At 35.5% G+C, this 72,089-nt stretch overlaps 3 protein-coding genes, 3 long non-coding RNA genes and 1 other non-coding gene across 12 annotated transcripts in view; 3 read left to right on the top strand and 4 right to left on the bottom strand.

The window, feature by feature from the left end:
• The window catches only part of LOC149615917 (monocarboxylate transporter 12-like), a 13,014-nt gene extending 3,905 nt beyond the window's left edge, over nucleotides 1–9,109 (bottom strand). The window contains exons 1-3 of the mRNA XM_089857367.1: nucleotides 8,203–9,109; nucleotides 7,976–8,043; nucleotides 368–645 (exon numbers count right to left, since the gene is read on the bottom strand). Of these exons, the coding sequence (XP_089713493.1) occupies nucleotides 368–596 (229 nt within the window). The 5' untranslated portion in view covers nucleotides 597–645; nucleotides 7,976–8,043; nucleotides 8,203–9,109. The remainder of the gene's footprint in view (nucleotides 1–367; nucleotides 646–7,975; nucleotides 8,044–8,202) is intronic.
• A 1,840-nt stretch (nucleotides 9,110–10,949) lies between these two features.
• Nucleotides 10,950–11,068, top strand: LOC149615916 (U5 spliceosomal RNA). The gene has a single exon (XR_016376140.1). It is a non-coding gene; the product is annotated as a U5 spliceosomal RNA (small nuclear RNA).
• A 1,941-nt stretch (nucleotides 11,069–13,009) lies between these two features.
• Nucleotides 13,010–27,353, top strand: LOC149615915 (uncharacterized). The gene is made up of 12 exons (XM_089857371.1): nucleotides 13,010–14,014; nucleotides 14,273–14,493; nucleotides 17,885–18,022; nucleotides 18,446–18,589; nucleotides 18,655–18,752; nucleotides 18,826–18,967; nucleotides 19,031–19,095; nucleotides 19,173–19,207; nucleotides 19,276–19,320; nucleotides 19,831–19,941; nucleotides 21,508–21,640; nucleotides 26,370–27,353. Exons 2-12 carry the CDS (start codon nucleotides 14,387–14,389, stop codon nucleotides 26,528–26,530), a joined length of 1,179 nt encoding a protein of 392 aa, XP_089713497.1. The 5' UTR covers nucleotides 13,010–14,014; nucleotides 14,273–14,386; the 3' UTR covers nucleotides 26,531–27,353.
• Nucleotides 27,354–31,189: 3,836 nt separating this feature from the next.
• LOC149615914 (uncharacterized) lies at nucleotides 31,190–35,640 on the top strand. Of its 3 annotated transcripts, XR_016376071.1 has the most exons (4): nucleotides 31,190–31,624; nucleotides 31,708–31,894; nucleotides 34,599–35,334; nucleotides 35,399–35,640. It is a non-coding gene; the product is annotated as an uncharacterized LOC149615914 (long non-coding RNA). The 3 variants fall into 3 exon arrangements; XR_016376070.1 differs by having other exon boundaries at nucleotides 31,583–31,894; nucleotides 35,403–35,640; XR_016376069.1 differs by having other exon boundaries at nucleotides 31,583–31,894.
• A 2,339-nt stretch (nucleotides 35,641–37,979) lies between these two features.
• Nucleotides 37,980–39,169, bottom strand: LOC149615913 (uncharacterized). Its single transcript, XR_016376063.1, has 2 exons — nucleotides 38,949–39,169; nucleotides 37,980–38,757 (listed from the first exon to the last, which is right to left on the bottom strand). It is a non-coding gene; the product is annotated as an uncharacterized LOC149615913 (long non-coding RNA).
• A 4,240-nt stretch (nucleotides 39,170–43,409) lies between these two features.
• On the bottom strand, nucleotides 43,410–47,652 carry LOC149615912 (uncharacterized). 3 transcript variants are annotated; one of them, XR_016376067.1, is made up of 5 exons: nucleotides 47,134–47,652; nucleotides 46,863–47,050; nucleotides 44,310–44,529; nucleotides 43,794–44,220; nucleotides 43,411–43,729 (listed from the first exon to the last, which is right to left on the bottom strand). It is a non-coding gene; the product is annotated as an uncharacterized LOC149615912 (long non-coding RNA). The 3 variants fall into 3 exon arrangements; XR_016376065.1 differs by having other exon boundaries at nucleotides 43,410–43,729; nucleotides 43,794–44,529; XR_016376066.1 differs by having other exon boundaries at nucleotides 43,410–43,725; nucleotides 43,794–44,529.
• A 960-nt stretch (nucleotides 47,653–48,612) lies between these two features.
• LOC149615911 (uncharacterized) lies at nucleotides 48,613–67,214 on the bottom strand. 2 transcript variants are annotated; one of them, XR_016376062.1, is made up of 11 exons: nucleotides 67,091–67,214; nucleotides 55,352–55,475; nucleotides 54,935–54,998; nucleotides 54,167–54,414; nucleotides 53,760–53,867; nucleotides 52,936–53,043; nucleotides 52,755–52,862; nucleotides 51,860–51,981; nucleotides 51,645–51,785; nucleotides 50,519–50,713; nucleotides 48,613–49,077 (listed from the first exon to the last, which is right to left on the bottom strand). XR_016376062.1 is itself a non-coding variant. In XM_089857372.1 (10 exons), the coding sequence occupies exons 1-10, from the start codon at nucleotides 67,100–67,102 to the stop codon at nucleotides 48,982–48,984; spliced, it is 1,131 nt and encodes a 376-aa protein (XP_089713498.1). In that variant the 5' UTR covers nucleotides 67,103–67,214; the 3' UTR covers nucleotides 48,613–48,981. The 2 variants fall into 2 exon arrangements, 1 of the variants encoding a protein (XP_089713498.1); XM_089857372.1 differs by lacking the exon at nucleotides 50,519–50,713.
• Nucleotides 67,215–72,089: the final 4,875 nt, after the last annotated feature.

Raw genomic sequence — 72,089 nt, 5'->3', positions numbered from 1 at the left:
CGTCCCTTGGAAGGGGGTCCGAGACTTTGACGCGCGCCCAGATTACTCTGTTCTCCATTCTTACTTCTAAAATTAAATCTATCCCTGGTACCCCCTAAACAAGTTACAATCATTAGAGTATTTTACGGATTGACCCTTAAATTGAAGTAAGAAACTGAAAGACAATGATTGGGGCTAATTCTATAGGGCCGGTAGGCCCTTCTATATGAGAACCCACACCCTCCTGTAATGTCTAAAAAATAATAATCACTAAAGCACACTAATCATGACTCGTTTATGCATTACATTTTCGACACAAAATTGATTTTTGTAAAACTCTGTATATTTAATTTTAAATAAATTAATATAAAGATAAAATATAACTTGCCGACTATAATGACAGCTGCACCGGAGATATTGAAAGGCCATGACGCTATTTGCCTTGAACTTTCAGTTAGGGTCAAATACGCTACGTATAATATACCATTCGTCCTGTTGATACCAACGAGTATAAAGGTTATAAGTAGGCAAGCGCAGGCCATAACCCAGCTGATCGCCGAATCTTCAACATTGCCTGATCTCTTTTTAGGCTCTGATGTGAATTTGTAGGATCCCATAGTTAATTGAAATGACTTTATATTATAGTTCAGATCATTTCAAAATACGCTGCGAAATAAAGTTGAAAATTTAAGTTAATTAAGGTTAATTAATGAACGCTGTAGAACATTCCACTAATTAACTTGGAGAGAAACCAAGTAACCAACACACACATGAGGGGCTGCCATTTTGGGTTACTTCCCTGGCACCAACCAAGATGCAACGCCATCTAACGGAGAACCCGAGTTTATTATAACACGCGTATCGGTAGGCTAGCCAACTCGCGTTGCCCTCTAGCGGTGGGTACTTCAAGGCACCAGGTAAATAACCCAAGAAGGTGACCTCTCCACCCTTATGGTGTTTGCTTCTCTTAACTGGATTTAATGGAATGGTCTATTAAAAACGTATAGTTAAAATTTAATTACAGTTAACTTTAGTTAGGTTAAATAATTTTAGATTCGCAAAGTTAAATTAATTAAATGATAAATATTGCAATGCTAACTCGTACGAGGTGTTTTAACAAATGAAAATATTTTTAGTTGCTATCTACTTTTACAAGAAAACTTATTGCTTAATAAAGTTATCGTTATCAAACAGTTGAAATACGTAATCTCAACCGTAAATGGAACATACGACCTGAAATTTATGGAAGAAACTAAATTTTTTCTTCAGTTTAAATGGATTATTAATGATAAGGTAGCTATATACTGGATTAAATGGATTAAATAAAATCCCTTTTGATATTTATTTACACAATGATGAAGCCATTTTGAAATTAATAGTAGTTAAGTTGTGTTTATCATTCGATTTATTGTTATTATCTTAAGTGGTAGGTTGTAACTATATCATTTGCAGCAATAGCAATAGCAAATAGAAATAGTGGAGAGTAAGGTCAAGAAACGATATCTAGTTTATTAGGGCGAAGGTATAAGATGCCTAAGTATTCGCGCGCCATAGTCCCAGTCCCCCTTTCAAAATACAAGGGGGGACGTAAAAGGAGGCCGGGCTATTTCGCCTCTCCTCAAAAATATGACTGTAATTTTCGTCATTCGCGTCGCGCTGACGTGCACCAGTTTTCAAGAACCAATGAGATGCTGGTTATAATTTAGAGGCGGGGATTAACTCCGGACCTATATTTGGACTGGAGATAAAGCTGGAAATGTGGCGAATTTATACCTTCTCCCTAGCTTCTTGGTAAGGTGCATGCAGTTCAAAGTAGAGCACTGATTGGTCTCTCTCTAGCCAAATAAGCGAGACTTCGCTTGGTATACATCATACTGGGTACTAAGCAATTCTTTCATTCACTCCTGTACCTCACATTGTATTGATTCTATTTAACTTTGTTTGAGTAACCTTGTTGTTTTCAGACCACGATTAAAGGTAAAAATAACAATACATATTTTTATCGTAATTTTCCTTTTAAGTTGTATCATAAGTTCATAAGATATCTTCCTACCATAAGTTTGTTAATCTCTGGTTACGAACTGGAGCTTATAATTTTGAAGTGAGTGAGTGAGTGAGGTAGGTCATAAATTCGAGGAGGTAAAGCGAGGGAGGCCTGGTGAGTGAGTGAGGCGCTGCTGTCAAAGGGGGCTTAGTATTATGCAGACTAAATAGGACCTAGATGGAATTAGGTCCTAGCTGCAAAATTAATTAACCACCACCGAGTGTACTTAGAACTTCAATTGAATTCTCGCTTCCGTCGTTCTCCTTCTCGAACTAGTTATCTCGAGCTGCTGTAAGTCTCTCAGAAGCATTACAAATCGTATAGGTAGGTGTCATACTTATGGAAGGAACATATCGCTTATAAACGTATGGTTGTATTTATATATAACATATTTCGCAAGTAACCCATGCCACGTTGTTTTTTATCAGTATCAGATGTAGATTATATAAACAATTGTCTTAAATACAGTATCTTTAGAATCTAGCACAACCTAACTCTTTTCAGTTCATATGGGTAGTTACCTCTCAAATATATCTCAACTGTTATATAAATTTATTGGTTAAATCAAATTCTATGCAACGATTAATTTCATGTGACGTGTGTTTTTGAGTTTTTATTTTTATTTAAAAGATAAGATATTTTTTAAAACCATACCATTTTTATCTAACTTGCAAATCCTCTTAATTAACACCTCGTGATGTGTTACTGACAGATAATATTCATAAAATTGCTGCTGTCGTAATATGCTAAATTAATTGAATGATTATTTATTAGTACTGATGCTTGCAGAAGTCATTAACGTTAATTTCGACAATATCTTTGAACAAAACTTTAAATTATAAAATTTATTATAGAAACTTTCTATAAATGAATACTTGACATCTAATGTCATTAAAATTATCATTAAATCATTTAATTCCTTTGAAAATATTTTAATTTAAATTAATTTCAATGTTATAATTTATAATAAGAATCCAAATTCATTAAATCATTTAATTCATTTAAATAGTTTTTATTTTAAGTTGTTGTTTTAAATTATAAGGAAAATATGAAATACTGAGGTAAATAAAACTCTGTGAACAATTTAAATTTGTTTTCTCATTGAACATAGATGATAAATACCAGAAGTTTACAATTAGATAATTAAAGATAATTAATGAAAATAAAAATAAAGATAATTATAAATTAAAGATAATTATAAATTAAAGATATAATTATAAATTTCTGTAAATACTTATCATTTATGTTCAATTTATCACACCAAACGCGTGAACTATAAAAATTATAAATTTAAATTTAAATTTTTATCACATTAAGAAAATTAAATAATTCCTTATTTTATAACAAAAAAAGAACCCATTTAAAAACCTGAGAACATATACTGGAATAGCCATGTTAAGGTTCCATGATCTCATACGTATTACAAAGGCGTGTGATGTAAGTTTGAAGAAATAAGAAAGCCTTTAGATCACAGCGTGCACCATTCGAGTCAATAATCTTTAAACTGTGTCCTCAAATCTTAAATGAGTTCTTCGTCGTAACACTAATGTGGACTTTGAAGTCAATTTGAACATAATATAAAATTCTTAAAACTCACTTATAAAAATCCAAATACTAGCCAGGATTAAATCTGAACAATTTTCAGACTTAATTACGAAATCCATCACTAGGGGCCAATACGTATTTGTCCAACTTAAGTCAACCGGCGCCTACGAATCCTAAAACTTAAATGAAACTCAAATCTTGCTAACCAACAAAAAACATTCGAAAAGGGGGCCGAAATGAACTGACTGAGAGAGTTAGCCTATCTAAAATCCTCCGTAGGTCTGTTCTGTACTGTAGTGTTTAACATTTGTAATTCAAGCTATCCCCTCACCAACCTAACACAAACTGCACCACAAAAGAAATAACTTCGGGGTGAAAAAAACCGTCACCCTTAGTTCAGCCCCAAGACTTACGCAATAAAGGGCTATTATGGTATGAAATTCACGTGGGGCTAACCACTATGTCCGAGTTTTACTTAGAGATGAGGTTTTGGCTTGTTCACGTGCTGATTTCAGAGTGATATTACACTATTTTCATGGGCTGATTTCACAACGAATTTTTGGGGTTTTCACGTACTGATTTTCAGTGAATTTGCGCAATTTTCATGTGCTTTTTCAAAGTGAATTTTTGGATTTTTGATGTGCTGATTTCCGAGTGAATTTAAGTGATTTTCCCGTGCTAATATCTAAGTTAATTACTGCGATTTTCTTGTGCTGATTTCATAGTGAATTTACGCGGTTTTCACGTGCTGATTTCATAGTGAATTTACGCGGTTTTCACGTGCTGATTTCATAGTGAATTTACGCGGTTTTCACGTGCTGATTTCATAGTGAATTTACGCGGTTTTCACGTGCTGATTTCATAGTGAATATTCGCGGTTTTCACGTGCTGATTTCAAGGTAAATTTAGGCGATTTTCACGTGCTTATTTCTAACTAAATTTACGCGATTTTCACGGGCCGACTTCCAACTGAACTTACGCTATTTTCACGTGTTGATTTCCAAGTGAATTTAACTTGAAAAACCTAATTGACGAAATCTTTAGACGGTAGTGGTTATCCCCTCATTACATCGTTATCATATCAAGACATATGCGAAGCCTTACGTAAAATAGATCCCCGCCTATCTGACACTAAGCAATAAATTTGAAAGATTCCGTAGGAAATGCATTAGAGTATCATGATAAGTCGGTACTTAAGATTATTTTTGACGTTATCGCGAGTAACAGACGCGTGTTATAAGAATTAGTAACGCAGTTCGTCTGCTAATGGTCCGTTTCACGTTTAATGTTCCGTTAAACATTGATTAACATAATGCTTGTGTTTGGCTTTAGATAGTATTGAATTTTCCAATTGACATGGATCGCGGTTCCGACTGTTGATAATTATTTAATCATTTCTTACTTGCTACCATCTCAACATGACTTTAATGTTATTTATAAACATAAATACCAAGTTATCTTGGTACTGAGTACAAAGGCGATGTGGTTTTGTATCTACTGTAAAGATACATTGTCATTTTGGTTGTAATTTGGTACGTTATTACGCCATATCTTGACATTACGAAGTGATAGATGAGTAATTGTTGTAGGTGTTAAATGATACATAATTGATGTTTGAAATATGGGTTTCTTGCTATGGTAAGTAATTCAGAATGTTTGGTCCTTGTTTTAAAGTTTTCTACGCGATTTTATTTGTTACGATAAAGAGAAATTAAATTTAATTAGGATGTGTGTATATAATTAAATTAATTAATGCAGTTAAATTTTTGACTTATTATGATTGATGTACTTTTAATTTCTAAATTTTAAAAGCTGATATATAATTATGTATTTATTGCATCAGGAAATTATTTATTGTAAAGAAGCAAGAATGAATAACAAACGTATCTCATAGAACTCCCTCCTCGTGACCCATGGGGGCAGGAAATAATAGGAGGGGATTATTTTACAAGATCACAGAGGTAAGCAGAATATATACGTATTTTCATAAGTTTATAAGATATGTTCCTACCATAAGTTTGTTTAATTAATCTCTGGTCATGACAAACTGAAAGGCTTGTAATTTTGAAGTGAGTGAGTGAGTGAGGTCATAGATTCGAGGAGGTAAAGCGAGGGAAGCCTGGTGAGGCGCTGTCAAAGGCTTAGTACAGACTAAATAGGACCTAGATGGAAGTCCTAGCTGCAAAATTAACCACCAAGTGTAGGACTTCAATTCTAAGTTGTTTGTCGTTCTCCTTCTCGAACTAGCTCGAGCTGTAAGTCTCTCAGTAGCATTACGAATCGTATAGGCAGTGTCATATCTTATAAACTTATGCCATTAGTAAATTACAAATTAAATTAATTAAAAATTAGATGGCGGTACTTAAGGTTAAATTTTAAATGTTCAATTCTTAAATAAATATACAAAAATAAGGAATTTTAAGCGAATTTTTTATCCATCAACTAAGGTGGTCCTTAAAATAACGCAGATGCTTTTGAGAAGAAGAAGTTACTCACTTTAAAAGTGGCCTATACACGTAACTTCGCATTGAACATCTGCTTGCCTCTGATAACAGTACACCAACCACACCACACCACACCACGTCTTACGGACGGTAGGTTAAGAAAGTTCTAGGTTTAATGCCGTATAGAAAAGTGACTTATTTATTTTATAGGTTTACAAAGCCTTAAGCAATTAAGTCATTTCCGTTATTAAGAATCATTCAATAATTGCTTACGTTGCGCTTATCGGTAATTATCATATTGAAACGTAATGATCTACGGAAATAGAAATTACGAAAGATTTATTTGACAGGTTGTGGAAAGAGGTGAAATAATTGATTTTCGTGCTTGTAATATGCCGTGAATGACTGTTTTACAACTGAATTTAGCAATGAGTCAAAACAAATGCAAGAAGTGATATCTAGTTTATTAGGGAGAAGGTATAAATTCGGCACATTTCTAGCTTTATCTCCAGTCCAAACGTAGGTCCGGAGTTAATCCCAGCCGCCTCTAAATTACAACCAGCATCTCATTGGTCCTTGAAAACTCACGTCAGCGCGACGCGAATGACGAAAATTACAGTCATATTTTCCGACTGAGGAGAGGCGAAATAGCCCAACGGCCTCCTTTTACGTCCCCCCTTGTATTTTGAAAGGGGGACTGCAGGACTATGGCCCGCGCGAGTACTTAGGCATCTTATACCTTTCTTCCTCCCTAATAAACTAGATATCGCTTCTTGATATTTATAAATCTAACCATAGCCTAAGAAGATTCAAGATAGTAATAGTATCACTTCCTCTTACTTCTATTTGCATTTAGTTTCAACTGTACCCAAAATCTTTCGAAACACTTAAAACAAACCCACATCTGTCCAACTTCATTCGCTGTCTCTAAACAATTATCACCTAAATACAATATGAAAGAGGGTTTAATTTTTTTTAGTATTACCAATTAGTCTTAGCTTGTTCTTCCCAATTATTTAATTTGACAATGGAATCGTAGGAAGAGTGTTCTAGAGAATGCTAAGTCTTTCATTGGTTACTAAATCCACCCCCACTCGACGCGCTTCGGGTCACCCGTCCTTTAATGTGTTGCGCTACCAAATTAGCTCCAATTTAGAAGTCCCCCACCGACACTGTCTTAGGGTGTGAATCAAGAAGTGATATCTAGTTTATTAGGGAGAAGGTAATAGATTCCTAAATATTCGCGCGCCATAGTCCCAGTCCCCCTTTCAAAATACAAGGGGGGACGTAAAAGGAGGTGCCGGGCTATTTCGCTACACTCTCCTCAGTCTGAAAATATGACTGTAATTTTCTCTTCATCCGAGTCGCGCTGACGTGCAAGAGTTTTCAAGAACCATTGAGATGCTGGTTGTAAATTAGAGGCGGCGGGTATTAACTCCGGACCTACTACGTTTGGACTGGAGATAAAGGAGCTGGAAATGTGGCGCTAATTTATACTTTCTCCCTAGTAAACTAGATATCGCTTCTTGGTGTAGAATTAAAGAACAGTGTGCTTGGTGCTTGGGGCTTGCTTGTAAAGGGCCCTCCCAAATCCGGGGTGTAAACTGAGTAATTCAGGGTTAAGAGTTTCGACAGACAAAACACAGGCGGCTCTAATTAGTGGACCCTACATCTCTAGAGAAAAGCCGACAATAATTAATGAGGATTTTCGCCGATTGTAAATAATTCTATTAAAATATGTTTTCTAGCTTTTTCTAGACCCGGGGACAAAATGTCAATCATTGAAATTAATGGTTATTTAAAAGTTCTACTGTTGTTTTTTGGTGGTTTGTTTTTCATGCAGTTTCTGAGGCTATGAAAATGGGCATAAATACGTTTGAAAACTTGTATTTGAATTATACATGGCTATGAAAACTTGTATTTGAAACATGCTTGGCTATGAAAACTTGTATTTGAAACATACTTGCATGGCTATGGATACTTGTATTTGAAACATATACTTGGCTTTGGAAACTTGTATTTTAAACATACCTGGTTATGTAAATTTGTTTTTTAAAACATATCTGGCTATGAAAACTCTCATTTAAAACATAACCTAGCTTTAAAAACTCTCATTTAAAACATAACCTAGCTTTAAAAACTCTCATTTAAAACATAACCTAGCTATGAAAACTCGCATTTGAAACGTACCTGGCTATGAAATGCCGCTTTTAAAAATACCTGGGTATAATATCTCTACCTAGTATCACAACTATAATATTAAAGCCGAAAACGTTTCGACCACAAAGGCGAATCATGGCTATTCTTCCTGTCAGGGGCGGTAACTTTATCTATTCATATTAGGACACCTGAACTCTCACAGGTAAAAGCCTAGACGCAGAGCGAGAATGAAAATAACCCGAGATCACAAACCCTCTAAACGAATTGAATTCAAGAAAATAAAGTTGAAAACGAACTATATCCCCAATAGATATTTTACAGGTAAGTGTTGCCGGTCATTTGTGAATGTAATTCAACCTCTATCTACAATTTCTCTGGCCCCTTTATGTGCACATTACTTAGAATATACACTACTGACCATATTTATAAAGAAACGCCTTTAAATACTGACCAGGAAAGTACAAAAACACCTGAACTTACCAAAAGTTTTACCTTCATAGCTAAATGGAACCACTGGCATAACCAAAACAACTTGAAAAAAACAGAACGAAAAGCGCGATGCATCTACTGAAACCGTACCAACAACCGTACCGTCTTGAAGCTCAAGTCACATTTTAAATGCTTCTATGAAGTTTGGCGTTGAACGTATGATGAAAAAAAGAAAGAAATATTTTGGGTAAACTCATTGAAAACGCATTCGCAGTGTGTATATGATGGCTTGTGCATCGCATCAAGCCTCAAAAGAGGCGGTACGCGCACTTGAAGTTAAAACGTTTCCCCTTCAAACATACTGAACAGCTTAACCTCGTCTAAAAATAACGGTATTCCCCCAAGATCATAAGTGACTTAACAGCAATAAGTAAATCACTAAATGAAATGTGACGTACTTCCAGAAGTATATAATACTTCTTCTTTTCGAGAGAAGTGTACCATCACAAAGCGGGGTTGGTAATTCGTAATTGTAACATGATTCTTCCCCCACAACATCCCTTAACATTTATTATAGCAATTGGGGTTACTAAACCGAATCATGCATGCATATACGCCATTTTAAATAGTTCCCTCATCATTACTATATCTATTAGCGCTGCTTAACTATTTGCCAAGGCCCATGTATATGCATGCATGGGTTTGTTCGTTTTTGTCCCGCCACGTCCAGACAATCAAGGTTTGTGCCTACTTGATTGCTGAATGGGGATTTAGTAAATACCAAACAGTTATAGAATTCACCCTAACACGGTGCGATGTTATACCCATCTTAATTAAGTTTGATGAGCGGGAGAGCAAATTAACCAAAAAACGGTAATTCCCTCGACTGGGGGAAGAATCATGTTACTTAACTAAAGCATATTAAGAAAATACAGAGTGTCACACTTCTTCTGTTATCCCCTTCTGGTACTTCCCAATCTGCTGCTACTAGGAACTTTCTCATGACGTCACACCCTCCTATCTCTTACCAGGGTTTTGGCCTCCATATTGGAAGTCGTCAGCTCTCACGCCATAAAATTTAGACTACCAATATTGACATCACATCCCCGTTGCTCCTCCCTTCTCAATACCACTCTATAGAGTGCTGTCAGAAGCGCCGGTGTAACGTCACCCATGCTGTTTTCCCATAAAGAAAAAACGGTAACTGTCATGGCCGCCCATTGCTAAAGGCAAACTCGTGACGTTTAACCTTGGATCTGACGTCACAACTGACAGCACTCTATTATAGACCTTTAGCTTAATTACATGCAGAAATAACCTAAGATTCTGCCTCTAGCGATGGAAATAAACGCTGTGGTGTTTTCTTCTCTTCAGAAATTAATTTAATGGTCTATAGAGGCGGGTTTCGGGGTAAAAGGTGACTTAACCTTCCTAGGTAAAGCGGAGGACTTAGGATGGGCGTTTATTATCAGTCAGTCATAATATACATGTATAGATTTATTGACGCTGGAAATCTCTTACTGTAGGCTGTAGGAAAGCTGCTAAAAATAATAAAAATATTTAACGCCCAAACCAAAGATTTGCTCAAGCGTAACTAAGAATGGACAACTCTTGATAGTATATAAGATTGATCGATGGTTTTTCTGTCAACTTCAAGTTGAAGTTTTGAAGGGTTTTTAAAGAGACTCGGAGTGAAGCCGAAGATAATTTTAATCTTGTATAAGCATTCTTGGCAAAATCCATTTGGATCTTTAAATCATAGACAAATAATATACAACACCATGCGCTGAAGTTAAATCTGAGAAATTAAACGCTCGTGTCGGCACTACCCCTGCTTGTTAATTCTAAAAGGACTCGCTTGCGCCATCTATGTAATGAATATTCCATTCATCCCTGCTTGTTAATTCGAAAAGGACTCGCTTGCGCCATCTATGTGATGAAGCTATAATCTGTAAGTACTATTTTTAATTAAAACCAAACTTTTATTAAACTGTTTTAATATCTAAACTAATTTTAATAGTGTTAGTTGTAATTTGTTTAATGGTTTAAACAAATTTTAAATAAAGCTTGTAATTTTTAACATAGATGGCGGTAGCCGTTTTAAGTGAGGCTGCGTCTCTGAGATTTGGAATTTCGAACCTTTTGTAACCGTTTTTCAACATTAATATTTAATTAAGTTTTATTATAAATTGGCAATATTAAACATTATTATTAGTCAAGCAAAATAATTTAAAATACATTGTTATATTTAAAATTTAAGGCTATGGGTGTTGAATATGGTTTGGTCTGTGGCTAAGTTTTGCTGGGTAAAAGTAGTTTATAACGCGAGATCGACACGCGTTGAAATTATGCTCTGGCTTTTCCTCAAGCGCCTTAATCTTTCGCCTTTTACTAAAGATTACCGTGGGGAAGAGCAACATAATGAGCCTATAGGCAATTTTTGAAAACTTCACTCTCGAGTGAAGTTATTAATTAAACCAAAATTAATTACGCACATATAAACATTAATCAATCAATATGGAATCACCTGATCACGTTCATTATATGAATGATTGATTTTGAGAATGACTATTCTAGAATACTGCTGTATCATTTAAGATGATTTGTGTGATAATTTAATATTGGAAATTAATTAACTTTAATTGTCCTTCGGTGTCAATAATTAATGTGAGCATCTCAGCTGTGTAACTAATTGATCTGTTGTAGATAGCGGTTCATTTTCACTCACAAATTATCTGCACACTAATTATGGTCGTGTGAAAGGAAAATGTGATTGAAAATTGCTATACAATATGTTGTGTTACTGAAATTGTTTCTTATGTCGAGCAAAGATACCAAACCACACAAATACCACCCTAATTCTTAAATGTAACTCAAGGTTAATCTCATTCCATAATTCTTTTAAATCTTTTTCCCCCTGAATAAGAGAGGCAAGAACCTTGACCTCTAAGAGGTTTAAAGTTGGAAAAACTCTTTATTGCAATTTACCACGCTTGATTTCATGCCTAACCCTTTACTCCAGTACTTTTTATTAAAATAGGTCAGGCCCAGGACAGGAATAGGTTGTAATCAATTTTGCGGGATTTCATGAAACCCCAGTTATCGCATGCTTAACCCATTTAGCCCCAGAAATGCGGTCACAGCGATTTCTCAGGTAGACAGTTAATATCGGAGCTGACTGTGAGCTCCCTGCTCTGAAACATTTTGAACGCTACATCAGGCAGGTGTGCGCAAAAGGGTTCATAAGTTATGTGTAGTTTTTAACAGACGTCCATGATTAGAAGTAAGTCTATTAGTGGTTTGTAGGCAGACTTCCAGTGAAAAGGATTCAAACGAACTGAAAACCGAGCAGCATCGAGACTAACAATGGAGAGACCGTGCCGATTTTCGAATCCCCGCTGGGACCAAAGTTGGGAAGGGGTTCTAGCGAAGGGAAGATGAACAATGAATGCTTTATGTTGTGTATCTTCAACTTCTGCCCCAGCGGGGATTCGAAAATCGGCACGGTTGCTCTATTGTTAATCTCCATGCTCGGTTTTCAGTTCAACAGACTACTTATGTCGCTTTGATGGACTAGTAAATCACCTGAGTGACACAATGCCTGTCCCAGGTTAACAACCCATTTAAAATGACCTTGAACCATGGTCAAAGTTCTTTATTATTAAATTGAACTATTATTATGTTATGAAAGAGCTATGAACGCCAGACAGGGTGGGGACATGTGTTGATGTTATTTTAAATTATGGATATCTAACCTAGTTTAAACGTTGTTTTTTCTGGGTCAACTCTCATCTGCCTGGTAGACTGTTGTATTCTATCAGACAGCATGGCTTCGTAGATGTTTTTTTTAAAGTGTTTCTTGGCAAACTTACCAGTTTGAACATATGCTTTCATGAAACAATGCCTCTAATCAAAAAGGTTTATGAAAGTATGGACTTATCTTCTATATAAAATAATTCAGGAGTTTTAATAACGAAGTACTTGCCTAAACTTATGTTGGCCTTTAGCCGCTGTGTTATTTTGTAGTTGTATTTACACCCAAGTCAAAGACCCTGAGACTGTCAGAAACATTAAGGTGACAAATTTGTCACCGTGCCCATAAATGTTTTCTTTTTCTAATACTAATTCTCTTATCAGGATATGTAGATCTACGCGGAAGATTATAGCGTGATGTGGTTTAAAAATAACCAATGAAAGGCGGCCTTTCATGGAATTCGGTGTTCCGCATTTTCTCCGGTATTGAGGGCAATATCTTAGAATCAAATGTTTCTTAAGAACATGTATAACACTTAAGAACATAAGTTTATCTCAATTTAAATCGATAAAATCATTAAATAAGATAAAGATGTGTGGATTACATTCCGCCAGCCGACCGTATGGGGTACAATATAAGATACAACAAAACCTTTTGAACTTGAGGGGTTTAAAACAAACTGCACGTGGTGAAAGAATTAAATTCTAATTTGACGAAAATAAATATATAACAAAGAGTGTTCTTTTAGATCTCGCCGACCTCTAATTGAATTGGATACAGTCTGTCTTCTTGGTTAATTTAGAGAGGCATTTTCCAAGAACTAGAGTTCTAGACTTGCTCTATTTCTTATTAGCTAAGAAAAGCATGCCTTTCCAAAGAACAGAGTAAATGTTTGCTCTCAATTTCTTAACAAAGGAAGCTATGTATTTGTTATATATATATATTTAGTATAGTTGCGGCAGAGTAATGACAGTCCTTGCCTTATTACTCAAGAAGGCCTTGTAGTGAAAACCTTTAGATGCTGTTACTCTTTATCAAAATAATCCTATAACTACAGAAACACTTTCGTAAGAAGGACAAGATTACCAGTTAAATAATGTAATATATCTTGGGTTTAAGTAAATATAAATTATCTTAATGTAAGATTCAATAAAATATAGTCAAAATTTGGTACAAATACCGCCTTTTTCATTCAATAATTCCACGTTCCATATCAGGAAATAAAATTCAAAACCACAATGATTCAAAGTCACGAGGGATTAGACACACCCCCTTGGGGAGATAAAGGCGGCTATAATTTAAAATCAGCTGGTAGATATGCAGTAAGCATCATAGCCTAGCTCAAAGCTACTAGGGGTCTGTCACGTCGTTGTAGTATATTGTGTAATACGTATCACTATATCTCTATCTTATCAGCTATTGGCTACTGCGCAGAAGCGGAAATATTTTCCCGCAAAAAAAAAAGTTTTCCCGGCTGGCGGCTTGCTTTTCCTCCCAGGCCAGTCAATGCATGGCATGGTAGTGGAGAGACGTACAAATGGAAGTAGTATAATAGTGAAACTACGGAACGGTTGTAAATAGCTTTCTTATCTCAAAAATTCGTGTTTTCTCTGCCAAAAAATTATTATTTTTTCTACAACACACATCACAAATATTCAGGTGAATTAATAACTTTACCTTAACCCTAATTAAGAATAAAATATCTAAATTTTACGGCGCCGGGTTGTGAAAGTGAAAGTGACGTAGCCAAGGCTTAGCTAATATAAAAATAAACACGGGATTTTTTGTAAGCCTAATGTTAACGCCCCTATTATTGCCTTACTTGTCTTACGTAGAAAATTACCTTGAATTACTTGGAATAGATTCAAATCAAAATAGCGTGGATTATATTTTAAATGTAACTCTTTTTTTTAAAAGGATTACCGTTAAATGGGAGTTCCTCTAAATCGAGAAAGTGTGTGGTAGTGATCTTATGAAATACATGAACTACTTTTAGTTTAGTTTTGCGGTTGAATTAGCTTAAAAACAATCATGTCTAAAGACGTAACAAATCACAACATGTCTTTCGTTAATCAAACCTACGATGTTCTGAGCAAAGGATGTTATTCTGCTAATTTTGATCAAATTGCCTGCATAAGGTAAGTCTTAATTTATTCCTTTTGTTTTTATTTTATAGATTATTACCTTGGGGGGTTGTTGAACTATGTTTAGGTTTGCAGTTAAAGATTTTTATGGGATTTTCCCAAGTAATTATGTTCCTAAACAGAGCCATTTCTATGAATTATAAGTTTGGGGTTGTCTTAATATCTTGTATGCTTAATTTTGATTAATTTTAATGTTTAAATAATAAACCATGTGGTGTTGGTTTTAAGTTGAGATATAATTAATTAAACTGTTTGATCCAAGTTTATTCTGGTCTCAAGTATTTAATTACCAACATAAAAGTCTTATTTTTAATTTTCTAAATTGTTCTAGAACTTCTTACTGTAGTTTAATTAAATATTGATAATTTTGAAACAAATATGTTTGATTTGATTCCCCCAAGGGCCATATCTGTATTGGTTGTACTATGCTCCATTTTAAAGTACATATTTACACATAACTTGCGCAAAACATAAACATATCGTAAAGAATTCCACTGTGGGAACTACTTCTCAAAAAGGCATATAAGCGTGTGATTTTTCCGAGGGGCCAGTCACTCAGTGTACTAAAGTGATTACGCGTAATCTTTAAAATCCCTACCCTTGACAGAGCCAAAACGATTACACATGATTCGTAATCGGTGTACTGATAATCTCATAGTGATTAGCCCCTCGGATTTTTCAATATAGAGTAATGGCAATCCATGTTAACTACCCATAGAGTATAATGTAGTCAAAGGTATGGAGCTGCTCTGTGCTTTAAAGAGTACCAAGCTAGTATCTTCTGTTTGGCCTATATTAATATTTTCTCATGGATTCTAAATAGAGTATTTAGGCAATAGAGTAATGTCAGTTCTACTATGCAAACGTCATACCATAGAGTAGTGTCGGTAGAGGGGGGAGTAGACTGTGTATCCCTCCCTCTAGGCGCGCTTTTGTAAGAGGGGATACTGTACGCGCCTGGTAGGGGGGATGACACTTAGCTAAGAGATAGAAGGGTATGACGTTTGCATACGTAGAACTGACATCTAGCTCTAGCTCAGTGTCATCCCCCCTACCAGGCGCGTACAGTATCCCCTCTTACAAAAGCACGCCTAGAGGGAGGGTTAAACAGTCTACTCCCCTCTCTACCGACACTACTCTATAGACCATTTCGATGTAACTAAGGAGGGGAAGACACGGGGGTAAAACTTCGCCCTCCATCTCGCTTTGTGGCGCCTGCGCTGTACTCTTTTGTATTATGAGAGGTGGCAGAGACGGATGGCAATGTATGAACCCCCCTTGTATGTCCCGATAAAGAGGGGTTGTCTACCCCCCTTTTTTACGTCGAAACGGTCTATAACCCCCACGACTGGATCAAGGCGCGATTGGTTATCTTTTATATCAAGGTCGTTTTAAATTTCACGGCACTGTTTACACATAGAAAATCTCTCCCCCACTTTCCCGGTTTTGAAGTCACTTGGCAAAAACCCCTTCAGTAAAACTTTTGTATTTATAAAGGTGGATAATTCATCCACCGTTGGTATTTATTATTTATTATTATTGAATTCAGGATCACACACATGGTCTCCTTACTCTCTGTTCTTTCTATTTGCATTTGCTAGTAAACCTAGAATGCATAAAACGAATTGGAATAATTGTGAACCCCATATATCTCATGTTAATTTCTATGAATTCGAATTTTGTGGGTATACTTATCATTTATGGTGAATATATACCCTAAATTTCCAAAAATTATTAAAGAGGCGTACGGTTGAATTCAAACGTCAACAATAGCTATGATTAAAATTATTTTAGGGATAAAGTTTCTTAACACGATTTAACCATAATAGAGCTAAATTAATGCCGATTAAAATAATTAAACTGAACTATATTTATTTAATTATTTGAGAAAAACCTCTTAAATTGCGTCTCGACTTGGAGAGGTGTTTATTTTGGTTTCCCTGTACTCCCTTTGAAAAATTGTCAGAACGGTGTTTTATACAGAAATAGAAAAAAATGTATGGTAAACCTCAGACCACCTAAGTAAAAATGGCACCTTATAATGTCGTGGTCACTGTAATTCGCGTGTATTGAACTAGCTTTTAACCCGCGGCGTCGCTCGCGTGTAATAAGAACTTCCATCAAAATGATATAAAGAATGGGGAGATTTTAGTGATGGCTAATATTTTTGTAGCACCCTAGGAACGAAGGCACTCGGCGTTGCCCGTCAGCCCGTCGGGACAGTTTTCATTACTTTTCATGCGGACATTATTCCATATAGAAGGGTTTTTAAATTTTAGGCCACCATTTAAAGAGATGGCAACAAATCGAACCCGAAAGACCATTCTGCCCGTCTATAGGTTAAAGGAAACCATTGTACTAAATATTTGTGAAATCGGTTGAAACGCGCGGACTTTATTGCAAGGAGAATATTTTCTTACATTTCTGGGCGCCATTTTAAAAGATGGCAACAAATCGAACCCGAAAGACCATTTAGCCTGTCTTAAGGTTAAAGTAAACCAGTGTATTAAATATTTGCGAAATCGCTTGAAACGCGCGTACTTTATTGCAAAGAGAATATTTTTTACATTTCTGGTCGCCATTTTTTAAGATGGTGGCGGATTGGAAAAATCTTTCTTAGTACGCGCCTACTACTTATGAGTAACGATCCTGCAAAGTTTCAGCCTTCTAGGGCAAGCGGTTTGGGCTGGGCGTTGATTATCAGTCAGTCTGTCAGTCAGTCAGTCAGTCAGTCAGTCAGTCAGGACTTTGATTTATATAGATATAGATTGGATAGGCATTAGCATAAGTTAATTATACCTCTAAGTACACAAATTCGGGGAACGACTGGGCATCTTTGGCAGGCTACTGTGACGTCAGAACTCGTATAGCGCTAAGATCCGAAGAGAGAAAATTTTAAAATTTCTGTCGCGGTGCAGCCACCAAGCGGTCGAGACGAAAAATAAAATCATCCAGTGGAATAAAGGAGAGTTTTACGTTTCGTATAGGCAGGCACTGGGGGGGAACGAATTTTACTTGAGCAACCCCAAATCCCTCTCTCTCTCGTGAGATAGAGGCGGTTTCAGTCCTGAAACATTCTAAAAGGGATAAAAGAAACGCTAGGCTAGGCAGTACAATTTTGTATTGAAGTTGAGCTGATAAATGATACGGAGAGAGTATAGGGTTTCATTAAAGGGAGCCAGACAAACACTATTGCCATAGAAGTGGAAGCGATTTGTGTACTTAGAGGTATAATTAACTTATGGCATTAGTCAAGTTTACGTGGCACTCTGCGTAACATTATAGTGTATACGAGCCACTGTATAGCCTTAGATCGTTGTTGGGTTCTCTACAACCTTAGTACATTGGAAACCACACACGTCGTAATGCAAAATGATTATTTCAGAATTGGTATACTATCGGTGATAATATTTGTGACGTCATTAATATGCGTGCACCGTGTGTACAAACTTCACATTCTGGGTCATCCTCAACCACACCAATTTTTGCTCTTCTACATTGCTATCATTGAAACAATAATATTGTAAGTTATCTCAGGGATAGATTTAATTTTAGAAGTTGGAATGGAGAACGGAACGGTTATTATTTACTCCAGTCTGACTCATAGACCACCCAGTATAGAGCCCCTCCCTCCAACCAACACGTAACGATAAGTTTAAATTATCTTATTGGTTGCTCACTTAAACTAAGTTTTGATGACGTTGCTGACGGGGACAGCGAAAAATACGCAATTCTTTTTTACCTCTGTCGCTATGACCCTCCCGCCTCTTTTTTCATAGCCCCCCTCCCGTGTTAGGGGGTCCGGGACTTTGACGCGCGCCCAAATTACTCTGTTCTCTATTCCTACTTCTAAAATTAAAGCTATCCCTGGTTATCTCTTATCGATAACCAATCTAAATCTATCAAATCGTGTAATTATAATTAACTTATTGTTTTAAATCAATAGAGGAGTAAAATGGCATACTTTTCATAACCACGCGCAAATGGAGTTTGCGGCAATTTACTTGAAATTAGTGCAATTTATAATTTTATGTCATTCTCATTGGACTGTAGCTTCGCGTATTTTTCACAGAGAGAGGTTTTTATCGTGGTAAATTTTTAATTTAATTTAAATTAACAATTACTTAATTATAACATTTAAATTTAATTTTACAGGTTTATCATACCGTCTCTAGTTATTTTTATCTTATTTATTACGTCTGTCTGTGTATTAGGCAGTATTTGGCCAAAATCAACATGGCTGGAATGCATGGGTACCATTAAAAATTAATTATCAATTAATTAATGAGTTTAAAAATAAATTAATTACTAATTAATGATTTTCAGAACCAGAATGGTTGACTTTGTCAATATCTGAATTTGTCAGTATTCAGTTATTTGTTATAGCGGGACTTTTCATTACGAGTAAGATCAACTCGGTATCGGCTTTGGAATCATTTAAAAGTCAGCAGAAGAGACATTTATGGGGGTAAGATTAATTAATTTTAATGTTAATCTTAATTGGATAGACTTAATTTTAATTTTATTCCAGGCTTATAATTGCTTACGAAATATCAGGTTTATATGCCCTTATATATGATGCTACAATAAAATTCAGTAAGTTTTGTTGATTACTTAAATAATAAGGCCTTAATTATGATTAGTTTTAATTGAGATAATATATTGTAATTTAGGTGGAAATAATGAAATTGGATGTAGTGGAATTTATGTAAGTTTGTCATAACTCATATAATGATGTTCTTTCTAATTAAGTTTTTTATTTGTATTTCTTCTTAGAGACATCAACAAGCCGTTTATTCCACGACTTTATCCATTTATGTGGTAAGCCTTGGTTTTATCATTTACACTTAATCCGTTTCCATCCTTATTTCTAGGTGTTAATTCCTTAAAATATTTATGTTAATTTGTACATTAATGTTGGAAGGTGTTGTTTAATTGTTTATTTTTAATTTGGGTTTATTTGTTTTTATGTTTTTGGCAAATATAGTTATTGCATTTTCAGATGTACTGGCTAATGTTTAAAATTTGGTTTTTGCGTTATAGATTGTTCGATTTGTGCTTGGAATTTTTAGGCCTTTGTTTTATCAGTTAAACTAAATCCGTTTCCATCCTAATTGCTAGACGTTAATTACTTAAAATATTTATGTTAATTTGTACATTAATGTTGAAAGGTGGTGTTTAATTGTTTTAATTACTGAAAATATTTATGTGAATTTGTAGACTAAGGTTAAAAGGTGTTGTTTAATTGTGTATTTTTAATTGGGGTTCACGTTTTTCAACATTTTTGACAAGAGAAATACTAAGGCATAAAAAATGTCTTTCACATTATAGATTGTTAGATTTCTGTTGCCAATATGGGTGATGCTCGCTGTGTATAAACCAATAAGGGGTCATCTCACAGCTGATGAAGAAAGATTACTTAGCTGGACATTCGATGCGCCTGTAAGTTATTTATGTTAAAATTCCTGCATGATTTTCCTATAAAAACACATGATTCTTTCTCCTACATTTTCCTATAAAAACACATGATTCTTTCTCCTACATTTTCCTATAAAAACACATGATTCTTTCTCCTACATTTTCCTATAAAAACACATTCTTTCTCCTACATTATCCTATAAAAACACATGATTCTTTCTCCTACATTTTCCTATAAAAACACATGATTCTTTCTCCTACATTTTCCTATAAAAACACATGATTCTTTCTCCTACATTTTCCTATAAAAACACATGATTCTTTCTCCTACATTTTCCTGTAAAAACACATGATTCTTTCTCCTACATTTTCCTATAAAAACGCATGATTCTTTCTAATACATTTTCCTATAAAAACACATGATTCTTTCTCCTACATTTTCCTATAAAAACACATGATTCTTTCTCCTACATTTTCCTATAAAAACACATGATTCTTTCTCCTACATTTTCCTATAAAAACACATGATTCTTTCTCCTACATTTTCCTATAAAAACACATGATTCTTTCTCCTACATTTTCCTATAAAAACACATGATTCTTTCTCCTACATTTTCCTGTAAAAACACATGATTCTTTCTCCTACATTTTCCTGTAAAAACACATGATTCTTTCTACTATATTATCCTATAAAAACACATGAATCTTTCTACTATATTATCCTATAAAAACACATGATTCTATCTACTTATTATCCTACAAAACACATGAATCTTTCTACTATATTATCCTCTAAAAACACATGATTCTATCTACTTATTATCCTACAAAACACATGAATCTTTCTACTATATTATCCTATAAAAACACATGAATCTTTCTACTATATTATCCTCTAAAAACACATGATTCTATCTACTTATTATCCTACAAAACACATGAATCTTTCTACTATATTAGCCTATAAAAACACATGAATCTTTCTACTATATTATCCTATAAAAACACACGAATCTTTCTACTATATTATCCTATAAAAACACACGAATCTTTCTACTATATTATCCTATAAAAACACACGAATCTTTCTACTATATTATCCTATAAAAACACACGAATCTTTCGACTATATTATCCTATAAAAACACATGAATCTTTCTACTATATTATCCTATAAAAACACATGATTATTTCTCCTATAAAAAGACTTCTTTTTCGAAAGCGTCCTATAAAATCCTACAATTTCTGAAAGCATCCTATAAAATCCTATATTTTCGAAAGCGTCCTATAAAATCCTATATTTCTGAAAGCGCCCTATAAAATCCTATATTTTCGAAAGCGCCCTATAAAATCCTATATTTTCGAAAGCGCCCTATAAAATCCTACAATTTCTGAAAGCGTCCTATAAAATCCTACAATTTCTGAAAGCGTCCTATAAAATCGTACAATTTCTGAAAGCGTCCTATAAAATCCTACAATTTCTGAAAGCGCCCTATAAAATCGTACAATTTCTGAAAGCGCCCTATAAAATCCTACAATTTCTGAAAGCGTCCTATAAAATCCTATATTATTTTTCTCTATTTTAATAAGCCTAATACCTCACTGGACAAAAGTCAACCTGTAATTCAAAACGATTATGCTTCAAATCTTGGCCCATCGAGTCCTTCTTCGTTAGCGTCTTCGTACACGAGCATCGCTAGAGGAAGTTCACTCATGAGTCCTGGTAAAAGGCGTTATGATCATTTATCTAGCGTTCTTAGGCAGAAATATAACTTAGATGAGAATTTTATGCCCATTCCACCAAGCCCTCCCATAACAGTTAACAAAAACTATTTGCAACGTGCTTGGGATGTGTTTCTGAAAACTTTTAAACGTCGTCGTTATTATATAGAGCTGTAATAGTTAAGCCACTAACTAATTTTAGGCCTAGAGAACAGTTTAATTATGGATTAAGGCCAGGGAGACAAATATTAATTGAGATTTAATGATTTTAATCAAAATTTGTTAAAGAAAATGGCGTACGTCATGGCATGGTCATGGCTATTATATTGAGGTGTAATAGTTAAGCCCCTAACTAATTTTAGGCTTAGAGAACAGTTTAATTATAGTAAGAATAGTGTGGATTAAGGCCAGGGAATCAAATATTAATTGAGATTTAATGATTTTAATCAAAATTTGTTAAACAAAATGGCGTACCTCATGGTTTTTATTTAGAGGTGTAATAGTTAAGCCACTAACTAATTTTAGGCTTAGAGAACAGTTTAATTATAGTAAGAATAGTCTGGATTAATTGAACTTTAATGATTTTAATCAGAATTTGTAAGAAAAGTAGGCGTTGAATTAGGATTTTTTTTTTGTTAGAATGGCCGACAATAGAGGTTTAATAGTTAAGCCCCTAACTAGTTTTAGGCTTAGAGAACAGTTTAATTAATTAATTAGTAAGAATAGTGTGGATTAATTGAACTTTAATGATTTTAATCAAAATTTGTAAGAAAAGAAGGCGTTGAATTAGGATTTTTTTTTATGTTAGAACTGCTGACCCTAGAGGTGTAATAGTTAAGTCCCTAACTAATTTTAGGCTTTGAGAACAGTTTAATTAGTAAGAATAGTGTGGATTAATTGAGATTTAATGATTTTAATCAAAATTTGTAAGAAAAGAAGGCGTTGAATTAGGATTTTTTTATGTTAGAATGGCCGACAATAGAGGTGTAATAGTTAAGTCCCTAACTAATTTTAGGCCTAGAGAACAGTTTAATTAGTAAGAATAGTGTGGATTAATTTAGCTTTAATGATTTTAATCAAAATTTGTAAGAAAAGTAGGCGTTGAATTAGGATTTTTTTTTGTTAGAACTGCTGACCCTAGAGGTGTAATAGTTAAGCCCCTAACTAATTTTAGGCTTAGAGAACAGTTTAATTAATTAATTAGTAAGAATAGTGTGGATTAATTGAGCTTTAATGATTTTAATCAAAATTTGTAAGAAAAGAAGGCGTTGAGTTAGGATTTTTTTATGTTAGAACTGCTGACCCTAGAGGTGTAATAGTTAAGCCCCTAACTAATTTTAGGCTTAGAGAACAGTTTAATTAGTAAGAATAGTGTGGATTTATTGAGATTTAATGATTTTAATCAAAATTTGTAAGAAAAGAAGGCGTTTAATTTGGATTTTTTTTTTGGTTAGAATGGCCGACAATAGAGGTGTAATAGTTAAGTCCCTAACTAATTTTAGGCTTTGAGAACAGTTTAATTAGTGAGAATAGTGTGGATTAATTGAGATTTAATGATTTTAATCAAAATTTGTAAGAAAAGTAGGCGTTGAATTAGGATTTTTTTTTTGTTAGAATGGCCGACAATAGAGGTTTAATAGTTAAGCCCCTAACTAGTTTTAGGCTTAGAGAACAGTTTAATTAGTAAGAATAGTGTGGATTAAGGCCAGGGAATCAAATATTAATTGAGATTTAATGATTTTAATCAAAATTTGAAAGAAAAGGCGTTGAAATTGAATTATTATTATTATTATTATTATTTTTTGTTGGAATGGCCGACCCTAGCTGATATTTGACACTTGTTGACAAAATTCAAATTCATTTGTAATTGGCTATTGAATAATTAATATTAAGTATTTAAGGCTTTATTATTTAATTTTAAATTATGTTTTAAGGAAATTTTTAATTTTATATTAAAAATTTATATTAAAAAGTGTTTTAACTTCTCAAGGAATTTATTTTTACGTTACCATTCCAATGATGTGCCCAATCACAGATGACGTGAATTTTGTCACTATTTTTTTAAACCTTTTTAGTATTATCTATATTAAAGGGAAGATTACCCAAGTACCTGAATTATTCAAGGTGTGATGTTCCCTTTAGGTTTTAACTCATTACGCGTGAATTCATTTTTCATAAACAATTTTTTTTTAATTCATTTTTTATTTTTTGCTGTTTATTTACGATTATTTTGAGCTTTTTCATTAATTATGATGTTTTAATTAACTAAGTGCAATACTAGTAAAGGGAATATAACCTTAAAAGCGTAGTCTATGCTGTTTGTGAATGTAAAGTTATGTTCCCTTTTCAAAAGTTCCTACTTTTACATTAAGAAATAATTATTTTTTGCATAATAAAAGACTTAAGTTTTTGCCAATTTTTTTTATTAATTTAATTTAAATTTAATTTTTTAATTTTATTAATTTTAAAGAAGATGTGAGCAATTAAGTTTCCGTGATGAACAATGGTTCCAATTAATATATTCATTATTTTATCCGCTCTTTCGATTAAAAAAGAACTAGCCCGGGGTATCCCTTTAAGGTTATGCAATAGGTATCGCGATTGCGTGATGAAAGGCACCGCGATTACGTGATGAAAGCAGGGTTGGCAAGTTTTAAACAAATTGTTTTAAACTTTGGTTTAAAACTTGTTTTAAACAGCTATGAAAAAAAACTTTAACTTGTTTAAAACGTTTTAAACAAAAAGTTTAAAACATGTTTTTTTATGGAGAAAATTTCGAATATTTTTAACTCTTTTTTTATTTGAAAATGAGCGAAAAGATTAAATAATAGAAATAATAAGCTCTAGTCGAAACCTTCCAATTATTCGACTGTTTCAAATGTGTGTTTAATTGTTTGGAGACCCTACCAGTTGTTTTATCCATTACCAATCTGTATTGAAGACTGATATTCAAAAATATGATTAAGGATAACTTATTTTGTCATCTACTTAAAGCAAAGCAATAACATTTTTCCTATGTGGTTTCTCTACACTGTTGGTACATTTTACTGTTCTAAAAAGATTACGCGTAATCTATAAAGCCAGGCCTTTGACAGTGCTAAAATTAATACGCCTAATCCGATAACGGAAAACATGAGCTCCTACGAATAAGTAAGGGGTGGTGAAGTTTCAAATGTATGATGAGTTCTGACCAAGAAACTCGGAAGTACGGAAGCGGAAATGACTGAATAGTGGCCACAAAAGAAATCAGGCATTTAGACATTAGGGGTTAAATGTACAAATTTACGCATCACACTCATTTTGTATCCGCTATTAAAAAAATTATATTTTCCTTTTGAAAAGATCGTTTGCTCTTTTTAAACAGTCAGTAGAATTTTTCAAATATTAAATATTGTATCCTCAACACGTACTCCCTTAATAATTTATTTCATGATAAAATGTTTTCCGAAAATCTAACTTTAAATCGTGTTATAAACAATAAAAACACAAAATTTGCAGTACATGTTCGTTGTACGTTGGTCTAGGGGTATGATACTCGCGCTGGTTGCGAGTGGTACCAGGTTAAATCCCGGAATATCGCGTCTTAGAGCTTCATATTATAAATTTAGGAGTATTTTTATTTTCGTGTTTTACTTCTCTGTACGTTTCGTGGTTCATTGGTCTAGGTGTATAATACTTGCTTTGGGTTCAAGTGGTCCCTGGTTCTAATTCCACACGGACAATTTCTTACAACTTGAAATTCTAAATTTATTCAATATTGAACGCTCAAAATAATTAATATCATAAAATAATTTCGGAAAATCTAATTTGTTCTTGAAAATGCGTAAATTTGTAGTTTTTTCAATCAATTTGGAGGGAATAAATCGACTAAATGTTAAATCAGTTGATTGAATTAAATATTGATTAAGGATTAAATTAATATAAATAAAGAAAAATTGCAATATCGGGACTTCAGTCAATTTATAAACGTCACTCTTATCGTTTTTTTTTCTGTCTTGGTCCAAAGCAAGTCCTTTTTTTAATCAAGTAGGTTGTGAAAATAAGCGCCTTGCGCTAGCGGGAGTAGTGGCTTAAATGGAGACCGGCGATATAGACAATTAGATCTGGAAGAGTGATTTAAACATGTTTAAAACTAGTTTTTTTGTGTGTTTTTTTACTGTTTTTTTCTACTTGTTTAAAAAACAGTTTAAAACAAAAAATCGTGTTTTAAACAATAAAAAACACAACTTTTGTTTTTTTTAAAAAAAACTTAATTTTTGCCAACCCTGGATGAAAGGCACCGCGATTACCCTATGAGATGAAGGCACCGCGATTACCCTATGAGATGAAAGGTATCGCGATTACATGATGAAGGGCTCCGCGATTACCCGATGAAAGGCACCGCGATTACCCGATGAAAGGCACCACGATTGCGTGATGAAATGCATCGCGATTACGTGATGAAATGCATCGCGATTACGTGATGAAAGGCATCGCGATTACATGATGAAAGGCACCGCGATTCCGTGATAATAGTATCGTGATTCCGTGATGAAAGGCATCGCGATTACCCGACGAAACGTTGTCGCGATTACCCGTTGAAATTTATCGCCTTTACCCATTAAGTTATCGCAATTACATGAAACTATGGGCCTTAGGCTTCGCGTCAATCTTGCTCGATTTACTTATAGGTTTTCTTAACGAGTGTAAATAATTTAATTAGACTTTTAATTTGTAATTTTCAAAAATAGGCTACGTAACTGGTATTCTACGTAGAACCATTCTAACTCCAATTACGGAGGAAGATTCGTGCACTCAAGTATCTTCTCAAGATCATGTCGGTGCCGTTGGTGATTGCAAATTTGTCGGTCTTGGTGCAATTGATGATCCGCGCAAGTGCAATAACGTGTAAAACGGTTAGGATTTTTTTCATATTTTATTAATTGAAGATATATATGATGTAATGTAATGATCATAGAACAATGAGTGTGACACACCAATGGGATTTTCTTAGTTACTACGTAATTTGTGACTCTGAACTGAATTTTATTTCATAAGTGCCATAAACATACATTTTTAATGTAAAAATTTTGTCTGAATTAAGGTTCGGTGCGCTGCTGCTCTTTGTAGATTTGAACTTTGAACTTTGGAGTAAGAAGTGGTATAATGAAATATCTCACTGCCATATTTAACTAGTTCGATTTAATATTATTAATAAATTAAATAGCGAGTGTGGCAAAGTGGTATGGCACTTTAAGCAACCGATTAATTGGTTAATAGACTAATGGCACCTCATGTTATTTCACCATAGAGCCTAATACAGGCAAAGGTGGGGTACTGCCATTACTCCATAAAAAATCGGTTAATAAACGATGGAAATCGGTTAATAAACGAAAAAAATCAGTTAATAAACGATAAAAATCGGTTGATAAACGATGAATATCGGTTAATAAACGATAAAAATCGGTCTACATCGGTTAGATTGAGTAAAATAGTGTGTTATCTCGAGGAGTTTAAATAATCGGTTAAAATCGGTATTGGTACCAGCATAAGTTCATAAGATATGTTCATTCCATGAGTTTGTTAATACGGGACTTACGAGGTTACCGCCCCCTTTTCGGAGAGTTGTTCTGCCAAGGCTACAGAGCGCGTTCGACGACAGGCAATGTCAGCCACTAACTAAAGGCCGCCGACAGGTTATGGCAGCGCCCACAGAAAACCTCTCGTAAATCCCGTATATCTGGTCATGACAAACTGAAAGGCTTGTAATTTTGAAGTCAGTGAGGTAGGTCATAGATTCGAGGAGGTAAAGCGAGCGAGGGAGGCCTGCAGTGAGTGAGGTGGCGCTGCTGTCAAAGGGGGCTTAGTAATGCAGACTAAATAGGACCTAGATGGAATAGGTCCTAGATGGAATAGGTCCTAGCTGCAAAATTAATTAACCACGTGCACCGAGAGTACTTAGGACTTCAATTGAATTCTCGCTTCCGTCGTTCTCCTTCTCGAACCAGTTATCTCGAGCTGCTGTAAGTCTCTCAGTAGCATTACGAATCGTATAGGTAGTGCAAATCATACTTATGGAACGAACATATCAATTATAAACTTATGGTACCAGTAAATAAATAAAAGTGATACATGAATTGCTTGTCTTCAACAATTTATTCAAAAATCAGAAGGAATGTGGTTACGTGGATGTATCTTATAGTGAAATCAATCAAATGCATGCTGTTTTTACTTTTTAGGAAGAGTGTATATATATATAAATATAAGTTTTAGCGGTTTTAGCAGGGCTGAATGTAAAGAAAGATAATTATCATATCAAATGCGAGATTTTATATATTGTTTCCATTTATGTACGTAAGTGCTTAGTGTATTATTAAAAAGTAATAAAAATGGTTTTATTGTTTAATTTTCAACAGGGATAGATTTATTTTTTTAAGACGGAATGCACAACGTTTGGCCTTTACTGCAGTCCGACTCATAGCCGAGTATATGGCCCCTTCCTTAAACACGTAACCAAACAAGTTGGGAAAACCAAAATATTACCTCTCCGAGTCAAGACGACTACTTACAAACTTATTTACCCAGATATGGAAATGTTTCTTAAGTTAAAATTTATGAAATATTAAAGCAGTTTACAAAGCATAGCAAATATACTGTAAATCAGACGACATTTTACATCCAATAATGATATACTTGTAGACATTAAAATCATCCGATGGGGGAAAAACGGGAAATGAAGAGATAAAACTTTGGAGAGATATTACCTTTACGTGTTTGTAAAGGCCCAATTTTCTACTCCTCAACTGTATGCCCTCTATGTTCAAAGCCATATTCACAACAGGGTTGCCATGTAAACACTATCCTCTCGTTTCAACTATTTTCTTAGTTTGTCAACATGACTGTTAACGTTACATAACACCAAAGCTTATTTGTGGCTACACACACTGAAAGTAAATGCGTACCATAAAAAGCATGAAAACACGAAGCTATTTTCCGATTACGATCAGACCTTTCACTGGTCTGGGCTGCGTTCAGCAGAGCTCACCAAAAAAAACAGCGGATTTTGGAAATGTTTACCGGTGAGGTCTGTGGTCATAGCTTTTCTCAGGTCATGGGCGTTTTATAAATGACGCTAGCGCAATAAAGCGTGCAAGGTACCAAGGCTTAACAAAAATTGTATGATAACATATTTATAGAGATAGATAACAACTTTTATAATTAAAATTAGAAACTAGCATATCTCTTAAAATTCTCGCGTGATCAACTGGTTTCACGCCAATTAAATAGCTATAGTCCCATCATAGAGACTATAAACCCCAAGGAGTGGCAGCTCCCCCGCTCTACAAGCGCAAATAATGATGTTGCTCCTAAATTGGTACATGAGAGCTTCCGGCCCGTTTAATTTTGCTTAGCGGAAGTCGCCCTGTACCAGGAAAAAGAGCAACAAGTTTTGGCATTCCTGCCACTCCTTGGGGTTTTAGTCTCTATGGTCCCATAGAGCTATTTGTATTAATTCCTCCATGCTTTTTTCGCCAAGCTGAGAACTACGCCTTTTACGTCACGTTATCCTAAAAGCCGCCTATTTTCTTTGAAGACCGCGCTAGCTCAGCGCTAAGCACCGTGACGTCAAAATTTAAACACAAAATCCCGTTATGTAGGACACTGCTAACAGCGCTGGGCTCTGCTGAACGCGGTCCAGATTTCCACCATGATTATAAAATCTAAGCCTAATTATTTAAAAGTGTATTTAACTTTTGGCTCACTCTGAACCGTTAATGTCTCTGCATTACAGAAACGAAAACCAAACCCAAGCGTTTACTTTTTGGTTCACTAGGCCTATTGACAAATAACAGTTCATTTGACCAACATTGTAGCGTTGCGCTTGTATTCACTTTAGGAAGGATTATGCTATAAACAGATGTAGTATAGCTTAAGTAATATATAAACATCCATTTTAAATAATAATATTAAAACAAATCTTTGGAATATCAAAATGAAATAGAGCTTTAAAGCTACAAAAGTACTAAATGCATCATAATTACGAAAAATATTTCCACATATTCATCTTATATTATGGAAAACGGGAATATTAAGGTTCTGAAGGATTTCTTAACACATCAAAACAAAAACGAACTTCTAACGCAGCGCACTAGTGTAACAACGGACGGACACATATAGACAAACACATAGACTGCTGTTTTACCCTTTCCGTATTAATTTTGAGTTTAGAGACATGATTATCTTAAATATTAAAATAAATATAATTAATATTAAATATTTTCTTCGTTAGTTGTTCGCCTTATTGAGCGTTACATCGTCTTGATAAAGAACAATTAAACATTCTTGAGAGACTTGACTAATATTGGCGTTTAAAATGAAGCATACGCCGGTTGCCTCACCATACTCAAATAGGTAGTATATAATGGTGTCGAACTACAGCTAAAAGCAAGAACAACCGCAATTGCGAAAACCTTCTGTGGACGATCCCACTTTAGGGAGGCTAGACGTTTCTCGTAACCCTAGCTGATCGCCGCGAATGTCTTAAACCCAACGATGACGATGGAGTAGAAGCCAGGTGTGCAGACTGGTGTCCATGTGGGATGGACAAAAACAAAGACCAGAAGATGGTGGTGTAGAAGCCAGGTGTACAGACTGGTGTCCATGTGGGATGGATAAAAACAAAGACCAGAAGATGGTGATGTAGAAGCCAGGTGTACAGACTGGTGTCCATGTGGTATGGACAAAAGCAAAGACCAGAAGATGGTGGTGTAGAAGCCAGGTGTACAGACTGGTGTCCATGTGGGATGGACAAAAACAAAGACCAGAAGATGGTGGTGTTAGAAGCCAGTGTGTACAGAATGGTGTCCATGTGGGATGGACAATGACCAGAAGATGGTGGTGTTAGAAGCCAGTAAGTACACACTGGTGTCCATGTGGGATGGACAAAAACAAAGACCAGAAGATGGTGGTGTTAGAAGCCAGTGTGTACAGACTGGTGTCCATGTGGGATGGACGAAGGCCATAAGATGGTGGTGATTAGAAGCCAGTAAGTACAGACTGGTGTCCGTGTGGGATTGACAAAGACCAGAAGATGGTGGTGTGAGAACTCAAATAGAGTAGCCATTTCCGTGCCTGTGAAAGCAGTTCGGAAATGGCGAACACGTTTGCTCCGATTTGGAAACTGCGAACGCGGTCACGTGGGTGTAACAACAGACACACAGACACACACGATCGTTACAGAACCTCTCCGTGACATACGTCACTCGGAGAGGTAAAAATTAAATTTTCTTATTGGGCCAAAAATACGTAATTCCTGTTTACCTCTGTCGCTATGACTACGACCCCTCTTGCGTTGTACCATAGCCCACTCGATCACGCGCGTCACGACGCAAGCTGAGCAGCGCAGCGTCCGGGAGCGCGGATCGAGTGGGCTATGGTTGTACAGATAAGCGTCTTTACAGAGTACGAGAGCTTCCTTATGATTCAAAATCCTGTAATGTGACTAGTACCATACACCAAGGAGGATTATCTAATTAAGAACAGGAATAATTAGGCCAAACACAAACAAAGATTTTGGAGTATATTACACATTTCATTTCAGAACTTTTGATCAACGTAAAACTGGGTCCCTGTAAAATGAATTAACTTTCATAGGAATTAGTTTAATTATTATGATTTCATATTTCGACTTATTAGACACACATGTTTATAGGGTGGTTTTTCTAGCTATAGGAATCCATAAACTCCAGTACCACTTTTCAAAAGTGGAGAAAAGTGTTTTGGGCAGTTTAGAAGACATTATTAAATTATAATTAACTAAATTATTAATTATATTAGAAAATAGAAACAGTAAAATTGAAACGCACGCTCCCGCCATATTTTGAAGTCTGCCTAACTTCAGCAGCGCCATCTAGCGGTTCGTGTTTGCAGGCAATAAGACTATGGGAGGTAGTGTCATTTGGGACGTTTGCGGTAACGGCAGCGTTTTTCTGCGCGATCTTTGCTGGTAAATATTTTGATTTTATTTATATTTTAAGGGTTACTTTGCATTAAATACCAATGTTTTATCGCAACCGATCGGAAATTAAGCGTCGCAAGTGGAAAATTTATGCTTAACCGTGCCAAATACGTTTGTTAATTACGACCAAGGCTTAGGGGCCCACGTTGCCGTTCGCAGTGCGGGTGTTACTACGACCAAGGCTTAGTATCCTATGTCTTTGGGAAGTTGACTTGAAGCTGTTGCCCATTTCAATGGTGGCTACAGAGATCTTTCCAGGTAAATATTTTATTTATATATTAAGGGTTAATTTAGATTAAATACCAAAGTTTTATCGCAACCGAATGGAAATGAAGCGTTACCCCCATTCCGCTATCGATATTAAGTATCTAGACAATATCCAGGGTTGTCTCTCCCACACCAAATCCCAACTAGACTCCGACACCTACCAAGGGAATTACAACTTTCTATTCTGGGTTGGTCCAATGGTTGGTCTTCCCTAACAACGCGTCGCAAATATTTTGACCTTTTAAGCTTGTTCAAAATCTTAAACTCCCCTAATCAAACTTATTTTTCTGATGCCCCCTCTATCACTCCCACAAGGGGTCATGGTAAAAACTTATTATTCCACCGATATGCCCGTAAAGACTAGCTTAAGCACTCCTTTTTTCGTTGATAGGTCCCCATTTGGAATTCGGTATACGGACTAAATACCCCCAAGACAAAAGACCCCAGGTCATAATCCCCCCATTTTTAAAAACGTACAAAATCCCCCCACTCTCAAGACAAAATCCCCCCACTCTGTAGACAAAATCTCCCCACTCTGTAGACAAAATCCCCCCACTCTGTAGACAAAATCCCCCCACTCTGTAGACAAAATCCCCCCACTCTCTAGTCAAAATCCCCCCACGCTCTAGACAAAATTCCCCGGTCATAATGAGTATTATCAAAATATAATTTGAATTATTTCTAATTATTTCGTTCAGTTTCATTCATTTCTAGGGTAGAAATAAGTTTACGTATTAATAATTAGTTATTAGCTTGAATAATGGAGAAAAATTGGAAATACGAAACAATTTTTGCTTTCCAACTGTTAATTGGTTGTGTCACTGACATTCAATATTGACATTCAATATTAACATTCAATTTGTCAATTTTTTGATTTTATTCGGGTTCTGTTGGGTTTGGTTGGGTTAGAATTGGTTAGGTTCGATTAGGTTAGGTTAGGTTAGGTTTGGTTAGGTTTGGTTAGGTTAGGTTTGGTTAGGTTCGATAAGGTTAGGTTAGGTTAGGTTAGGTTAGGTTAGGTTATGTTAGGTTCGGTTAGGTTGGGTTGGGTTGGGTTCGGTTTGTAATATTTTGGAAATATTGTAACAATGATACGCCTTTTCCAAAATATTTTTTTTACATTTATTTTCTTCTGAAGTAACATTACTTTTTATAATATTGAGATTTCCCTCCCTTTACAGACTGGCCTATAGTTATAGGCTTAATATTTTTTCTATGTTTATATTATTTCTATAAAAGACAATGCATATTTAAGCACTTGCTCATTAAACCATGGAAATTATATCGACCATCAAAGTTACGCCTTTTCCAAAATATTATTTTTTACATTTATTGCAGGGAATTTGTCCTGGGGCAGGGGGGAATTTGTCCTAGGGCTTGGGGGTATTTTGTCTTCGGCATCCATTCGGGGGGAAATTGTCCGGAGGATTTTGTCTCCTACCTGAGGGGATTATGTCCTACATTCTTGGAATTCACTTCCCTCTGAGATAGTATCATTAAAATCTATTGCCCAATTTAAGTCAGCACTGAAACAGTACCTCAAACATACGTATGTGCCTTTATGTTCTTCGGAGCTGTAATGTTTTCTCATAAACCCTAGCTCGACATTCCCCCACAGGACCAAAAAAAAAGTTAACCATACAAAATAGGTTTGTTAATTACGACCTTTGTTTGTAGAAAACATAGCTTTAGTTTATTTTGGGTAGTTGTGGTAAAATGGAATACTGTATTCGTTATTCACATTTGTGTTGGGGGCATATTGAGTTCCCCATCCAACCATACTAAAATGTTGGGGATCTAGTAAATAGGAGCTAAGTAATTGAGGAAAGTATTATAAACATACCCCCTCCATAGGAATATCATTGCACCCAACTTTGGAGGCTCATAACTCTGGTTCTACTAGAGATACGGAAATGTCCTTTGAGTATGTTATAGTCCTATTTAACCTCCCCCCCATCCAACCATACTAAAAACTTGCGGATAGGTTAAACAGGGCCCAAGTAATTGAGGAAAATACTCACAAACATACCCCCCCTCCATAGGAATATCATTGCACCCAACTTTGGAGGCTCATACTCTGGTTCTACTAGAGATACGGAAATGTCCTTTGAGTATGTTATAGTCCTATTTGACCCCCCCATCCAACCATACTTGGGATTAAGACAACCAGGGGCCGAGTAACGATGTGAAACGTTCACAAAAGTACCCGCCTCCATAGGAATAGCATTTCACCCATTTTTGGTGCCTCATAATTCTGGTTCTACTACAGATACGGGGATGTCCTTTGAGTATGTTATAGTCCTATTTGCCCCATCCAACCATACTAAGAACTTGTGGATCGGTTAAACAGGGCCCAAGTAATTGAGGAAAGTATTTATAAACATACCCCCCTCCATAGGAATATCATTGCACCCAACTTTAGAGGTTCATAACTCTGGTTCTACTAGATATGCCCTTTGAGTATGTTTTAGTCAGGGCCGGATTGAAGGGGGGGGGCGAGGGGGTACTGGCCCAGGGGTGCAACGCTTGTTGGGGGCACATTGCGTTAAACTATTCCCCCCTGAGCAACATTTGCTGTTCCTATTTTTTTCGACTTAAGGGGGCGTGCATTATCCCGGCCCTGAAAATACTTGGGCCATTTAAGTTGATAATAATTTTAATCTGTATTTAATTGTTTGAATTTTATTTTTTATAGCTACCATCTGTTTCCAAAGGAGAAATTTATGTTGGATTCTAGAATCAATAACTATTTTTTTGGCAAAAGGCACCCAATATTAATCAGGTCAATGAACCCATTACAATCCCCTTCTTAATTGAGGTCTACACTAAGTGTCACTTTGATTTTATCCGTTGAAAGGGAATCTCATTACCAAAACTATTTAGACAGCCTGTGAGACATTTAGGCAATTATTAGGGTATTTAGTTTATTATTTATTATTCTATTTATTGTTAGAAGGGAAGCGCTTTGTGTCCTTTAATTTTTAGGGATTCTTCTTTTCGCCAGGACATAAATAAAATCTTACTTATGGAATAGGTGAACACTGGTCCTAGCCCTCCCTTTTAAGAATAATGAACGCGTAATCAGGATTTCAAGGGTGAGATTCCCTTTGCGGTATTAAGGTATCTAGTTTATGGTTTTAATTATAAATATTTTTAGGGAAAAAGCGTTTGGCAACTCCTTGAGGGAGTTTTGTAGGATTTAAATAAATTTACGATTTATGTTTAAGGTAGAAGGTTGCTTATACGCTTTGTCCTTTAAAAGTAAACACGATTTTAAGCGGGGTTTAAGGCGAGGCTTAGCTTTTTACGGTATTCTTTCCCTATTACTGTTACGAGTGTGCCTTTTATGCCAAAAAAATAGTCATTTGTCTTATGCCTGAACATTTTGCGTTACGTCTAGCGAAAATACTCGAGTGGATTTTCGTATTAAGGTAATTAATTTCAAGTTATTCGTGTGCCTTTTTCCAAATAATAATTCGAATTTTTCTTGCGCAGGAAGAAGTGGACGACAGCGAGTGGACTCTCATTGGAAATCCCATGCTAAGGACGAAGTTTCCTGGTTTTGGGGGCTCCACAGCGGGCTTTAGTTTAAATTTAATAATTCCCGAGTCAAACAGGGACTTGTTAAATTTAAATTGGGCCCGCAAGCCTGACGTGGGGGGTGGTTGAGTAAGTATAGCTTAAAGTTTCGATACTAGACTCGGTTCAAAAAAATCAATCGATTTACTTATAATCATTTTTTTGACCCTTTTGTGCATATTTTTAAGATTTTTTTATTAATTTTTTATAAAATTTTAATTTTTTTGTATAAAAAATAATTTTTTTGTATAAAAAATAATTTGTTTGTATAAAAAATAATTTTTTTAATGTTTTTATTTTCTTTTTATTAAGTGAAAAAGCTTAAAAAAGGGGTCAAAAATATCAACCTAAGTCCAGAGGTAAAAAAACTGAAACCAAGTCTAGTATATTAAAAATTCAAGAAAAGAAAGAACGAGGTTTAAGGCAAAATTTATTCAATTAAAAACAAAAAAACCAAAGTGTTTACAAAAATTTCGAACAAAAAAATATTAAAGAGGTTGGTGAATTAAAGTTTGAACGCAAAAAAATAATAAGTAGTTACAAATAAAATTCACAAGCAAAAAAATTAAGTTAAGTGGTTACATGAAAAATTTTCAAGTAAAAAAGATATATTTTGTGTCTTCTAGCTTTGATGATTTCCTCCATATCTTTAAGTCACCGCTGAGAGAAAGAGCAAGTCCAGAAGACATCATGTAACGTAAATCCAACGAAGCATGTCATCAGGAATGATAAATAGCAAGTCCAGAACAGCTTCGTGTTGCGTCAATCGGAACAAGGGATGTCATCTGGAAGGATACGTCTCGGAATGACCAGCGACAGAAAAATCCAAGAAAATCTTCTACATCTAGAAATTAAAACATATCAATAACACATTTTAAACTGTTGCCTACTAACAAATTAATCTCATGGATTTAAATTTCAGAAAAGCGTGTCCTTAATGAAAAAACTGGCTACCAAATTTATAAACCGAGACGAACTAATTGCCACCCTAAATTAGAGAAAAATTTGACTACCGTGATTAAATCAATACTCTGGCTAACTAATTATTTCCCAAAATTGCATAGAACAATTTATTTTAAATTAAATTATGTAACTTGATAATGAAAATAATATAAAACATCCCCTAAACTAATTTTAGAAAAAACTGCTAAACTACTAAACTACTGCTAAAAACTAGAACCCATAGATAAAAACTCTAGTTGAAATTGGACAGGGCTTAGGGCAATGATCTCTGCGGGACTTGATTTTCGAAAATCTTGCTTTATCTTTAAATTTATTAATAATAGCCCCTAAACTAAATTTAGCAAAACCCGCTATTTATCTATTTTAAAACTATTCCCACAGATAGGCCCCGTAAATAACTAGAGTTTAAATGTGACAAGGCTTAATTAGGCTTAGGGCAACGGTCCTCGTGTTCGGCGGGACTTTTTTCCGAAAATCTGTCGCGATATCTCTAAATTAATTAATAATAGCCCCTAAATTAATTTTAGTTGAACCCGCTATTTATCTATTTTAAAACTATCCCACAGATAGACCCCGTAATTAACTAGAGTTTAAATGTGATTAGGCTTAGGGCAACGGTCCTCGTGTTCGGCGGGACTTTATTTCCGAAAATCTGTCGCTTTAGCTCTAAATTAATAATAGCCCCTAAACTAATTTTAGTTAAACCCGCTATTTATCTATTTTAAAACTATTCCCACAGATAGACCCCGTAATTAACTAGAGTTTAAATGTGATTAGGCTTAAGGCAACGGTCCTCGTGTTCGGCGGGACTTTATTTCCGAAAATCTGTCGCGATATCTCTAATTTAATTACGTACCCCGTTTAATATCTTTAAATTACAGGCCATAAACTAATTATTAAGGGATTCTCTCTTGTCCAACATCTCGTTGTAAAATTTTATTTATGGTACTTGATTTTTTATAAATAAATAAAATTCACTAACATTTAACACTACCTAATTAATTTAAAAACTTGAAATAAAATAAATAATTTCAAGGGGGGCTAGATGAGTTTGGATTATTGTAAAGTTTAGGCTTACGGACTGTTAAAGCACCACGAGGCGAAGCAATGGCCGCCAATTTAGTTGAAGAGCGTCGAATTCAGCTTGCTTCCTCGGCAAAAACGATCAGGGAAATGGCGGATCTATCAAGCATCGACCTCAAAAGCCGGGATCACGATCATCATCAGCTGAGCGGGAGAGGTTTTCCAAGCGACCTTCTTCGACGGGTTCCAAGAACGAATGAGCCGGCTCACCTTTGCCTGCAACTTACAACGAAGTAAATTTCCTCTGTCTGGGCAATGCCTACGAGATAGATAGAAAGCCTGAGCACGGTCCCCTTTGAGCTGGGGAAAGATAGGGGATCTGGCCTGCTTGTTTTTGCGCGTTTCTGGCCTCAGGTGGCGCTTCTATGTGACACTTTTCTTTTTAAATATTTCGTTTCCCGCCAAAAATGTTAGAACGAAAAAAAAATCTTTCGAAATTATTACACAAAAATGTTTTTCATAACAATTTTTAATTTTTAAATAAATTCTTAAGTTGGATAAAGAAACTTACCGAAACTCGTGACAAATTGTGGTAAATTATTAGAAGTTAGGTAAAAAAAGACATTTTTACCAGTTTACAAATTTTAATTAAAAACATTTTTATTAATTCAAGAAGTTTAATTAAAACATGTTTTAATTTTTTTATTTAATTTTGAGCTTCTCATAATCACAACAATGTTAAAACATTTTTAATCCTTAAGGTGTATGAACTAAATTAACGAAACTTTGGACTATTGCTTTTAATTATTCTTACAAATTAGGTATAAAAAAGCATATTTTTACCAAATTACTAATTTTGAGTGAATTAAAACTAACAAATACTTAATATACTGACCAAAAATATTACTAATTGCTCAAATGTATTGCAAATTGACTTAGAAAGAACGAAAAATTTCACCCAAATTACTCAGTTTGAGGAAACGAATCACATTGTTTGAGTTAAATAAATCACATTGTCTGAGGTAAATAAATCACATAGTTTTAGGTATACAAACCAAATATAATTAAAGTCTTAACATAAAAAATCATGTATGTCTAAAGTTTGAAGACTTTCCCTTATAGCTCGGAAAAGAGTGAAAACTAACATTTTCATTTTCGTGACTTTCGTCTAGTCCTCTCTTTTTCTTCTTTCGATTACATTCATTGCAAGCTGGCACGATGCATTTGACCATTTTTAACTAATATATTTTAATAATATTACAGATCTAAGAAATTTGCAGGGAATTACACTGAAATAAGAAATAAATTAGCATCAGCCTCTGATAATTTAAATTGCTAGGCCTTGGCTATAATAAAGTTGTCAAAGCCAAACAACTACAAAACCACTTAATAACACGTTTAATGAAATCGTGATTAAAATTATAGTTATTTTAAAGATGTTCGATATTATTTATACAATTTGTAATTTTCTTTAGCTTACCTATAATTTCGAGCCAACACAACTCATCTCGTGATTTTCGTCCGTGCCCCGCTGAAGCAGACGATGGAGAGTCCGTTATGCCGCGAAAATATTTCAAATATAAAAAAAGTGACACTTCAGAGCGCCTCTGTTGGCCAAAGCGGGCGAATTAAAATATCAGAAAATATATATTTTATGAGCAGGGTGCTCAGGCTTTCTATCTATCTCGTAGGCATTGGTCTGGGGGTGCTAAAAGCTCCTATGCGCGGACTCGGGTGCGCCATACCCCGGGCACGAAATCCAAATAGCTGAACACTGCTAGGCCTATATGAATGAACGCTAGGCCTAAATGAATGAATGAACGCTAGACCTAACTGAATGGATAATCATTACCTTTTACCATTAACATGTCGTGACGTCACAAGTCAATTACCTCGGTGACGTCGTAGGTGACGTTACCGGATATGACGTCATGTCACGTGACCGGATATGACGTCCTGCCACGTCACCGGATATGACGTCATGCCACGTCACCGGATATGACGTCATGCCACGTCATCGGGCATGATGTCATGCCACGTCACCGGATATGACGTCATGCCACGTCACCGGATATGTTTCCATGCTGTGACCCCCTGCTGGGACCCCCTGCTGTTTCCATACTGTAACCCTCTGCTGGGACCCCCTGCTGTTTCCATACTGTTACCCCCTGCTGCGACCCCCTTCTGTGTCCATACTGTTACCCCCTGCTGGGACCCCCTACTGTTACCCCCTGCTGCGACCCCCTGCTGGGGCCTCCTGCTGTGTCCATATTGTTACCACCTGCTGTGACCCCCTGCTGTTTCCATACTGTTACCCCCTGCTGGGACCCCCTGCTGTTTCCATACTATTACCCCCTGCTGGGACCCCCTGCTGTGTCCATATTGTTACCCCCTGCTGTTACCCCCTGCTGGGACCCCCTGCTGTTACCTCCTGCTGGGACCCCCTGCTGTTTTCATACTGTTACCCCCTGCTGTGACCTCCTGCTGTTTCCATACTGTTACCCCCTGCTGTGTCCATATTGTTACCCCCTGCTGTTTCCATACTGTTACCCCCTGCTGGGACCCCCTACTGTTACCCCCTGATGGGACCCCCTGCTGTTACACCCTGCTGTGTCCATACTGTTACCACCTGCTGGGACCCCTACTGTTACCCCCTGCTGGGACCCCCTGCTGTTACCCCCTGCAGTGTCCATATTGTAACCACCTGCTGTGACCCCCTGCTGAGACCCCTGCTAATACCCCCTGCTGTTTCCATACCGTTACCCCCTGCTGTTACCCCCTGGGGGGTAAAAATATGGACACAGCAGGGGGTCCCAGCAGGGGGTCCCAGCAGGTGGTAACAGTATGGAAACAGCAGGGGGTCCCAGCAGGGGGTAACAGCAGGGGGTCCCGGCAGGGGGTCGCAGCAGGGGGTACCAGCAGGGGGTAACAATATGGAAACAGCAGGGGGTCACAGCTGGGGGTAACAGCAGGGGGTCCCAGCAGGGGGTAACAGTAGGGGGTCACAGCAGGGGGTCCCAGCAGGTGGTAACAGTGTGGAAACAGCAGGGGGTCACAGCAGGGGGTAACAATATGGTAACAGCAGGGGGTCCCAGCAGGGGGTAACAGTAGGGGGTCCCAGCAGGGGGTAACAGTAGGGGGTCACAGCAGGGGGTCCCAGCAGGTGGTAACAGTGTGGAAACAGCAGGGGGTCACAGAAGTGGGTAACAATATGGACACAGCAGGGGGTAACTGTATGGAAACAGCAGGGGGTCCCAGCAGGGGGTAACAGTAGGGGGTCCCGGCAGGGGGTCACAGCAGGGGGTAACAGTATGGAAACAGCAGGGGGTCCCGGCAAGGGGTCGCAGCAGGGGGTACCAGCAGGGGGTAACAGTTTGGAAACAGCAGGGGGTCACAGCGGGGGGTCCCAGCAGGGGGTAACAGCAGGGGGTCCCAGCAGGGGGTAACAGTAGGGGGTCCCAGCAGGTGGTAACAGTGTGGAAACAGCAGGGGGTCACAGCAGGGGGTAACAATATGGACACAGCAGGGGGTAACTGTATGGAAACAGCAGGGGGTCCCAGCAGGGGGTAACAGCAGGGGGTCACAGCGGGGGGTAACAGCAGGGGGTCCCAGCAGGGGGTAACAATATGGACACAGCAGGGGGTAACAGTATGGAAACAGCAGGGGGTCGCAGCAGGGGGTAACAGTAGGGGGTCCCAGCAGGTGGTAACAATATGGACACAGCAGGGGGTAACTGTAGGGGATCCCAGCAGGGGGTCACAGCAGGTGTTAACAATATGGACACAGCAGGAGGTAACAGCAGGGGGTCCCAGCAGGGGGTCACAGCAGGTGGTAACAATATGGACACAGCAGGGGGTAACAGTATGGAAATAGCAGGGGGTCACAGCAGGGGGTAACAGTATGGAAACATATCCGGTGACGTGGCATGACGTCATATCCGGTGACGTGGCATGACATCATGCCCGATGACGTGGCATGACGTCGTATCCGGTGACGTGCAGGACGTCATATCCGGTCACGTGACATGACGTCATATCCGGTAACGTCACCTACGACGTCACCGAGGTAATTGACTTGTGACGTCACGACATGTTAATGGTAAAAGGTAATGATTATCCATTCAGTTAGGTCTAGCGTTCATTCATTCATTTAGGCCTAGCGTTCATTCATATATTCCTAGCAGTGTTCAGCTATTTGGATTTCGTGCCCGGGGTATGGCGCACCCGAGTCCGCGCATAGGAGCTTTTAGCGCCACCAGACGGAGGAAATTTACTTCGTTGTAAGTTGCAGGCAAAGGTGAGCCGGCTCATTCGTTCTTGGAACCCGTCGAAGAAGGTCGCTTGGAAAACCTCTCCCGCTCAGCTGATGATGATCGTGATCCCGGCTTTTGAGGTCGATGCTTGATAGATCCGCCATTTCCCTGATCGTTTTTGCCGAGGAAGCAAGCTGAATTCGACGCTCTTCAACTTAATTGGCGGCCATTGCTTCGCCTCGTGGTGCTTTAACAGTCCGTAAGCCTAAACTTTACAATAATCCAAACTCCTCTAGCCCCCCTTTAAATTATTTATTTTATATCAAGTTTTTAAATTAATTAGGTAGTGTTAAATGTTAGTGAATTTTATTTATTTATAAAGAATCAAGTACCATAAATAAAATTTTACAACGAGATGTTGGACAAGAGAGAATCCCTTAATAATTGGTTTATGGCCTATAATTTAAAGATATTAAACGGGGTACGTAATTAATTTAGAGATATCGCGACAGATTTTCGGAAAAAAAAGTCCCGCCGAACACGAGGACCGTTGCCCTAAGCCTAATTAAGCCTTGTCACATTTAAACTCTAGTTATTTACGGGGCCTATCTGTGGGAATAGTTTTAAAATAGATAAATAGCGGGTTTTCCTAAATTTAGTTTAGGGGCTATTTTTAATAAATTTAAAGATAAAGCAAGATTTTCGAAAATCAAGTCCCGCAGAGATCATTGCCCTAAGCCCTGTCCAATTTCAACTAGAGTTTTTATCTATGGGTTCTAGTTTTTAGCAGTAGTTTAGTAGTTTAGCAGTTTTTTCTAAAATTAGTTTAGGGGATGTTTTATATTATTTTCATTATCAAGTTACATAATTTAATTTAAAATAAATTGTTCTATGCAATTTTGGGAAATAATTAGTTAGCCAGAGTATTGATTTAATCACGGTAGTCAAATTTTTCTCTAATTTAGGGTGGCAATTAGTTCGTCTCGGTTTATAAATTTGGTAGCCAGTTTTTTCATTAAGGACACGCTTTTCTGAAATTTAAATCCATGAGATTAATTTGTTAGTAGGCAATAGTTTAAAATGTGTTATTGATATGTTTTAATTTCTAGATGTAGAAGATTTTCTTGGATTATTCTGTCGCTGGTCATTCCGAGACGTATCCTTCCAGATGACATCCCTTGTTCCGATTGACGCAACACGAAGCTGTTCTGGACTTGCTATTTATCATTCCTGATGACATGCTTCGTTGGATTTACGTTACATGATGTCTTCTGGACTTGCTCTTTCTCTCAGCGGTGACTTAAAGATATGGAGGAAATCATCGAAGCTAGAAGACACAAAATATATCTTTTTTACTTGAAAATTTTTCATGTAACCACTTAACTTAATTTTTTTGCTTGTGAATTTTATTTGTAACTACTTATTATTTTTTTGCGTTCAAACTTTAACTCACCAACCTCTTTAATATTTTTTTGTTCGAAATTTTTGTAAACACTTTGGTTTTTTTGTTTTTAATTGAATAAATTTTGCCTTAAACCTCGTTCTTTCTTTTCTTGAATTTTTAATATACTAGACTTGGTTTCAGTTTTTTTACCTCTGGACTTAGGGTGATATTTTTGACCCCTTTTTTAAGCTTTTAATAAAAAGAAAATAAAAACATTAAAAAATATTTTTTATGTAAAAAAATTATTTTTTATACAAAAAAATTAAAATTTTATAAAAAATTAATAAAAAAATCTTAAAAATATGCACAAAAAGGTCAAAAAAATGATTATAAGTAAATCGATTGATTTTTTTGAACCGAGTCTAGTATCGAAACTTTAAGCTATACTTACTCAACCACCCCCCACGTCAGGCTTGCGGGCCCAATTTAAATTTAACAAGTCCCTGTTTGACTCGGGAATTATTAAATTTAAACTAAAGCCCGCTGTGGAGCCCCCAAAACCAGGAAACTTCGTCCTTAGCATGGGATTTCCAATGAGAGTCCACTCGCTGTCGTCCACTTCTTCCTGCGCAAGAAAAATTCGAATTATTATTTGGAAAAAGGCACACGAATAACTTGAAATTAATTACCTTAATACGAAAATCCACTCGAGTATTTTCGCTAGACGTAACGCAAAATGTTCAGGCATAAGACAAATGACTATTTTTTTGGCATAAAAGGCACACTCGTAACAGTAATAGGGAAAGAATACCGTAAAAAGCTAAGCCTCGCCTTAAACCCCGCTTAAAATCGTGTTTACTTTTAAAGGACAAAGCGTATAAGCAACCTTCTACCTTAAACATAAATCGTAAATTTATTTAAATCCTACAAAACTCCCTCAAGGAGTTGCCAAACGCTTTTCCCCTAAAAATATTTATAATTAAAACCATAAACTAGATACCTTAATACCGCAAAGGGAATCTCACCCTTGAAATCCTGATTACGCGTTCATTATTCTTAAAAGGGAGGGCTAGGACCAGTGTTCACCTATTCCATAAGTAAGATTTTATTTATGTCCTGGCGAAAAGAAGAATCCCTAAAAATTAAAGGACACAAAGCGCTTCCCTTCTAACAATAAATAGAATAATAAATAATAAACTAAATACCCTAATAATTGCCTAAATGTCTCACAGGCTGTCTAAATAGTTTTGGTAATGAGATTCCCTTTCAACCGATAAAATCAAAGTGACACTTAGTGTAGACCTCAATTAAGAAGGGGATTGTAATGGGTTCATTGACCTGATTAATATTGGGTGCCTTTTGCCAAAAAAATAGTTATTGATTCTAGAATCCAACATAAATTTCTCCTTTGGAAACAGATGGTAGCTATAAAAAATAAAATTCAAACAATTAAATACAGATTAAAATTATTATCAACTTAAATGGCCCAAGTATTTTCAGGGCCGGGATAATGCACGCCCCCTTAAGTCGAAAAAAAATGGAACAGCAAATGTTGCTAAGGGGGGAATAGTTTAACGCAATGTTCCCCCAACAAGCGTTGCACCCCTGGGCCAGTACCCCCTCGCCCCCCCCTTCAATCCGGCCCTGACTAAAACATACTCAAAGGGCATATCTAGTAGAAACAGAGTTATGAACCTCTAAAGTTGGGTGCAATGATATTCCTATGGAGGGGGGTATGTTTGTGAGTATTTTCCTCAATTACTTGGGCCCTGTTTAACCTATCCGCAAGTTTTTAGTATGGTTGGATGGGGGGAGGTTAAATAGGACTATAACATACTCAAAGGACATTTCCGTATCTCTAGTAGAACCAGAGTTATGAGCCTCCAAAGTTGGGTGCAATGATATTCCTATGGAGGGGGTATGTTTATAAATACTTTCCTCAATTACTTAGCTCCTATTTACTAGATCCCCAAGATTTTAGTATGGTTGGATGGGGAACTCAATATGCCCCCAACACAAATGTGAATAACGAATACAGTATTCCATTTTACCACAACTACCCAAAATAAACTAAAGCTATGTTTTCTACAAACAAAGGTCGTAATTAACAAACCTATTTTGTATGGTTAACTTTTTTTTTGCTCCTGTGGGGGAATGTCGAGCTAGGGTTTATGAGAAAACATTACAGCTCCGAAGAACATAAAGGCACATACGTATGTTTGAGGTACTGTTTCAGTGCTGACTTAAATTGGGCAATAGATTTTAATGATACTATCTCAGAGGGAAGTGAATTCCAAGAATGTAGGACATAATCCCCTCAGGTAGGAGACAAAATCCCCCGGACAATTTCCCCCCGAATGGATGCCGAAGACAAAATACCCCCAGCCCTAGGACAAATTTCCCCCAACCCCAGGACAAATTCCCTGCAATAAATGTAAAAAATAATATTTTGGAAAAGGCGTAACTTTGATGGTCGCTATAATTTCCATGGTTTAATGAGCAAGTGCTTAAATATGCATTGTCTTTTATATATATAATATAAACATAGAAAAAATATTAAGCCTATAACTATAGGCCAGTCTGTAAAGGGAGGGAAATCTCAATATTATAAAAAGTAATGTTACTTCAGAAGAAAATAAATGTAAGAAAAATATTTTGGAAAAGGCGTACCATTGTTACAATATTTCCAAAATATTGCAAACCGAACCCAACCCAACCCAACCTAATCGAACCTAACCTAACCTAACCTAACCTAACCTAACCTAACCTAACCTAACCTAATCGAACCTAACCAAACCTAACCTAACCTAATCGAACCTAACCAAACCTAACCTAACCTATTCTAACCCAACCAAACCCAACAGAACCCGAATAAAATCAAAAAATTGTCAAATTGAATGTTAATATTGAATGTCAATATTGAATGTCAGTGACACAACCAATTAACAGTTGGAAAGCAAAAATTGTTTCGTATTTCCAATTTTTCTCCATTATTCAAGCTAATAACTAATTATTAATACGTAAACTTATTTCTACCCTAGAAATGAATGAAACTGAACGAAATAATTAGAAATAATTCAAATTATATTTTGATAATACTCATTATGACCGGGGAATTTTGTCTAGAGCGTGGGGGGATTTTGACTAGAGAGTGGGGGATTTTGTCTACAGAGTGGGGGGATTTTGTCTACAGAGTGGGGGGATTTTGTCTACAGAGTGGGGAGATTTTGTCTACAGAGTGGGGGGATTTTGTCTTGAGAGTGGGGGGATTTTGTACGTTTTTAAAAATGGGGGGATTATGACCTGGGGTCTTTTGTCTTGGGGTATTTAGTCCGTATACCGAATTCCAAATGGGGACCTATCAACGAAAAAAGGAGTGCTTAAGGTGGTCTTTACGGGCATATTGGTGGAATAATAAGTTTTTACCATGACCCCTTGTGGGAGCGAAAGAGGGGGCATCAGAAAAATAAGTTTGATTAGGGGAGTTTAAGATTTTGAACAAGCTTAAAAGGTCAAAATATATGCGACGCGTTGTTAGGGAAGACCAACCATTGGACCAACCAAGAATAGAAAGTTGTAATTCCCTTAGTAGGTGTCGGAGTCTAGTTGGGATTTGGTGTGGGAGAGACAACCCTGGATATTGTCTAGATACTTAATATCGATAGCGGAATGGGGGTAACGCTTAATTTCCATTCGGTTGCGATAAAACTTTGGTATTTAATCTAAATTAACCCTTAATATATAAATAAAATATTTACCTGGAAAGATCTCTGTAGCCACCATTGAAATGGGCAACAGCTTCAAGTCAACTTCCCAAAAGACATAGGATACTAAGCCTTGGTCGTAGTAACACCCGCACTGCGAACGGCAACGTGGGCCCCTAAGCCTTGGTCGTAATTAACAAACGTATTTGGCACGGTTAAGCATAAATTTTCCACTTGCGACGCTTAATTTCCGATCGGTTGCGATAAAACATTGGTATTTAATGCAAAGTAACCCTTAAAATATAAATAAAATCAAAATATTTACCAGCAAAGATCGCGCAGAAAAACGCTGCCGTTACCGCAAACGTCCCAAATGACACTACCTCCCATAGTCTTATTGCCTGCAAACACGAACCGCTAGATGGCGCTGCTGAAGTTAGGCAGACTTCAAAATATGGCGGGAGCGTGCGTTTCAATTTTACTGTTTCTATTTTCTAATATAATTAATAATTTAGTTAATTATAATTTAATAATGTCTTCTAAACTGCCCAAAACACTTTTCTCCACTTTTGAAAAGTGGTACTGGAGTTTATGGATTCCTATAGCTGGAAAAACCACCCTATAAACATGTGTGTCTAATAAGTCGAAATCTGAAATCATAATAATTAAACTAATTCCTATGAAAGTTAATTCATTTTACAAGGACCCAGTTTTACGTTGATCAAAAGTTCTGAAATGAAATGTGTAATATACTCCAAAATCTTTGTTTTTGGCCTAATTATTCCTGTTCTTAATTAGATAATCCTCCTTGGTGTATGGTACTAGTCACATTACAGGATTTTCATTCATAAGGAAGCTCTCGTACTCTAGCTTACTGATGTAGCCACCGAAATTATGTAAAACACAATAAGGATAATTCAGGAAAGGATGAAGAACTTCAAGTATCATTAGACATGTTGATTGATATTTAGTGGCAACTAAGACCATTAAACACAGTGTTTAATTGTCTTAGGTGGAAACTAGTCGCCTTTGCGTTGTCAAGTGTGTGATCGAGTGGGCTATGCATAAACAGACTATATTGAGCCTTAATTGACGTGTCATATTGTTAGCAGCGATAGATTTAGTTTTAGATGTAGGAATGGAGAACGGTTAGAAAAACTATTTACTTCAGTCGTCCGACTCATAGACCACCCTGTATAGAGCCCCTCCCTCCAACACGTAACGAAAAGTAAAAATTATCTTATTGGCTCACTTAAACTATGTTTTGATGACGTGTCTGACGGGGACGACGAAAAATACGTAATTCCTTTTTACCTCTGTCGCTATGACCCGCCTCTTCTTTCATATCCCTCCGTCCCGTGGAAGGGGGTCCAGGACTTTGACGTGCGCCCACATTACTCTGTTCTCCATTCCTACTTCTAAAATTAAATCTATCCCTGGTGAAATCTTTAAAAATTTACCTTAATTAATCTAATTAAATTGTTCTTTAAAATTAACCTAATTTCTTTAAAGAGACACAACTCCTTAACACTTAAATTAACTATAGAACTTAGAAGGAAAGTACGTTATCTAAGAAACATGGGGGCACTCTCGGATCAACACCCTTCGAGGACCCCTAGGCACTGGGCATTTGGGAGCCCACTGCGATATCGGGAAGCCCCCCTGAGCTCCAGGATCCCTAGGCACATACCTAGTTGTTAATCCAGCACTGGTTTCAGTGCCGCACCTCATTTCTCCCTGGAAAATGAACCAGAAAGCTTTTAATAATCAAAGATTATCTCTAAGCATGAAATAAAATCAACAATTTAAGGAACTATAAAGAATTATTTAATTTTTATCTTCGAAAATGGCATAACTAATTAAACAAGCCACGTGAAGAGAATTATTACATGTTAAAAAAAGGTATTTTGTCATATCCCCGCCCCGCCCCTTTTGTTTTGGCACATAGCGCCAGTTAGAGTAAATTTGTTAATTATTTTTTTTTAAAAATAAAAATATTTTATATTTTATATTTTTTGTTCCATTTTAAAAGACCGTGGTTTTTTATTTTATTTATTTGTTTCATTGTTTATAATAGATTTAATTCTGTAACTTTGTTTTCTATAAAAGAAATTTGCCCGTTTTGTTAATATTTGTTTTAGATTTACTAGCGTTTTAATTGTTTGTAAAATAATTAACATTTGTTCAGTTTGTTGCCTTTTTCAATACCATAGGCGTGTTGAGAGTGGCGTATTCCAAAACTATAAGCTGGCGTTTGCTGAAATACAACCTAAAATGATAAATTTTAAATATAAAATAGTGTAAGAAATGAATTACACAACAAACACAAAAAAAAACATCGTTGTCCAATAGGGACTGGACACTTTGTAATAATAATATTTCTTAAATCTCTGTAAATAAACACAGAAATATCTGTTTAAGGCGCCAAAAATCACTAGGATTAAGTGTCCAACCCCTGATTCTAAACTAAAACCGAACTACTATCTCCACTACACACTACAACAAACGCCTACACAAAGTGAACTACAACTATAAAGAAAATTTAAGGCAGATTTGAAGAGCAGTTGCGATTAAAGCCCAAGGTTCTAGATATTAACAGGGATAGATTTAATTTTAGAAGTAGGAATGGAGAACAGAGTAATCTGGGCGCGTGTCAAAGTCCCGGACCCCCTACCACGGGACGGGGGGGGGTATGAAAGAAGAGGCGGGTCATAGCGACAGAGGTAAAAAGGAATTACGTATTTTTAGCCCTCCCCGTCAGCAACGTCATCAAAACCTAGTTTAAGTGAGCCAATAGGATATTTTAAACTTTTCGTTACGTGTTGGAGGGAGGGGCTCTATACTGGACTGAAGTAAATGCTAACCGTTCTCCATTCCTACTTCTAAAATTAAATCTATCCCTGATATTAAGAAACAATAGAATCAAAAGCAAATATGAATAAGAGAAAGTAAACTCCTTTCATAGTGTCTGTCAATCAGCTCATCTCTCAAGTCAGCGAGGAATAGAACAGGAGAAAGATGGTACGCGCTTTTTTGGACTGCCAACCGTAAATCTTAACACCACCCACTAGGAAAAACTTGGTTATCGCTTATCACGTGGAAAGCGTCATCAAGAGTTCCAGCAAACTCACTCGCACTATGAACTGTCCTCTAATGGAAATCTTGATAAGTTAAAAAAAAAGCGCTCGTTGGCTGTATAGTTGCATACGTAAACAGCACTAATATGTTTTGAAAGTAGTACATTTTGTGTTGGAGAGATGGCGGCGCCAAATAGTAACTTAATATACAAACAGTAACACACGTGACAAGAAGGAACCCACTGTGGAAGGAGTCTAGGCTCGTGGTGTAGCATACTACTTCAACCCCACAATAGGGAGTGGGCAAAGAGATGAAAATACACCCCAGTAAACGTCATTCCTCCGCTTAGCCAATCAAATGCATTCCCTCACAAGCCTTCCACTCTGTAAAGTTTGCCTCCATTTTGGTGGAAAGGGAGAAGCCATATTAAACTACACCCCTCTGGCCTCTCTCCATACGTCTCCTTTTCTACTTCCCACTGTTCAGTTGAAAATCTTACGACTTTAGAGGCAATATTTCTTGTTCTACGTTCTACTCTACTCCACTTACTTTCTGTTATTTGCATTTGTTTTTGATAGGAATTAAGCAAGGTTCGCGTAAGCCAGGCAGGCAAAATTGTTTTGTAAAATTACCGTGAAAACTAAAACTGATCTTCTGAGACTTATTTTTATGTGTTATTAACACTGGCTCTTGGTTTGTGTGTGTTAGAAATTTGAATTTTTTTTTAAGTTGTTACACAAACGTTATTCATTAGGACTCATAATATAAGGACTGTGTCGGATACCGAAAGAGTATCTCGGAGAACTTTGTTTAGTAATCATCCAAACCTGTATTAAAAATGTTAGTCAAACCCGGTTAAGATTAAATTAAATGTTAATAAATTAAAATAGAAATTACCAACGTTAATTATAATTTAAAGTTAATAATTAATCAGATATATCAATGTTATTTATAATTTAAAGTTAATAATTAATCAGATAAACAAACGTTAATTATAATTTAAAGTTAATAATTAATCAGATATACCAACGTTAATTATAATTTAAAGTTGATAATTAACCAGATATACCAACGTTAATTATAATTTAAAGTTAATAATTAATCAGATATACCAACGTTAATTATAATTTAAAGTTATTAATTAATCAGATAAACCATAGTTAATTATAGTTAAAGTTAATAATAAATCAGATATACCAACGTTAATTATAGTTAAAGTTAATAATAAATCAGATATACCAACGTTAATTATAATTTCAAGTTAATAATTAATCACATATACCAATGTTAATTAAAATGAAATTAAGTTAAGTTAAAAACAAAGAGTTTTAACGAGAAAATTACCAGCACTTCAAGTAAACGATAGTATTTTAATAAAATCAACTCCTATGGTCTGGTATCACCGGGAATACATAAAGACAATAGGAATAATTGTGTGCCCATATATCCCATTTTAATTTCTATGGGGGTTTTGAAGGCCGGGCCTCTGGCGTCGTATTATTGGTTGGGTAGCAACGCGAGTTCCTAGGCATGCGCACAAGGCGCAACAGGCAGGCAATGAGATAGATTAGAAACTCGCTATGGGTAAAATTCGTCATACATAATGATTAGTCTAGCTAACTCCTCCCACAAAGCCCGCCTAGATAAGTTGAGTAAAAATGGATGTAACACAATTATTCCTATTAGATGTATGTATCCTTGGTCTCATTAACAGAAAAACCACCAAGAACCCAACCCATATGAACTGAGGACATTTACCTTTTCTGGGGAATGAGCTCCTGGTCCGGGTTTTTGAGTTCGATCTCCTGGAATGGTGGTACGATAACTTAGCGTGTAAGCCGGAGACTTGGACTTGTAGGCGTTGGCAGTAACTGGTTCGTATTTGGCTGGTCCAGGTGACTAAAATTAGAGAAAATTTCGTAAGATAAGACAATTCTTTGTTTTGATTGTAACTTTGAATTACAAATACTTACGTGTTTTCCAACACCATTAAATAAATCTTCGGTTTTGGGTCGCATGGAATAAGATGGGCCGTGCCTATGGAACACGTCTTTTTCGTTACCAACAGTCGACGGAATCTTGTAAACATTTGGAGCTAAAAATTAAATTTTACTTTCTCAGCAATTAAGACTGAAGGGGCTGATATTAATAAGAAGAAACCCTATCTTTGTGGACAAATACTTCAAAAATTAAAGACATTACTGAATACCATCAAAAGTTCATAAATAAAAACATAAAGTATACTTCTTTGAAGCTTCCTCGCGCAGTGTACTACGAGACACGCCCACTTTACCCTCAAAATAGTGTAGACCCCCCTCACGACCGTAGCACACGATGCATGCCTGAATAGGCTCAATAGAGATGGAGAGCTTTCAGATGGAATAGTAGTACCTCACACCCTCCCAAGTCTTACCGATGTTCTGTTCTGGTAGCCATATTGGTTGGGTGGTCTCAGCTTCATTCCTACTTTCAACCCACCAATATGGCAGCGTAAATTATGTCACGAGACTCAACTGAGCTCCTCCTCCAACTGAAAGCTCTCTATATAGTAGCAGATACTAGCTCTAGTACCAACATTCAACGTTTGGATCACCACAATTTTAAACCTTTGACCTCAAAGAAGCTTCTCTCTGATTGGGTGATTCGTGTGAAGGTCTAGATCAGGGTCGTTTGCTTCTCACTTTACATACTTTTTGGTTTTTATCTATGAATTTTTGGTACCATGAGTAACAAATCAAAACAACTAACAGGTAAGTTGAAATAATTGTAATGATTTTAATAGAACATTATTATTGATAATTTGTTAAAAACCGTATATCCCAATTAAATATAATTAAAAACCATGCGTATTAAAAGTTAATTAATTACCAGGAGTGGGATCTGGCATTATTTCTTTGGTTTTAAGTCCAAATGAAAATGCAGGCGCGTGTGGTAGTGCAGTAGGAGCAGATTTTTCGGGGCTATATGTTCCAGGTGCTGTTATACACAAAAAGCATGCCTTATTTTGTTAAACTATATATTTTAGTTGGGCGTATTAAATTTATTTTACCGGGAATGTTATCAATTTTAGGGTCTTTTCCTTTCAGTCCAAATGAAAAAGAGGGTGACGTTGGTATCGCGACGGATATGGACTTTTCGGGACTATATGCACCGGGTGCTATGCACGCAAAAATGGGTTGAAATTGGACTTAATGCGTAATTATATTAAGTAATTTCTATTCTCAAGTATAATATTTTAACGCCTTATCAGGGATAGATTTAATTTTAGAAGTAGGAATGGAGAACAGAGTAATCTGGGCGCGCGTCAAAGTCCCGAGGGGGTATGAAAGAAGAGGCGGGTCATAGCGACAGAGGTAAAAATTAATTGCGTATTTTTCGCCGTCCCCGTCAGCAACGTCATCAAAACGTAGTTTAACTGAACCATAAGATAATTTAAACTTTTCGTTACGTGTTGGTTGGAGGGAGGGGCTCTATACTGGGTGGGCTATGAGTCGGACTACTGAAGTAAATACTAACCGTTCTCCATTCCTACTTCTAAAATTAAATCTATCCCTGCTAGCAACAATTGTCTAATCAAAGTGGTCTGTTCTAAATATTAATCGGAATGAAGAATAACCAAACAGTCCCTCAAATAATCCTTTTAATACATAGTTTTCATACTAGAGAGGATTGATACAATTTACACCAGGAGGCCAGGCTACTTGGGGGGGGGGCACAGTGTAAATGGTGTCAACCCTTCTAGTCTAAAAACTACGCATAAATCTTGATAATTGTTATTTATTATTTCTTCATCTCTAAGCCTTTTAGAAATATGTTTGACTCAACTAATAAATACCTAGCAAAACCATGTATGTCCTAAAAGTTCATATTTACCGGGTATGTCGTCTGGTTTTGCATCTTTAGGCTTAAGCCCAAATGAAAACGCAGGGGCAGCAGTTACAGCGACGGGACCCGCCTTTTCGGGACTGTAAGCTCCGGGTGCTACAATGTGCGGTATTCACCAAATTAGTGTTAAAAAGCTTGCAAACTTAGGCTTCATCAACATCATCGTGCAAGCGTGTTTCTTGCAAACATCAAACCAACTACGTTATTTATATCAAATAAAAATAGAAGTAACAGGATGTGTGTCACAGTAACGAAACGAGGAAACTCGCGTATGAATACTATAGTAGGAATACATAGATAATTGGAATAGTTGTGCTTTATCCAGATCAGTGTACCACTTTCCGTTACTTATTTTTATTTGCCTTTGAATAAACTTTACTTGAACCATCTCTTACCTGGTGTTTGATCAGGCTTGGCGTCTTTTGTTTTGAGACCAAATGAATACGAGGGTGCAGCACCAACAGCGACTGGTCCAGCCTTTTCGGGGCTGTAAGCACCAGGAGCGGGTGTCTTGAACGGTGCCGGTTCCTTCAGTTTTCCAGAAAGAGTTGGTGCCGCGGCGGTTTCCTTGCCATGGTGACACAATCCACTAATATTGTAAGCTCCGGGTCCGGGAACAAATATATCCCTCTTTTCTTCATGGCTAAAATGATAGGAAAGTTGTATTAGCTCTTAGATGTAAATAGACACCTTTTTCAAAATTGGGGGTTAAAATGGAGTATGGTGTATGAAACCACAAATGCCTTAGGGCTTTGGTGGGATATCTAATAAACCACTTTGTTTCCCATACCAGGAATAGATTTAATTTTAGAAGTAGGAATGGAGAAGGGAGTAATGTGGACGTACGTCAAAGTCCTGGCCCCCCTTCCCCGGACGGAGGGGGTATGAAAGAAGAGGCGGGTCATAGCGACAGAGGTATAAAGGAACTACGTATTTTTCGCCGTCTCCGTCAACAACGTCATCAAAACGTAGTTAAAGTGAGCAGCCAATAAGATAATTTAAACTTTTCGTTACGTGTTGGAGGGAGGGACTCTTTACTGGGTTGGCTATGAATCGGACTGAAGTAAATACCAACCGTTCTCTATTCCTACTTCTAAATTAAATCTATCCCTGACATACCTATAAATAGGGTCCATTAGAGAAGTATTTGAAACTTTACTTACCGACCACCGAATGAAAAAGCAGGAGATTTTTCCCTCTTTGAGACGGAATCATGGCTACCGACACCTTAAAAATTAATTGAATAGTTTAGTTTTAATTATGTACATAGTTTTCACACTAAGCGTATTGATACCATTTACACCAGGATACCAGGTTAATTGGCACTGCACTTTAACCTCCAACTAGCCTGGCCTCCTGGTGTAAATGCAGTATCAATCCTCCTTGTCTAAAAAGTTATGTTTAACACAAAACATTATTATTATTATTGCGAACAAGTTGGTTTAATCGTAATAACACGTTTCACCCTTGTTCTTTTGTGATTGTAAAGTAAACCCTTGGACCGATATTTAAATTTGTTTACAAGGTACTGACTTAATTAAGGCACAAAATATATTAATTAAATCACGTTATTAACTAACCAATGGTAGAAGGTAGGGCTACTGAAGCAGGTCCTGGTGTTCCATACTCAGCAGCGATTGGTCCACGCCTTTTAGTGGGTGTCCAGGGCCGTTGTTGAACGTGAAAACTATAGTGTACGTCACTCTGTAATTAAAATGTACGAGATTTAAATTTTTAATGTTTAGAGAAAAATAAAAACGTTGTTAAATTCGTTAATTTCAACGCGTATGTATTATTCACACCTACGTGTGTAAGATTTAAAGAACCTTACACCTAATTTTTGTCAAGGCCGTTAAGTTTCCTTTTTTACAACAAAAAAATAAAACGTTATTACGTTTTCTCTCTAAATTGAGTAACCGACAGTGGGTCTAATATGAGTTTACAAGGGCGAGATTTTCAAGATTTCTTGACTTTCAAGCGTCGGCGTTTAAGAAAAATTGTTGTTTCAGGCTATTTAAGTAGGCGTCAGACTTCTAGTGACGTCTTTCAACCACAAGTCAAGTTGAAATTGTTTTAAAATGTTATATATTGTTTTTATATTTTAAAATAAGTTGTTTACACCCATTGTGCTTGAATTAATGTTAAGTTTGACATAATTTATGTTAAATTATAATATCATATTCGGATTCAGCTCTTAAAGAGCTTTAAAATGAGTATAAACACTATGGGGTTTGGTGCGATTGTAACTTTTAATTGTAAATATGTTTACAATCGCGAAGTAATTTTACAACTTGTCAGAAAACATTTTGTAAAGTTATTTTTGAGTGTAGCTTGTAAAGACCTTTCAAACGAATACAAACACGATATGGTTTCTAGTTACAATGTAAATTGTAAATATTTACATTAATACTAATTTTGAAAACATTAATCGCTACGTTGTAAATATTTTTTACAGTAATTTCAAAACGTAAAGAAAGGCTTGCAAAGTTACACTAACATAAATAATTTACAAAAACAAGTATAACAAAATTGAAATGCAGTACAATCAAAAGATAACCTACTAAAAATGGACCATAGATCCAATTAAAACGCAATTTAAGTCCAATTTGAATTTAATTACACTTAAATTTACGTCCCTTAGGGCCAAACGAGTTTCTTTTCCCATTGCATATAATCACAAAATCGTGAATACACAAATCCGAAAAAGTAGTTAAACCTCACCAATTTAAAATTAATAAACATTTTTGAAAAAAATTCCTAAAAATTACGAAACATTTTTGATAACAATAATTCATATAATGAGGTTATTAAGAAATACCCACTGCTCATTTTGACAAACCGTACGCGCAGATGTTAATAAATAATAAAATTTTAAAATAATGCTAATGTAGACACTAGAAATTCAATGTTGTTTCAAATTTTGAGGTCAGTTTAGAGGTAATTCAATACTATAGTTTAAAAGCACCGTGATCACGAAATAAGGACGTTAAAAATGCCTTGTTTTAAATAATTTATTGGGGTCAACTAGGCAGCTACAGTAACTGTAGTGAGAGGAACTGTGGAAAGTTAAAAATTAATTTATGACATCTTGAAATTCTAACTTTTTCGTCTGTATTTTTAGCTGTTGAAAGTCTGGACATATTTTCTGAAGACTTAACCCAAATTAGTCATATTTTTATTACAAGTGGAGATACACTTGAAATTACTCGGTTTCTTTAATACTACATTATTAAAATTTATTAAAATATTTTGAATGGAATTTTAGGAATTATTTGTTATAACTATTTATTTCTCTTCTATTATTGGACCGATTTCGATAATTATTATTTTTTAATTAAAGATATTTTAAAGGTCTATGCCATCACGAAGACCGATTGCAAAATTCCATCTGTAGCTAAAGGTCACTGAGGTCAAGTTATGTCGAAATTAAATTGGCTTTATTTACATTGCAGTTTTAATTTAAAATGATGGCCAAAACAATTTTAAAATTGATATACAATATAATACCATAAGTTATTAAGATATGTTCACCATAGTTTGTCAGTGGTTACAAACTGGAGCTTGTAATTTTGAAGTGAGTGAGGGAGGTAGGTCATAGATTCGAGGAGGTAAAGCGAGGGAGGCCTGGTGAGGCGCTGCTGTCAAAGGGGGCTTAGTAATGCAGACTAAATAGGACCTAGATAGAAGTCCTAGCTTCAAAATTAACCACAAAGTATAGGACTTCAATTGACTCGCTTCCGTCGTTCTCCTTCTCGAACTAGCCCGAGCTGCAAGTCTTTCAGTAGCATTACGAAGTATAGGTAGTGTCATACGTATGGAACATATCACTTATAAACTTATGGTAATACGTAATACTTAGACTACATCATTGTGTAACAGCTCTGGTAAGAATCTTATGTCACAAAAGATAAAACTCCATAAATATCCTAATATCACTCAATCTAAAGTGTCCGTTAAATAATTTATTTTTCTAAGTATTTTAATTCTTAGAGTCAGACCACTAGTCTGTGAAGCATCACTTAAAATTAGTAGTAACTTGGCCATTTTCAATGTTTTCTTTGCACTTAAACACGAGTGTTACTGGCTTTGAAATATCATTTAACGAAAATTTTCTGTTAAATAATAAAATCTCATTGTGTTATGTTAACGTCGTTTAATGAAATCTTAAAATTTGTCTGTCTTAATTTTTAAAGAAACTAGTGCGAACTGGTCCCTTTTTAAATGGAATGGAATGGATTAAATTTAACAAATTTTAGTGGGTGGGCCAAGCAAGTATTTCAGAAAGTAAATATGATAAATTATGGCTTGTTTTCAAAAATGGTTTATAGGATAGCAAAGTTATTATTAAGCAACATGGGTGGGTTTTTTTTATAACTTCATTTGGTAAGATAAAGATATCAGATTTCTTTTTTATCCTAAAAATAAATTTCGTAAATTTGACACTTAGGTCTATACTTGAGGATATATTTTGGAGAGTGGGTTTAAATTGATATTTTGGGGTGTATAGTGAGGCTCGTTTGAATTATGAAGGTTTTGAGGTCATTGTTAGATGGAGTACACCATAAGCTTTGAAATGAGTATAAACAATGCAGGGTTTATATTTAAATATCAATTGTTAAATCCAAGTGTAAAATTAGATGTAAAAACTATAATTTTACGCTTAGATTTGACACTACATTTAGATGCAAAAACTATAAACGTAGATCAAATGAAGTTCTAAATTGATAGTACTTGTAAGTACTTCTTAACGGTCAGATATCTACTAAATCTCGGTATATACTTACACAATTACACACGAGTTTTAGACGAATTGTAAATTACTTTACACGATGAATATAATTATGTGTAATTAACTAAAGGTACGCTTGTGAGAACTCAAATGAAAACTCAAAACTATACGAAATCAACCATAATACTTTAGAACATATCCACACACATATATGTGTACTAATTTACACTATTACACACAGTTTTAGAGGAAGTGTAAATAAATTTACACTATTACACACAGTTTTAGACGAAGTGTAAATAAATTTACACTACAAATATATTTACACTACAAATATATTTACACTACAAATATAACTCTGTGTAATAAACTAAAGGTACGCTTGTGAGTACTCAAATGAAAGCTGACAAATAGACGAAACCAACCATAATACTTTAAAAAACATCCACACGTATATTAATTTTAAATATATTTATGGGCGTTAGGTTTCTAGCGAACGATTGACAAAACAGCATCGTATAAAATGATCAATCCAATCCACCCACGTAAAATTTCAAGGAAAACTGCAATAAGATTTGATAAATATAAATCTTACGCAACAACTTGTTATACACTCGCTACGAAAGGGTTATAAAGAATTTTCGTAGAAATCTCATGGACTTTTTTTTTATTATAATTCAAGTGTTATAGTATGGCATATTAAAAGGAACTTTCACATCCTGACAGCGGGTGGTAGGAAAAACAGAATATGCGGAAAACTGCTAGACATTTGTTGATTTTGACAAAAACGAATAGAAGTTACGTTTTTTGAAGGGGCCAATAAACTTAATCTCCTTTTAAGGAATGTATTTAGTGAAAAGTTACCAGAAGTCTTAATTTATATAAGAAGAATTTTATGCAAGATTCCAATCTAAATAACAAAATTTCAAGAATCTCTCTGGAATTTTTTCGGGTACTGGTGTTTAAGTGTACATTTTCAACTTTAACAACTGATGGGTTTTTATAATACAAACTTTTGTTTCTACGCTCAAATTGCGCAAATTAGGTTAATTACCTTTGCAGTTAAATAATTATAGAAATAAGGTGTACGGTTAAATTAACTATTCAACATTTAAACTCTGAAATGCGTCACGAGATGAGATACTTTGTTGAAGTGCTCAAAATACGCGTTAAAATTGAGCAAGTGTGAGCAAAAAATGCAATGCGTAAATTTTAACTTAAGCTAGTAGAAGTAGCTTATATTTTAGCAAACAACTATAACAATTCGTAAAGATTTGAGCTAATTCATTGTGCGTAAATTTAAGCAATATCACCGATATTTTTATTAACCTAGGGTCAGAGTGCTCAAAATACGCATTACGTTTGAGCACTTTTAAGCCAAAAATTCACGTAAATTTTAACTTAAGCTAGTAACAGCTTATATTTTAGCAAATAACTATAACAATTCGTAACATTTCGCGCGTAAATATACGCGTAACAATTTTCTAACTCATTGTGCGTAAATTTACGCAATTAAACCGATATTATTTTCTACACCTATGGTTGTAGGTACTCATTTAAAAACTCATTAAGAGACTGATAGAACTGTAACAGTTAATTAGACCGTATCTCATTACCAATGATGGATAACCCTATAATTAAAAAGTCAAAATATGTCAAATTAAACTTTAAAATATGATCAAACGGTATATAGAATCTTTTGTCGCTAAATAGGACGATCCTTAAGGCTTTTCTTTTTCTTCTTCTTAAATAATTCAGTAATAAAATGCCTCAGGATACGATGCAGACAGCAGGGCGCTTGCCAAGATTTTTATATTAAAGACTAAAAGTGTTATCAAACAAAAACCTCAATTATTTATATTTTAAAAGAAAACCACAGGCGGTTCGTCACATATCAAAAAGAGCCCTTACAGTCTTATGTCGAAACTTGATCGAATATTCCATATTAAATACCCAAGCAAAAGTAAATAAAATCGTGAAGCTTACACTCAAAATGGTCAAATAAATCAACCTTACGCTCAAAATGGTCAAATAAATCAACCTTACGCTCAAAATATTCAAATAAAATCAAACTGACACTCAAAATATTCAAATAAAATCAAACTGACACTCAAAATATTCAAATAAAATCAAGCTTTCGCTCAAAATGGTCAAATAAAATCAATCTTTCGCTCAAAATTAACAAATAAATCAATCTTTCGCTCAAAATGGTCAAATAAATAAAGCTTTCGCTCAAAATGGTCAAATAAATAAAGCTGACGCTCAAAATGGTCAAATAAAATCAAGCTGACGCTCAAAATGGTCAAATAAAATCAAGCTGACGCTCAAAATGGTCAAATAAAATCAAGCTGACGCTCAAAATGGTCAAATAAAATCAAGCTGACGCTCAAAATGGTCAAATAAAATCAAGCTGACGCTCAAAATGGTCAAATAAAATCAAGCTGACGCTCAAAATGGTCAAATAAAATCAAGCTGACGCTCAAAATGGTCAAATAAATAAAGCTGACGCTCAAAATGGTCAAATAAATAACGCTGACGCACAAAATGGTCAAATAAATAAAGTTGACTCTCAAAATGGTCAAATAAATAAACTTTATGCTCAAAATGGTCAAATAAATCAGGCTTTGGTTCAAATCTTTGCAGTCAAATCAAGCGTATACGCTCAAATCAAAATGGTTAAAACTAACACAGGGATGGCGAAGACAACCATAGATACCGATGGGCGTATGGCATAACGGATTGGAAAACAACATGGAAACACAGGCAGACATAATTGTTATGTCATAAGACTTTTGAGTGGGCGTGTTTCAAAGTCGTTCTTCAATCCAATTCCATATAGGGTCAAAAAATCAGACAACACTCGCTCGCTCAACAAGAAAAGAGAGAAAAAAAGCTGATTTTCCACATTTAAAAAGGGTTATTTCCCTCCTAACCGTAGGTTTTCTGATAATTTAAATTTGGTTTACTTGTTATTGCATTTCGTGGGTTTAACCTACGCTTTTAACGTAGTTTGATACGCCAATGAATTTTATACGCGAACTCATCCAAGACTTTTGAGCACGTTCAAAGGTAGGCGGAGTTCAACAACTCACTATGCTCTGAAGATGATTTCAAATTGTAACGAGTCTTGCATATTAATTAGAATTGTCTGATGGTTGTAACATGCGTAGGATGTTTAAAATTTTTTGCGGTATTTGAGGTTTATATAATATTTTGTAAATATCAAATTTGGTTTTAATTTTAGTAAATAGAATTAACCTAAGCTAATTTAAAAATTTTTAAACTGCATCATCATATTAGTCTCGTCATAAGCTTTTCTTAGAGTATATACAACACCTATGTTCAACTAAAAGTTAGTTTTGAGCATAATTTGAGCATGATATGAGCACATGCGTAGAATTATATATTGTAGGTATTCAAATGAAAGCTTATGACGAGCTGAATTTAATGGCATCAGTTGTATTTAAAGAAAACCCTCTCCCAATGCATAAAATCTAAAAATAAACGATAGCTCAATTTAAGCATAATTAATTCCTACCCATAATGTCACCATAACTTTACGAGCACTGAAATTGAACTTTAAAATGAGCTGAATGCAAAAGGGATAATTATAAACAATTATATTTCAATAAAAGCATTCCACTATTTTACGCATCTCAATTTACGCATTCTGAGTACTCATTTTAAAGTTTCAAAAGAGCTGAATACAACAAGCACTTCATGAGCACTCAATTTAAACTTTAAAAGGAGTTGAATACAACCCTGATAATTATATTTTAATACAATCATTCCAATATTTTACTCAGCTCAATTTACGCATTCTGAGTACTCATTTTAAAGTTTAAAAGGACCTGAATACAACGGTGACAATTATAACCCCGCTATCTTTAAAGAAATTAATTCCAAAAATATAATTTTAAAAACCTTGAAAAGGAAACTGGTATAATGATAATATTCCCTTATATGGCGCGTGCCTAAAGGCTTCAAAAGAAGCGTATGAATTAGGTTTAAATTAGTTATAAAAATCTCATTTACTGGACGAGAAAATAAAGTTGCCACTAACTAATAATTACAGACAAAAGAGATGTATAATTAACAATAGCTTAGTATAATTACAGTACTACCACTTTAGGATAGGAAAAAGTGACCTTGTTAAAAAAGAAAAGAAAATGAAACATCTTGTAAATATTAAATATTAACGGCGTCTTGTAGTCCCTACCCAAAGGCGTTTAAAAAAGGAATAAATTTTATTTTAAAAAATCATCCTTAACTGTAATTATTATTAAATTTCTATAATTTCCTTTTTTGGGAATATTGTTTTGTTCTATTGCTTCTTGTTTGGTGAGAAAGTTCAATGTGTCACGTATAATGATTCGAAGATCTAAATACTAATTATTGTATTTAAATATTTTTGAAACTTCACGGTTTAATGTGTTAAACTTCGCATTAAGCTTCGGGACTTTTAAAATGTTTCGCTAAAATATGTTATTAAGTTTGTTTTGAGGTAGGGTTCATATTTGGAGTTGAATACTAGTAAACTAGGCTTGAAGATACCAAAATTAAAGTAAATACTAATTTTAAACTACATAATCATTATAACGAACATTTTAACCTACATTTTTGAATTGTGCTTAAAAAACCAGTCTGAAGTCATACCTATCTTCAACTTCATATGAAGTTAATTATACATTTAAAATTAATTATAATTATTAATTTCAATTAACGTTATATGGTAACCCTATCTTGTAAGTACTCATTTTAAAGCTCTCGTCGAACTGAATTCAATTATAATAAAATTAATTAAAAATTCCTTCTAACAGATGGCGAGTAACGATAAAAAGAATTTCAAATTCAAATTAACTTAATTTAGAGAACTTCTTGTTTTAGGGTGGTAATAGTCTTACAAGGTCTTTATCTTTAAAAGATTTTGATTAGCAAAACGGGGGCAGTACCCATAAATACGAAACCTACGTCTAGAAATCGTTTGAAACTGATAATTTTAAAAACCAGTGGGTAGTTGTTTCTAGCTAAAAAAAAATCGTGATTTGGAAGCACCTGCAATCAGAAATGGTTTTATTAAACTGCCATTTGCTTCTTATGTATCCAATATTAAAAGGATCAAGCGATAAAACATTTAAGACCAAAGTTTCGTAGGAAGCCCTTAATGATAACTACCACGCTTAGTATGGAATTAATTACAATTATTTTAATCACATTATTTAATTATTCATTACAAGCAAGAGGGGTTGAAGAAACTCCACTGCAATAAACCTTATTTTATTCTGAGTTCAGAACGATAACTGATTCAAACTGAACTAGTTTAGCGCTGTAAGAACTGATTCAAACTGTACTATACTATCTATCAGTGCAGCACAGTAAGAACTGATTCAAACTGAACTAACTAGCCTTGTTTTCAGTTAAAACAGGGATAGATTTAATTTTAGAAGTAGGAATGGAGAACGATTAGTATTTACTTCAGTCCGACTCATAGACCACCCAGTATAGAGCTCCTCCCTCCAACACGTAACGAAAAGTTTAAATTATCTTATTGGCTGCTCACTTAAACTACGTTTTGATGACGTTGCTGACAAATACGTAATTCCCTTTTACCTCTGTCGCTATGACCCGCCTCTTCTTTCATACCCCCCTTCCCCGGGACTTTGACGCGCGCCCAGATTACTCTGTTCTCCATTCCTACTTCTAAAATTAAATCTATCCCAGGTTAAAATAAAGAAAAGCCGTTATTGGAAAATCTGAACACTTTCAAATTAGGCTTAACTTTTCAAACTTTCATCAATAACTATTAACACCAAAATCAATATTCAATCAATTTAGCTCCCATCTGGTTCCTAGGTCATTGGAAACATAATTTAAATAACGATTTGGCTACAATCTTTAAAAAGGAAAAAAGCCACCTGTGATACGAGTTAGGCCTAACTTAAACGTATTGATTTTCCTAAGCGTGTCGTGACTGTTCAGGGCAACTTATTGTCAGCCCTAAAACAAGTTAAATTACAAGTGGCGGAAGGTTCCGCACGACTTACTATGTAATCTAACGGAAACTTGTTATTAAAGAACAGTTTAACAACGTTGCCATGTTAAGTTGTCATTTATTAACTAGAGAAAACGCTTTCTATTGCCAATTAATGTTTTATGCAGGATAAAAGAAACGCTTTTATTAAGTTTATGACTTTTGCAGGTTCCATTCTCTGTGTGTATAATAATAATAAAAACAAATATGGGAGTTCGGTTGCTTTATTTTAGCGAAATGGTTTCTGGGAACTAACATTGGGTTGGGTAAGCTTATGCAGGTGATGTTTTTGCTTCATAAATGACAGCTAGGTTAAAATAGACGTTAAATAATTGCATATTCATTTTCCGCTAGTCGTAAACTTTAATTTGAGTACTCACAATCATACCTAATTTGTTCTAGAAATAATTCATGGTTTTTTATATATATGAATATTCTAAACCTCTTGTAAGTAAAAAAGCAGCGGGATTGAGTGAGTCATGAACTTTGATTCAATTCAAGGCAAAATTCATGCTAAATTTATGGTTTCATGAATTTCCAGACTTTAAGACGAAGAATAAGTTAATATTAACTAAGTGTTGAAATACATGCTCTAAAGAACTCTACTAAAATATAAAAATATTAATTTAAAGGCAATATTCATGCTTAATTTATGGAATTATGAATTAATTAGAAATGAATTAAAGCTACCAAACTTTCCGAGGAAGAATAAATATTAATATAGCGTTGAAATCCTCGGTTGGGTTGAAATACATGTTAAAAAGAACTACACTAAAATCAGGGATAGATAGACTTCCCTGCTAAAATATATAAAAATCCATGGCTAAATTAATTTTTACATAACAATAGTCATATCTCGTATGCTATTGCGTTTAACCCCATATTGTAAGTACTCATTTTAAAGCTCAAAACGTGCTGAATCCGACTATGAAATCAGTTCAACTCTAACCCTTAACACAAACGCCGCAAAACCAAAACAAAATAAATCCATATCTACAAGTAACTTAATACCAAGTACAAAATGAGTTTCGTGTCATTTATACGGAATATTACAAACTATCTCATTAAAATTTTGGCTATATAAACGCTGATGATATCTATCCACGCAAAGACTTCGTTAACCAGGCACGGGGTCGACCAAGGGGTAGAACATTCATTTACAATTATATAAAAATTTATAATAGCATTTAACTTTAGTAAAAACTTAAGAGAATCTAGATAAGCAAGTATCCAACCCCTTTGTCATTACCATAGAAACATGTATCTGTCAAAAAGTTTTGTTTTTGTTTTAAATTCGTCCCTGACATTACGCTAACATGATGAAATCGAATGATAACGTGCATATGTACAGACATTTAAATCGATACTATGAGCTATCTCAAAATGTAGATTTCCACTAAAGCAGTAGGTAGAGTACTGTACATGTATGCGATAAAATGTCTACTACGGGAAAATTATAAATAATGCTAAAACTAACCAGTTTCGAAAGGGAAATTCAATATATAATAAATATGGTGATATTATACCTAGTACTGTATTTTTTGGTTTTATTCCAAGTTGCTATGTAGTTTGTTTAGTTTGATGGAACTAATACATTTAAACTTAGGAGTATGGAGTATTGGAGAAGATCTAAGCTAGTGGGCTCTTACTAAACAGCACCTTATATTTATTGGCTTCTATTAAATAGACAAGAATAAACAATGCGTTATGATGATTCGGCGAAAATTATAAAATACAGTCGAAGTTCAAATATTTCTTTCGTTGTTTCGGTGTTCGGAATTCTAACATAATTTTTTGTTTAATTTAAATTCATAATATTTAACGTAATTTCAGTTCAAATTAACAAGATTTCAACTGATTTAACGTTGAATTTTACATGATAAAGTTTTGAATATCAGATTTGAAGAAAGATTTTAGTTGGAAAACAAATTCAGGGCTACTAATTTATTCTTCCCTAATAATATCAGGGAAATTCTGATGATAAATTCGTGAAAATTCACTTGAATTCACGAGATTTCAAGTGATTTCACATTCATAGATTTGTTTCCCTGACTTAAAGAAATATTTTCCCGTTCTAAAACATTTACAATCTACGGTTTTTAACTATCAAAATGCACAATAACTATGCTTAAACTAACCATGGAAAATTCTAAAAAGAAATTAACTTGAAAACCTCTTAAAATTAAAAAAAAAAAAACAGTAGCGCCCTAGACTTCCTAAGACGTAGGATGCCAGAAAAATCACGTGCTCTTTGCAACATTCAAAAAACTTCATACGTTTCTGTCTAATTAGAATTTAGAAATTTAAACTTGACGAATTTAAGTGCAATTAATTAAATATGATTTAGTTTATTAAGTTAATAGTAAATAGTCTTAATTCTGTTTAAAAACACGCCAAAAATATAAACAACTAAACTTACGCAACAACCAAGACCTCAAAATACCAAAGTTAAAATCAAAGCAACGATAATATCAATGCAATTAAATGAAAATAAATATAATACTCCGGCAATTGCACGCAATCAAGCCAAGAAGGAGAGAGAATTTAATTAATCCTTACCTTAATAACCATGATTGGGTATTTCCTTTTCTCTTGCAAAAGTAACACTAGCTGGGCACGAAAATGCACCTCGAGTCGAACGCGTTTGGAATTCAACTGACGAAGTGTCAGAGACTCAAATCTAAGAGAAACTTTGGTTAGAGTAAAGGAGCAAGAATCGCCGACTCAATCTATCTAGGCAAGGCTTCTCACGTGTCTACTTGGTATGATATAGTAGAGTTCGCGCGCGTTTCTCATTGGATAATATTAAAATGACGTAACAGAAGAATAATTAACGTGACTTGGAGTTGAAGTGACGTATTTTTCCTTCAGATTAAGATGAAAACATTTATTTTAAACAACTCCAAGGTACTTAAAGAGAATAATCTTTGTACTATTTTTAATAAGTAAAGGCTATAGAACAAAACCGTGGGATGGTAGACATCAACAAGATTACCCAATAATAATAATAATATTCACATAGTAAAACTATGATGCCAATACGTCGCTATCGATGTAATTGATTAAGATATGTTCCTTCCATAAGTTTGTTTAATTAATATCTGGTCATGACAAACTGAAAGGCTTGTAATTTTGAAGTGAGGGAGTGAGTGAGGTCATAGATTCGAGGAGGTAAAGCGAGGGAGGCCTGGTGGTGAGGCGCTGCTGTCAAAGGCTTAATACAGACTAAATAGGAAGATGGAAGTCCTGCTAGATCTCAGTAAGTCTCTAGAATTACGAAGCATCGGTAGTTTCATATTTATGGATCATGATACGCTTATGCTACTTCTATTACAGCAGTTGTCAAACTATAAGTTCCTTGAGGTAGATATAAATATTAAGACGTGGCTAAAAAGCGATCCGTATCTTTTAAAGGTCTAGATGACGTGTTCCTGACGTTTCTGAGGGACGATCTAGCTTTTTAAATCCCACTAGAAACTTATACGTGTACACCAAATCAACCACACTGGTTTGTTGTGGGTGCAACTAGTTGAGTTATATATATATGCAGATCTAAATGAGGTGTCGCTAAATTCCTGCTTTATTTGACTTTTAATAAAAAATTGAGTCTGGTGTTTGAGTACCTTGAAATCTATCGCCATAGGCAGGGAATTGTTACTGAAGTGTACTTTTTATTTTTATTCTATATACTTTTGGTATTACCAAGGTATTGACGTCACAATTGAGATAGCTCTTTATGTTTTCATCTGAAAAGTGCTCTACTCCTTGGATTTAAGTGTGTATGGTATTACGTGAAAAGGAAATTCACGCAAATTTAACTTAATTAGAGCTCGGGTTCTGACGCGAACCGTTCACTAATTTCAATCAATTTAAGCTGCGAGGCAAAATGTTTACCATAAAAGTACATAAGGTGGGTTAATTACTAACACCTTAGGGCATAAAAATATATGGGAAAAATTAGCATATTATATTTTAAAATTAAAATATGTGTATTTTTTAAAATGCTCGAAGGTTGATGATGGGTTTGTTTGGTTTGTAGTTCAAGAATACTTCGGACGTTTTTTTTTAAGTAAGCAATTATCATATTTTCCAGACAAATTTTTAATTGAATTGTTCTATTTTTGGATTTAAATTGGTGGTCTATGGATATAGTTTTAACATAAGTTCATACCATAAGTTTGTTTAATTAATCTCTGGTCATGACAAACTGGAGCTTGTAATTTTGAAGTGAGTGAGTGAGGTAGGTCATAGATTCGAGGAGGTAAAGCGAGGGAGGCCTGGTGAGTGAGTGGGGCGCTGTCAAAGGCTAAGTACAGGCTAAATAGGACCTAGATGGAAGTCCTATCTGCAAAATGAACCGCCGAGTGTAGGACTTTCAGTAAGACTCTACTCTCTAGCATTACGAAGAGTATAGGAAGTGTCATACTTATGAACATATCTTATAAACTTATGGTTTTATGTAATTACGTTTTTGGAGCATGTAAATGTATTTTTCAAGGAAATTACTAATGGAATGTACCATGGTCTTAGGCTAAAATTAAAAATACATATTGGTTGGGCTTGGGTAGGTCATCTGATCCACAGACATTAGATAGGACTTCAACATTACCAGTCCACCACCATATTTGGTCTGTATTGTTTGAAACCATATCTTAATTCAAATCTTTGTTGTCCTCATACCGTCCTATCAATGCTAACACCGTCTTAAGACAAACAAAGTGGTGAAACATGCCCAGACTCTACACCCGATTTTAAGAATTATTTATCAAGTATGAATAACTTTTGTTCATAAACGATTAGAAATTAAAAATTGTATAACACGCCACCACACCACATATTAATGAAACTTAACAATTATTTCAATTAGCGTCAACCAGGAATACATACAACCCTAATAGGAATAATTGTGCAACTCATGCCTCGATCCCATGTATGCAGGTTTTGTGGGTATATCGGGCTTGATAACTTACTACCCTTACCGAAAACAAACCTCTAAAAAACGTCTTCAGCCCAACCTAAGACGTGTTTTAGAGGTGGTATTTTCGGTAAGGGTAGCTATCCCCATCACGCCTCATAATTCTAATGGCGTCTTTCTAACTGTAATTTTTTCATTACATGCGCTAGGGTGCAACAGGCATCGAGATAGATTATAAATTCGCGAGGTCATATCGGGGATAGATTTAATTTTAGAAGTAGCTCGAGGAATGGAGAACAGAGTAAAGACCCGGACCCCCATCCACGGGACGGGGGGGGGTATGAAAGAAGAGGCGGGTCATAGCGACAGAGGTAAAAAGGAATTACGTATTTTTCGCCGTCCCCGTCAGCAACGTCATAAAAACGTAGTTTAAGTGAGCAGCCAATAAGATAATTTAAACTTTTCGTTACGTGTTGGAGGGAGTGGCTCTATACTGGGCTATGAGTCGGACTGAAGTAAATACTAACCGTTCTCCATTCCTACTTCTAAAATTAAATCTATCCCTGGTCATACATAATGATGAGTCTAGCTCCTCAAATAAAATCCCCCTAGATACGTTGAGTGACAATACTGCTACACAATGATTCCTAGTAGCTGTATGAATTGTTGGGTATACAAGTAACCATTATTTAGATCCTCGTTTAACTGTTTCATGAAAGTTGTATCTCTCAACTCGCATCAAAATAGCGTAGGTTTTATTTCAAAGGTCTCTTATTGTGAGCAGGGTACCAAGTACTACGCCCGCTATGGATCCTCTACGGATTCACAAACGCCCTTCCGACTAAACTTCAATCGTGGGTGCTAAACTTCGTGGGCTATCCCTTACCTAGCTAGTTATACCACCGAAAATTCAAGGATTTTAAAAAAAAATTTATATAGTAATACCAGTTTTACTAACAAACTACCTACGCGTCCGCTGTAAGGACACCTTGTTCTTGTACTATGAAACCATATGGGTCTTGTTCATCGAACTTGTCCTCAATTTTCAATGGCTTTTAAACTTATGCAATAACGCAATCTCAAATGCGATAAACAATGTCAAAAATAAAAGGTTTTTTAAAGGTTTTTATAAATTGGTTGAGTGTCAGTAGCTTGTGAGTCATTTTGAACCATGTCCATGCTTTTACAACTCTAGCTGGGTCCATAAGTGATACAGGTGGCAACTAATTTGAATATGTGGTAGTTCCAAAGATACTTAATAATAAGGGATACTTCAATCATGGCCCGAGTAATTAAGCATTGAAATTATGATTACACAACACTTATTAACTCTGGTTCTATTTGAGATACAGGGAAGTCCTTTGGGTATGTCATAGCCCTATTTCTTATCTTTCGAACGATACATAATACCTTGGGGATACCACAATCAGGGCCCGAGTAATTAAGCAAAATGTTAATTCATAAACGTTCTCTGCATAGGATTAACATGGTCTTCTTTACACCACACCTATTAACTCTGGTTCTATTTGAGATACAGGGAAGTCCTTTGGGTATGTCATAGCCCTATTTATCCTCTTTCTAATGATACCTAAAACTTAGGGTTATCACAATCAGGGCTCGAGTAATTAAGCAAAATGTTAATACATAAACGTCCTCTCCATAGGATTAACATGGGCTTGTCTTATTTACACGACACCTATTCACTCTGGTTCTATTTGAGATACAGGGAAGTCCTTTGAGTATGTCATAGCCCTATTTCTTATCTTTCGAACGATACCTAAAACTTAGGGCTACCATAATCAGGGTTCAAGTAATTAAACAAAACAGTTTTAACGAATAAATTTATAAAATTCCCCATACTCTATTGGAACCATTTAAAACTTCTCGACCCATAAAGACAAAAATCAAAAACAGAAGGGCGGTATAGTTAACAGTAGCTTATCGTAAATAATTTATTGAAGTCAAATATAGTGTTAATGTTTCCGTAGTCACCCAAAAACGCTTCTCGTGTTTGTTAAGCGAAACCTTTTTCCAAAGAAAATGAGTATTTTATGGAAATGTATAGGTAATGTTTTTCGAGTAGGCCCAAAAACATTAGTTATTGATTTTGAAGAAAATAAACGAGCAGCTTCCTAGCAGCCTACACAGTCACAAAGGCTTAAGTACCTTAACGGTTTGGTAGGTAAAAGTTAAATGGACATTTGGAATGAAGGTTTTGCGTGTAATTCAAGAATTGTTCGACGAAGAAACTTTTCTAAAAGTATTTGACTTTCTTTGTGTTGTAATGAACCGTTCTTTTGCAGTTCGCCAACTTTCGCGACTCGCGTGGTCTATAAGCTTGGAGAAGAGAGGCGAGATGGAGTAGTACTTTTCATGCCTATAACATAGCCTCTGTAGCGCCATCTACGGCGGTGGAGGGCGTTTTGGTAGGGTCGACTCGTACGTGGTACTAAACAATGCCCCTGTTCATGAGAAATAGCTTCAATTTTTAAATGGCACTAGTCGGCAGCAATCTACAATCGCCTATATCAAAGGTAGGGGCGTGCGCGAGGTACTCTGGGACACGGTCCACCAACATTACTACTCCATCACACATATGTCCTCCAAGCTATAAGTATTTCTTGCGAGGGGCTAGTTACACAG

Source organism: Phalangium opilio, unplaced genomic scaffold (assembly GCF_054372755.1).
Source record: "Phalangium opilio isolate 3A_F unplaced genomic scaffold, DU_Popi_V2 ptg000217l_1, whole genome shotgun sequence".
Lineage (NCBI taxonomy): Eukaryota > Metazoa > Arthropoda > Arachnida > Opiliones > Phalangiidae > Phalangium > Phalangium opilio.
The sequence above is the reverse complement of the archived record's forward strand: the minus strand, read 5'-3'. Positions and strand labels throughout refer to the sequence as shown.

Coding starts and splice junctions, on each gene's coding strand:
- LOC149615915 (XM_089857371.1), top strand. CDS start 14,387: ATGTCTAAAGACGTAACAAATCACAACATGTCTTTCGTTAATCAAACC. Junction 18,753..18,825: donor AACATGGCTGGAATGCATGG/GTACCATTAAAA, acceptor AATGATTTTCAG/AACCAGAATGGTTGACTTTG. Junction 19,208..19,275: donor TTGGATGTAGTGGAATTTAT/GTAAGTTTGTCA, acceptor ATTTCTTCTTAG/AGACATCAACAAGCCGTTTA.
- LOC149615911 (XM_089857372.1), bottom strand. Junction 54,999..55,351: donor AGCCCTACCTTCTACCATTG/GTTAGTTAATAA, acceptor TTAATTTTTAAG/GTGTCGGTAGCCATGATTCC. Junction 54,415..54,934: donor GCTTTTTCATTCGGTGGTCG/GTAAGTAAAGTT, acceptor CTATCATTTTAG/CCATGAAGAAAAGAGGGATA.